Source organism: Neopsephotus bourkii, unplaced genomic scaffold, assembly GCF_033783945.1.
Source record: "Neopsephotus bourkii isolate Nb327-2 ecotype Australia unplaced genomic scaffold, CSIRO-AGI_Nbou_v1 NB_756, whole genome shotgun sequence".
Taxonomy (NCBI): Eukaryota; Metazoa; Chordata; class Aves; order Psittaciformes; family Psittacidae; genus Neopsephotus; species Neopsephotus bourkii.
In genome coordinates this window covers 1,168,907-1,236,778 of record NW_026901254.1, presented here as the reverse complement: position 1 = coordinate 1,236,778, position 67,872 = coordinate 1,168,907, and the positions used below count along the sequence as shown (strand labels likewise).

Genomic DNA, 67,872 nt, shown 5'->3' with positions numbered 1-67,872 from the left:
TAAAATTACAATTAACTTGCACAGTGTAATTTTACACCAACCTGAAAAAATATGAATTGTCCTTCATGCCTCCAGAAGTTGGTAACTGGGTAACCCCCATGGCCTCGGCAGGAAAGGAGCCTCAGGGGCCCATTGCAGTTTGGACAGCATTTCCCTGGAACAAAAATGATGGGAAATATTTTCTATACCACACCAGTCAGATGAATCCCGTGTGGTACAATGGCTCATTGGGGGTGGACTGCACCTTCTGTTCAGGGGTTCAGAAACTACACTGAGAAAAAAAATGCAAAAAAATTTTCAAATGTAACCAAAAATCAATATAAGCAAATTAATGACTGCCTTTATTCTGTTCCAGTAGTAAACATAATTAGCAAAAATTATTTCTATTATAGCTTTAGTATGATTTGTTCATGTATTATCATGGTCTGTTTTAGTGTTTTTTTAACCTGGCAGCATCCAGAATTTCATGTGTTCTTGTCTGATTTTGATAGAGAACAGCATTCTGACCTCAGTAAGTGCTTGAGCAATACCTCTCTTTAGCCAAGATGTTCATCAGATCCAGAAATCAGTATGTGCTAGATCTACTGAGCAGTCAACAATTGTTTGGAATGGTCTCATTAAAAATGTGCGTGCAGGTTATGTTCTCTATTTTCTTTGTGTTGCTCCAGTGACATGACTATGAAGCCTATTTTCCAGTCATCAGAATTTATGAGCAACTTCTTTCCTGCAAGACTTGTCTCCTGAGTTACTCTTGGGCCCACGCAATACTGAAGCTACGTTCAGGTCAGTAGGAACAGCGCAGCAGGAAGCTGGCTGCACTGCACAGTAGCCTCACTCATGGGCCAGAAAAGGCTGGGAATGAATCCCCAGCCATCAGAAAAAGAGACTAACAAAGAAAAAAGCAAGAAAACAAGCAAGCAAACAACTCCAGCCCCAAAAGTAAGAAATGTAAATGTATTGTTCCAAAATCAAGAGTTGCATTTGAATATGAAGAATGACAGCTGAAAGGTTGGATAATCCCAAGGGTATCCTGTAGCTTGATTTTTCTGTTGAGATCACTTATGACTGCCATACAATGAACAGCCATGTCCATACTCACGCTGTTGTTTTTGCCTTGCTTTATCACATATGGCTGGTCTTAAGTAGATCTTCCTCCCATCCAAGGTCGAGCAGTTGTTGCCACAGACCACCACTCCGAGGCAGGACTTTTTTAAGATGCGAGAATTGTGGTTGTTGGTGTTTCTCATTGCCCAGCTGCTGTGGTGCCTCTGGGCATTTTTATCTTCTGAGCTATAGATATGCTTTACGTAGGAATCTGGCCATTCTTGAAATCCATCTATCTGTCTTACATCCTGTGGAGAGACCAAAGCAAGCCACGTTTTAGGCTGACGAAAAGAAGAGCATGTGCAAGAGCCCAGCAGACCTGGTTTTCCAGGACCTTGTCAGGTGATGCTGGTTGGCAGGAGGGAATGGTGGAGAAAAGGAGGAAAATCCGCAGCTCCCCATGGCTCCCTGTGAGTCCAAAAGGTTCAGGAAAGCCTGTCTGGGAGGCTGTTTTAACTCACCCATGGGTCCAGCTCAGTACAGGACCTAGCTGGGAGAGGAAGGTGAGGTGCCTGACGTAAAATAGCAGATAATTTCCTTGCAGGCAGCAGTCACCACCTGACTAACTACTGTTGGCCTTTTACAGCAGACATCCTGCTTCACCTTTCAGGCTGTTCGCAGCACTGTTACACTGAGTCATCTGTGCTGATTTGGCTCAGTTCACTGGAAAAAGGGAAAATACTGAATCAGGTGGAGACTACGCCCACATTTAGGTAGATGTTTAATTCTGGACTTTGGGTCGTTTTGGCCTTTTGCTGTGACAGACTTCCACAGTGACTTTTCTCAAGTCCAAAACAAAGACAACTGGGCATTCTGGTCAGGTTTTATTTTCACGGCTGTGGACTAAGTTACAAAACAAAAGGCAACACTGCAAGGAACAATTAAAATAAAACTCAATGGAAGAAACCCAAACAGCAAACAAACAAGGGACCAAACACATCACCTCATCTGGTACAGTCAACACAGTAAAATGCAGTAAGTTGTAAAGCACCTAACATATCTGTTATGGTTTTGATGGAAAAAATCTTGTAGGATTATAAAATTTGTTAGGAATTTTGTTAGTGCTTGAAATTGCTGATCCCAGCCACTGAGAGCCATTGCAGCAGCAGGAGCATCCACTGAAAGGAGAAAAACTCCTGTGCTCCCTCTAGAGCCATCAGATAGTGTAGAGAAGGGTGTGGAGGAAGCCTCCAGGCTGAAATACAGGTGAAGGTGACCTTGGAGTGGTGGGCAGGGAAGAAGGCGGTCTGGAACATGGAGCTTTTGAGTGAACAGCAGTGGCATAGTAGGGAAGAGACTGGGATCAGGTAAGAAGGCAGAGTTAGGAGGTGAAAGGCAGAACTGCATGCTGAAGAATCTGGCACAAGTGTGCTGGGTTGAGGGACATGGAGACAATGTTTGCATGCAGGGTGCTGTAGGCTTTCAGTGGAGAACATGGTTGAAATTTTTAGATAAGAGGGCTAGAAAAGGACTGAGGGATGGACAGATCACTATTCTGTCTCTCAGCAAATCTCTGCAAAAACCAAAGCAAGCTTTTCCTAGGTTTTCACAGAAGGAGTGTTGCCTCCATGCTAGATCTGCAGCAAGGCTGAGCACCTGGAGTTGCAAAGCAGCCATGTGTGCTGTGCTAACTTCTCATAAAACACTACCCAGGGCAAAAAGCAAGTCCTGGACGTCTCTAATTCAGTACTTACAGCAGGAGATGGTTTTTTTCACCCTTGCTTTCTCTGTGCCTCATCCACCAATGGACAAGAAAGGCAACACGTCTGCAGCATTGCTATTTTTCAAGTATCAGCAGGTCTTTCAGTAATACATTTAAGGAACAATGCATGGAAACTTCAGTATTTGCTCAAGATTTTGTAGCTTTCCAGTAAAACACTGTTACATACCTCAGTGTGGCAAAGAGAATAAAGGCAACGAACCATAGGTGACTGAGAAAGCACTGAAGATCAACGGTGGAGATGACTTGTCAAAACTTTATAAATTTCTAAGACACAAACACATACCTGGGGAAGTTTGATGTCATTGATATCCCAGCTTGTCATTTCTCCATGTTGGGAAGCAGAGTCCTCATGTTCCATAACAACATCATCTGCACCTTTCAGCATTTTTGAATTCCTTCCCAAAGTTAGCAAGAAAGGTTTTCCTGGCTGCTTTTGAAGTTGACTGGCTGTCAGCACTCTCAGGCAGTTTACAACGAGGAAGCTGTTTCCTGGAGCTAAATGATAGAGAGGCTGCTCATTAAAGATAAAAATCAGTGTTCTTCTGCCAGAAAAACTCGTTCCATTAGAAGTTTTGCAAGCTGGCAAAGCAGTGGAAAATATAGCTTAGAGATAGCCTGTGATGTTACAGAGGCACTGTTAACAGCAAGCAGATTGTGCCTTTGTCATCTGCTCTGTTTTCCTCAGTGTCTTCTCATACCATGTTTATAATCATGTAACTCTGCTCGCAGGCTCCTTGTACATCTGATCCGACTCTGGCTGAATATTTCCAGAGCCAAACTGATTGAACAGCGTGGCTGCTAAGGGCTCTTTGAGTTGCTGCTTACCCTTTAGTTATTTCACACACCACACATAGCAAAGGTGAGCAACAAGACGGGGCTGCATGAATGAAATGAAGACTTCAGATGAAACAGCACTCAACTATTTCAAATATTGTTGTAATCCCTGAGAGTTTACCAGTTACATGAGGGGCTGGGCTATCTGCACTTTCCTATTTCAACAGCAGCCTGAAGTAAAAAAAAAAAATCAAGGTGTGTTTGTTAAAAACAACATTTTTTTTGCCTGAAATCCTGTAAAGCAGGCAGGTGCCCTCCTCTGAATTTAAGTACCTGCAGAACTTAATACTGTATCCTCGGGGATCCCATGAATGAAAAGGTTTCGGGGTTTTTCTTTTGACAAGGGGAGAAAAGGCAAATCAGAAAATTAACAGGCCAGTTTTCTCTTTATGGAAACTGGGATAGCTTCAATGGTTTCAGGAAGATCACTACAATTTATAACAAGGATTTGTTAAAGACTACTGAGTAGTGGAAGAAGTAAAATGCTGTTCTATCTCATGGACCCTATTAGGCATAATTTGTTTTATTGTTCTTTCTAGCTCTGCGTATGCATGGCCCTTGGAAAGTGACTTAGCTTCATGTCCTCAGTTTACCTATTTACAAAATAATTGTGATCTCAATTTCACATGTTGTATTACCGCCTTTAAGGCAAGAGTTTACAGATATTTGTGGAACGCTCGAGACATTCAGCTATGTGGTGCTCTGGCAGCATAGTCAAAGCTCTGCTGCCCCACTCTGTGGCTCAGGTTGTGGCAGTGAGGGAGAAAGAAGAATATGGAAGAGCATGCCCCATTGAAGAAGACCCTATAGAGGCGTGCCTGGTGCACTCAGGAATTTGAACTGAAGCTGGCTTGTTCTTGGAGGGCAACTAACCCATCAGAGGTTCAAATGAGATGTTAAACCAGAGGAGAAAGGAATAACACTGCTCAGAAATACAAACAGTTGTAAGAAACATTTGCATATTGCGCTACAATGAAGATGGAGATAGTAAAGACAGGACAAACAGAATAATGAGCTGCATTGCAAAACTGAGATGAATTTACTAAAAAAATGACCCTTGACTTTTGTGTGCTGAAAGACATGAAATTATTTGTTATGTAATTCAAAATGATAGTCTTACTGCTTTTAAAATTATTTGTCAAAATTACATCTTAGAAATTGAATTTTAATTTCATTCTTAATAGAGAAAATGGAATATTTATTCTTCTATGCTATACTGATAGAGATAAAACAATAATTAAATATTACCTAAAGATTAATGAAAGACACAGGTATTTTCATAATACACACACAAAAAATGGAAGTTGCAGAGAATCATACATTTTTAGCTATTTGCAGGCAAAGGGTGAAATAATAGCAAAAACTTTGATAATTACAGAATGATGTGGCCCATTAAATTTCTGGTTGTAATTTGTGTAGCTTTAATTATTACTAAGGTCTAGCAGCTTTATAAATTATAAGGTCTGAATTATTTTTCTTTCTTTTTCCTCTCCTCTCTTTTCCTCTCCTTTTTTTGTTTCCTCTCCTCTTTTCTCCTCTTCTTTTCTCTCTTCATTGCCTTGCCTTCCCCAGAACAAACTGTTCTGCTCCTCTTAGATACGAGGTGAAATTATTTCTATTTGGAAAAATACATGTAAGGAAAGTGGGAATTACTGTATTAAGAAGGAATGATATAAGTAGCACCTCTGTTTGGCACTGGAATGTGGCAGAATCCATTGTGCTTGAAACCCAGTGAAAGTAATCTAGTTATTTTCTGCCTTTTGGTTTATTTTTGTTTTCTTGTTCCTTCTCTCATCAATACAGAAGGTAAACAGCAGGGTTTTGGTCCAATGTTTAATATATTTGTTCATGATATGGAAGAGAAGAAATAGAAAGGGAGAAAAAATTCAGATTACAAAAATGTATCTGAATTAATCTTTCAGAAGAATTTACTTATATTTCACCCTGACAAAATAATCCATGTTTAGAAAGGCAATATTTAAAGTATTTCTTTGTCTTACGGAACTGCTCTCGATTAACTCATGGAAGTGACCAAGGGATCCATGCAGGCAGTTCCACAAACACACTGTCAGACAAAAAGTCACCAGGCTGTTGGAATACGGAAATACAATAACCTATGGTATTACCGATTCACAAACCATCACTGACTTGTCACAATACTGTGCAAAACAAAGTGCTCAGGGCATAGAAAACCCATAAGGGTAGGGATTGTTCACTTTAGAAAAGAGGCATATAAATAAGGGCACTACAAAAATGACCTAAAACACAGTAAGGGTGTAGAAGAAGCAGGAAGTGCTTTTCATTTTACTCTCTAAGAGCCCAAGGGCACAGAATGAAAACAACTGGCAAATTCAAAAATGAGGCAAAGAAATGCATTTTTCATTTACTATATTAGTATCAGTTTGTCTAATAAAAAATATTTCCTTTCCCTGCCAGCCTTGCCCCGCTTATTTCTTTAGACTCTTCTACTACAGCTTTACGACTAGTATTGCTGTAGTATGTCATGGAAGTTGAACACTAAGCAAGACTAAAAAAGAGAGCAAAAACATAGCAAAGAATAATATTTGAAGATCTATCTAACACTTTTATCTGTGTAACAACTGAAATACATTTGGAAAGAGAAATTAAGCCTCATTTTGAGTCTTACAAAATTTTTAACTAGCAAAGTGTAGGAAAGCTTATTCTATTTTTCTTAGAAGTACTTGGTGTTGACCACTTAGGAAAGTGATTATGAATTTTTAAAAGAGATTATGTGTATTACCAATTACATGATCCTACAGGTTAAATTAATTCAATATAATCTGTAAGATCTGATTTGGAGGGCAGTCTTGCAGACCATAACCACAGGTAGATAGATGTAAGGCGTTCTACAGTCATCTACGAGAGCCCTGGAAAAAGCCCTGCAGCCCTAAAAAGCTCCCTGCATTCAGGCTCATGCTCTGGAGAGGACTGTGCAACCCTGCAGAGCCATACCTGGGGAAAGCAGCTGCCCCTGCTAAGGTTGTCTACTGCTGTCTTTGGCTGCCAGGCTCTGCTGAAGCTTGGTATCTGATGGCAGAAACACGTGGTTGTAGGCTATTACAGAGCAGTGACCAGATCATGCTCCTTACTTGTATTGTTTTACCACCACACAAAGAAGGTGCTTCTGTCAGTGCTCCCATCAGTCTTTCTTTTTCTCTCTTTGGTCTCATCTTTCAGTGAGGTCAACCTTTAACTGATCTCAGGTGCAGTCAATGGCCCTTTACATGGGCTGAGTTGTCCGTGCTGCAGTGTGTGCTTCACTATCTTCCACAGCTGCTTTGCCTCCACAGCTGTTTGCCTCCCAGTGCATGATCTCCCCTGGCACTGAAGATTCTCCCTGCTGGTAGGAGCTCTCCTGCCTCTCCTCTACTGCAGGTGTTGGCCTTGCATGCCTCTTACCCTTCTTCTTCCGTTCTCCTTTCATTACTGCAGAGTTTCATGGTGCTGCACTGCGCCAGGAACTGAGGAACATACAGGTTTGGATGACAACTCTGTATACCAAGGTCCTGCTGGTGCTCCATTTGAGCAATATTTCTCTGGATTGCCCTGACAATTTTTTTATTTTTTTTATTTCTTAAAACGCATTCTCTAGACTTAAAAATAACAATTTAATCCCCCAGTTCAGCCTTGCTGTTTGATCAACTGTGACAGCAGGATGAAGTAATATGATTAAACTCACAGACATGGAGCACAAACTCACTACAAACAGAGATGTCACTTGTAATGAAAAGATGGTTTTGGCCTGTGCAAAAGTGCACTGGGGATGCTGCTCATTTTCTGGAGACAAGCTTTTGTTCCCAGAGGGCACTGACATACCCTCAAGTTGGTTGCCTCTATACTCAACACTATTTGAAATGCTTTATGCTGTCTTTGCCCTTCAGTATCCAAAAGTGAAAGCTTCTCCTCTGTGGTCTGCCACTTTGAAAGGGAGATTGATGTATTTTGACATGGAAGTATTTTTAAATTCTTGGGGTTTTTTGGTGTTTTTTTTTTTTCCTTGGGTTTGTTGGTTTGGTTTGGGGTTTTTTCTTTTTTTTTTTCTTTTTCCTTTGTTTGTTTTTAATTCTTTTCTTGAAACTGGCCTTGCTAGCACCCTGGATATCAGAACTGGCTGTTGATCTCATGTTTTTGTTCAGTTGTCATGTTTCTGGACTGCTCTGTGTAAGAAGTCAGTTGTACGTAGGTAGTGTAGTTCTAGATTTGCTGCTTCAGTCACATTCATTGAACAGATTTTAAGTTTTTATTTGATTTAAAAGTTTAATCTCCTACCCCCATTCCTCTTTCTAGAAGTGCCGTATGGAATGACATATTCTGCAGGGTTCTGTGATGGTCCCATCGTGTAGAACAGGCATGTCTATAATTTAGGTTATAAAGCAGACAGATTAGCCTGGAATTCACCTCGGAGCTCGTTCAAGCACTGATGAATGTCTTAGGCTCTTTTTTTATCGACTACAAATATGTAGTTTCATCATTTTTGCCCTCATGGAGCTAGGTCACTGCTCAGCACAGGCTCTCAGGGTGGCTTTGTCAGACCACCTGGGAGTACTGTGTGTTGCCTACACAGAATAGAGATGCACACGCATCACCATTGTTGCAACTTATTAAGGGGATATTAAAGTCCTGCTGGTAGGATGGTAATTTCTTGAACTGATCCAACTCAACAGCTTGCAATCATATCAGTTTTTCTCTGTGTCAATTGAATAATACTTCAGTCAGATGCAGTATTCTCATTTTTCATTGTCTATTTACTTCCCTAGCTGTTTCCAGCAGACAGATGCAGTTGTGAGCATGATTTGCCAGAGGCTCTGCCATATCAGCTTCATGTCCACACACTTATATCACATATAGTAAATATCTCTGCCAGGCTTCTCAGTTCCTGTTCTTGAGGAAACTAATATTTGTCCACTTGTGGATTAGCTCCCAAGCAATATTCTCAGCTGATAGCCTGTTAGTTGTATAATTTAGTATTGAACATAATAATATGAATAATCGATTAAGACTTCTAAAAAATTATTATGACTATTTGTCCCAGGGGAGTGTTTAAGCATTAAATACTAGGCATATATCTTCTTTTGCCATGTGAAGAACATAGTTCCAACTGAAAGGTCTGGGGCCTCAGCTCTTTTTAATCATTTATGTGGATTCTTGAGCATATGCAAATAGATGTTTCACTTCATTTCTTAGTAGCTCTTTATTAAAGCTTTGAGCCCTGATGCTTTAGCACTGAAGTCTAGCTACCTATTCACTTTATTGATCTCTTTGTTTTTGTTTTTTTAAACTCTTATCATACCAAACATTTCGCAAGGCATTTAATGTTGTGGCCATTCTATTTACTTCCTTTACATCATAACAGCATTAACGTTGGGATGCTGTGGTGGACTCAGATGTGGGTAAAATTTTGGTTTAACTTGTGCATCTTGCTGACTGTATAAACTCTCTCTCCTAATATTTATTTATTTATTTATTTTCACTAAGGTAATAAATTCTCATGCTTTAGCTGAAGTCGCCAGCTTCTGTGGAGAAGAAAACCTAAAGTTTTAGTTGGAATGCTTTTTGTATGTCTTATGCTTAAAAATCACAACATCTTAGTGGCAGTATTATAATGTAATGTAAAAACTAGTTCATGGCTTTTCTTATTTTGCTAGTTTTCAAAGCCTAGTGCATTCACTCATGTCATCTCTTGTTTGGGTATTCAGTTCCTCATCTTGCCTTTGCATCTGAACATTTAATTTTGTTCTGCCTGCTGTGAACATCACATGCATGCAAAATCTCATCTCATGGATTGACACTTGCTTTTGTGATTTGACTCATGGATTGACACTTGCTTTTGTGATTTAAAGAATGTCTAATTGCTAAACGAGTTGTCTTTCATGTCCATCTGCTTCAGAACAGGAATTTGGTATGTCACTATGATTATTATTTTCCTTGTTCCCTCTGTTCTTGCAATCTGCATTCTAATTTTCATGTTGTGGGATCTGACTTGTTTCTGTTATCTGTGAGAACACACTCTGCTTTTTTCCAGGGTCAGGTGGAGTATCATATCAGCTGAATCCATTCTCAGGTGCAGGTAATTCCAAAGTAAATTCCTATCAGTAATCATGCCCTAACTTCAGAACAGTCACTGTTTCTGGTATAATCAGCTGCTGTGGTAATCATTTATGCACTTTATGTTTCCCTTTCTACAGACTACATTGTCTCAAAGACTCAAATGTTAAGGTAGGATTATAAAGATTTAACTGATCTGATCTGCTATACATTCAAGAATGAGAGGAGCTTTTAATAGCCTAGGCAACCGAAAGGAACACTTCATGGGAGAAAATTAGTTTCATTCTGGTTGCTTGCTTTGCAACAGGGCATTGGTGACTTTACTCCTGAGAAAGCATAGCTGTTTGTCCAACTGGGCTGGGGTCAGTATCCAAGGGATCAATGGAAATTATAACCATGACACAAGATCAGATCTTTTTCAGTTTTGGGAGTGACAGGTTACACTTGATTCACAGTATCACAGTATGCTAGAGATTGGAAGGGACCTCAAAAGATCATCTAGTCCAATCCCCCTGCCGGAGCAGGAACACCTAGATAAGGTTACACAGGAATGTGTCCAGGCGGGTTTTGAATGTCTCCAGAGAAGGAGACTCCACAACCTCCCTGGGCAGCCTGTTCCAGTGTTCTGTCACCCTCACTGAGAAGAAGTTTCTTCTCAAGTTTAAGTGGAACCTCTTGTGTTCCAGTTTGTACCCATTGCCCCTTGTCCTATCATTGTTTGCCACTGAGAAGAGCCTGGCTCCATCCTCGTGACACTCCCCCTTTATATATTTATATACACTAATAAGGTCACCCCTCAATCTCCTCCAAACTATAGAGACCCAGCTCCCTCAGTCTTTCCTCATAAGGGAGATGCTCCACTCCCTTAATCATCTTAGTTGCCCTGCGCTGGACTCTCTCCAGCAGGTCCCTGTCCTTCTTGAACTGAGGGGCCCAGAACTGGACACAATATTCCAGATGCGGTCTCACCAGGGCAGAGTAGAGGGGAAGGAGGACCTCTCTCGACCTACTAACCACCCCCCTTCTAATACACCCCAGGATGCCATTGGCCTTCTTGGCCACAAGGGCACAGTGTCGGCTCATGGTCACCCTGTCGTCCACTAGGACCCCCAGGTCCCTCTCCCCTACACTGCTCTCTAACAGGTCGTTCCCCAACCTATACTGGAACCTGGGGTTGTTCCTGCCCAGATGCAGGACTCTACACTTTCCCTTGTTATATTTCATCAAGTTATTCCCCGCCCAGCTCTCCAGCCTGTCCAGGTCTCGCTGGATGGCAGCACAGCCTTCTGGCGTGTCGGCCACTCCTCCCAGCTTAGTGTCATCAGCAAACTTGCTGATAGTACACTCAATTCCTTCATCTAAATCGTTGATGAATATATTAAATAATACTGGGCCCAGTACCGACCCTTGAGGCACTCCACTAGATACAGGCCTCCAACTAGACTCCGCCCCATAGACTACAACTCTCTGGCTTCTCTCCTTCAGCCAGTTCACAGTCCACCTCACTACCTGATCATCCAGACCACACTTCCTCAATTTAGCCGTGAGGATGCCTTGGGAGACTGTGTCAAACGCTTTGCTGAAGTCAAGGTAGACCACATCCACCGCTCTGCCATCATCCATCCACTGTGTTATTTCCTCATAAAAGGCTATGAGATTGGTCAAGCATGACTTCCCCTTGGTGAAGCCATGTTGACTGCTCCTCATAACCCTCTTATCCTTGATATGCCTTAAGATGGCACCAAGGATAAGGTGTTCCATCACTTTCCCAGGAATGGAGGTGAGGCTGACCGGTCTACAGTTACCCGGGTCCTCCTTCTTGCCCTTTTTGAAGACTGGAGTGACATTTGCTTTCCTCCAGTCCTCAGGCACCTCTCCCGTTTCCCAAGACTTGGTAAAGATGATGGAGAGTGGTCTAGCAATGACCTCAGCCAGTTCCCTCAGCACCCGCGGGTGCATCCCATCTGGACCCATGGATTTATGGATGTCCAGATTGCTCAACTGGTCTCTAACCCATTCCTCATCGACTAAGGCAGACCGCTCCGTTGACCTGACTTCATCTGAGGTCTCAGCGGTACAGGGCTCTTCAGGACTGCCTCCGGCAGAGTCGACAGAGACAAAGAAGGCATTCAGTAACTCTGCCATCTCTGTATCTTCTGTCACCAGGGCACCCGTCCCGTTCATCAGCGGGCCTACATTGCCTCTGGTGTTAGTTTTATCTGCCATGTATTTGAAAAAGCTCTTTCTGCTTCCTTGACCCCTCTCGCCAGCTTTAATTCCAAGGAGGCCTTAGTCATCCTAGCTGCCTTCTTACATCCTCTAGCAGCAGCCTTATATTCCTCTCAAGTGGTCAGCCCCTCCTTCCATGACCTGTAAACTCTCCTCTTCCACTTGAGCATACCCAGCAATTCCCTATTTAGCCACGCAGGTCTCCTGGCCCTCTTCCTTGACTTCCTACGTGTCGGGATGCTCTGATCTTGAGCTCGGAAAAAGCAATCCTTGAATGCCAACCAACTATCTTGGGCCCCTTTACCTTCAAGCAGCCTTGCCCACGGGAATCTCTCAGTTCCCTCCGTGTCACTGGCCTCATCTGATCCAACCCAACAAAAGCTGCTCCAATATCCTCTATTCAAAAATTTTCTCCTTGGCCTTCACAGCAGTGCCCAGGACTCTACGTCCCCAGCAAAACTCGATGAAGACCAGCTGCACTTCTGCCTTATGGGGGCTGAAAACAAGTCAAACACAGACAAGTATGTCCATCCACATGGGCAGTCCCTGCCTGTGCTGATGAGGTGGTAATGATTGACTCTGTCAAAATGATGAACAACATGCTCTTTTCTCATTTGATATCCATCTACCACATTAGTGAATTTCTAAGCTTATCTCTTTCTTAAGATTGGCTTGAAAAACTCTACCTTCTTATGAGCTTTGCCTGTCCTTGCATACTCCTCATACAGGAGCAGGGTGCACAAATGAGTTTCTCAGGCTTCTAAGCTGGTGTCTGACTCCTGCATTATCCCCATGGGCAGGAGGGCACCCACAGGTTTGCTTTCTTCTACAAAAGACCTGTGCATCCTCCCTGTATTTTCTCCTGGCCCTTCTTGGTCCTAGCTGTGGCAGCCACCTTGAAGACCTTGTTCCACTGGCAAAATGGACTCATATCAGGACACCCATCCAATAAAATAAGCCAATGGTGCAAGACAACACCTTGTTTTCTAAAAATCCAGTGGACTCTGTTATACTAAAGTCCTCATGTACTAACAGATGAATTTCCTAAAAGCGATGACAGCATCATTGTTCTCCATGCCACATCCCTTGCCCTGCTTGCTTTCTCCACTCACATTCACCTATCCCCCAGCTAACTGGAGAGTTCATAATACAGTGTCCACAATATCTGCAATACCTAAAGCTTTTCTTTTTTTTTTTTTTCCTGAAAGAATAATAGGCAGCAAAACTAGTAGCCCAGGATGCCTGGTTTGTACATTAGCTCTGAGGCTCACCTCCCTGTTTTTGTCTTGATCAAGTCATATTTGCAGAAGGACTGACTACCCTGTCAGGCATTCATGCACCCTGCACCCCAAGCTCACTAAAAGCTGGGTATGTCTCTGTAAGGCAGTGTAATTGCCTAGGTACTGAAAGCTGTACAGCTCTATTACCAGGTTGCTCTGCCAAGGTTATTTAGTTCTGCTGGCTGTACTTTTCTGTATTGCGCTACACTGTGACACGGAGAATTTCTTTCTGCCTTGCCTCTCAGTTTGATGGATGTCAGACAAGCCTTGCTATAAAAGCCCATCCACACGAGCAGCATGGTATTGTAGGTTGTTCCAAGTCTGCTCTGAACAAACCACTGCCCTCTCAGAAGATGGACCCTGCCTTTGAAACTGAATACAGTGCAGTTTTCAGCATATCTAATAACATGGTGCAGCAATTTTCTGGTAATCTGATGACATGCTCCAGTGATTGCCTGCGTATCTGCTATCACGCTGTAGCACAAACTGCAGTGTGAGTTTAGTAAGTACCACTGGGTTTCCTTACACCTTGTGCTCCCCTCAGTACAGAAGGACAAGCCTGTCTTCTGTTTTCTCTGCATTTCACTTGTCCGTTTGTCCTTTGTGAAGACGAATCCCAACAACTTTTTCTGCACTAAGTTACTGAGCTAAAGCCCCTGGACTTGCAGCTGTGCCAGCAGGAAGGAAGGGCACTGTGCAGCAAGGTCCTGGACCCACAAATCTTGTTGTTGACATTGACATGGAAAAGCAGAGACCAAGGACGGAAGGTATGGCACGCGTTGAACAAACCCAAGCTGTCACTGACTGTCCTGAAACTCCAGATCTTGACACTGGTTCCCCTCTGTGGGGCCACCAGGAGCAGGAAGACAGCAAATGCATGTTTGGGCAGAAGCCTGCAGGGACACCCACAGCCTGGGATTGGCAGGAGCTCCTACTGACTATATAGTGTTATTTATGCATCTTAACCTTATGGAAACAATGCACCTGTGGTGCTGCAAAGCTCACTCCAAAACACTGAGACCAAAATAATTTCACTGCTGCTTTCTGAATTACCTTTCTTCTAGCTGCACTTTAGCTAGTTGCTTCTTCAGGGATAGTTTAATTTTGTGGCAAAAATGCCTTTCTTATTGTTGCTGATGCACAAGTGAAAATTGCTCTTAATGCTCCTTCCCCCCTCCTGAATAACTTCAAGGCTGCTAAGCAGAAGTTCTTGAAAAATGAGGAAGACAAAGTCAGGATGTTCTTGTCTGTTCCTTCCAGAGTATGTGCATGACTCCAATTCACCTTGACAGGGGCAGCCAATTGATCCGGAAAGCTCCATATGAGGAATTATATCTCCAGAACTTCTACTAATATAGAGGTGTTCTTGTGCCCCTAACTAGCAGCAGGTTTCATACCTTCTTTGAAAGAATGCTGCCTGCACCCTGGTCAGACATGAATTCCCACTACCCTCCCCTCACCACATGAGCTCTCTTACTTTTCCACCTGAATTTGCTGAGGTTTAATCCTCTGGCTTTGCAAGTGATGATTTCCATTCTTAGCTGCTGTTCACTCACTTCATTTTCCTGATCCTCCTCCTTATTTAAAATGTAAAATACTTTAAATATCTAAGTTTTAAATAGGTACAAGCAAGAGATGCTCTTATAAATTGCCTTGTGCATAAAGATGAGGTCTTCTAATCTTGCTGCTATGGCACACGTTTGGGGCACACAAGATTTCTAATATCTGTAGCCCTTTAAAGCAGGCAAATCATTGAAATGAATCTTTACAAGTTTTAGTACAGAAAAAGAGAAAAGCAACATCAAGAAAACGGGCAATTCTGTCTACTTGTGTTAGGACCTTGTGTTGGGGCCTATGGGATGCTGGGGATGGACTCTTCATTAGGGGCCGTAGTGATAGGAGAAGGGGTAATGGGTTAAGACTTAAACAGGGGAAGTTTAGATTGGATATAAGGAGGAAATTCTTTCCTGTTAGGGTGGTGAGGCACTGGAACAGGTTGCCCAAGGAGGTTGTGAATGCTCCATCCCTGGCAGTGTTCAAGGCCAGGTTGGACAGAGCCTTGGGTGACATGGTTTAGAGCGAGGTGTCCCAGCCCATGGCAGGGGGGTTGGAAGTTGATGATCTTAAGGTCCTTTGCAACCCTAACTATTCTATGATTCTATGATTCTATAATTCTATGATTCGGTCCTACGGCTTTTCTGAGAGACATGTGGGAAGTGGTGACTGGGATCAGCCTTCAGTACATAACCATCCCAGAGGTGAAGACTGCTGCTGTTGTCAGGCAACAGCCGAACTCACCAAAGCCTTTTTTTTCAAGCCACAAACCTCATCTGTTTGTATGTAAAGGACTTGTGCAAAGGGACTTTTCAGCCATGACTACAGCAATCCCTACAACATCTATTAGTCATGTAACAGTGAAAAGAAACCCAGAACAAACTCAGAAACATTAAACTACTTGGAATGCAAAGTTTAAGTAGTTACTCATTCAGGGAAAGCTGCTCTTTCACTCCCTTTCAGCAAATCCATCAAAAGGAACAAAACCGAAGTCGAGTCAGTCATCTCGTTCACAGCAAGCATCTTCTTAGGGAGAAGAATCAAATAAGTGACTGGATTTGGGATAAACATCTACTGTTAGGATCATACCCACTGTGTTATGCAACAGGGAGGTACAACAGGACAGTATGAGAAAGGGCTTCGTGCAGGTTGTACAGTATGTCCTTACACATTGCTGTGGTACATTTTCTGTCACTGTCTTTGACAACCTATAAAAGTTCACAGGGTAAAATGACTTCCACCCACCTTTGAACTTTTCCTTGGCTAAAACACCTGGTAAGTACCTCTGGTTAAAATGCCATGGGGCAGTCAGCTGCCGGTTTCAGTATTCTTGCTTTCCTTTCTTCCTTGCTACTGTCTCTTTGTTAGTATGCAAACCAGAGCTTTGCTGTAGACTACAGACAGCAGAAGACTTGGCCTGACTTTCAGCACCTGGAGAAATCAGCAGTTTCCACAAAGATGGCACAGAAGGCCCCACAGTGCTGTAGATGTTCCAGCATAACTTCAGGATTTGCTGTGTCACCTGAGCTGTGCAAAGGGCAAATTTCCTTCTGAAACATGTGGGAACTGGAAACAGCTATTTCCAAGCACAAGTTTGAAAGGGACATTTATAAGGTGCTCAAGTTTTTCTGGGTCAGGCATTATCTGCTTGTTCTAGGTATTACTAGCTTCTATTCCATGTGATGGGCCTTCATACTTAACACAGATACATAAAATGTAAGAAATGTACCAGAACTCTAAAAGTTGTGAGTAACAAACTTTGAAAGTCACCATAACCCACTGGTTGGCTGAATTGCTTCTTTCTGCCCCAAGCTGTGTGCAGTTTGTGCCCAAATGCTCAATGCTTTTCCAGTTTTGCCTTAGGGGGAATTTTCCTTATGGGAAAGTGCTCTGTAGTGACCTTGATAATTAAGAAATGGACACTGATGTTGTAAAAGAGCTCAAAAACACATTGGAAAGTAAACACTACACAACTAAATTATGCTTTATACTTTCCAGTGGTTACTGAGTTCTAACTCTAAAATGACTTGGAAAATCTCAGAAACAACTTGCCAACTATTTTCAGAGAGCTGAAATGAGCTGTGTGTGCTGAGATCATTAACGAGACCAAGAAAAGATGTATTCAGTGCACTTTCCCATCTATTAGATTACTCTGCTTCTCCAGCAGTCTCCAGAGAGAGCCTCTGGCTGCTTCTTAAGGTCACTGAATCATTTCAGTACAATAAATAATCTCTTTAGCTAGAAATGTTGGAGAGGCTCCCTGTGCCTGGGGGTTGATGTATCAGTGAGTCACTTCAATCCCTGTGCTCATGGGTGAGAATGCACCGCGCCCAACCTGCCTGCTGCCCCGTCCATTTTGTTTTCTTTGTCCTCCTTCATGTTCTTTTGCTTCTCTAACAGCATTAAACTGATAGAGATCTGTGTATTTTACAGTCTGTGAACAGAAAAACTCTCTGCACTTGCGAGTCTTTGGCTTTGCAACCTGTAGGCAATTATAGGAAGGAATCAGCAGTGTTCCTTAAGGGCCCTGACAGAACCAGGAGAACAAAGTGTCCTGGGGCAGGAACAAAGCACCAGTCTCCCGCACCATTTGAAGCTTGGAGACAGCAGACATTGACAGGACATTAAAGGTTTGCCTGTTTAAGAGCAGATGACACACATGGTTTGGCATACCATGTAATCAGTAACAGAAAGAATAGCAGGTCCCATAAGCCATGACTGTCACAGAGGGTAGTAGCATCTCCAAGCTGTGATCCAGCAGAATATTGACAAAGAAGACCAATGTATCCTTGATAAATGCCCTTATTTCTCACAACAGGAGGAGCAGACTGTTCCCTTGGTGAAAGAAACTCCAGGCACATGACCTGTAAGCCTTCAGTAACATTTTCTCTCCTTACCCCCAAGTGTGCAAAACATTCCTCTTCCAGCTTGGTTTTCTGCTTCATCTTTATAACTTGCCTTTCTTGAAAGCTCAGTTCCCTGTTTGATGGAATCCTCGTAGAAGGTAGGTACAAGTAAGCAGCACTCCAGTACTAACACGGTAGGTAGTTCAGTAGTGCCGGCAACAAGCCAGGCTATTGTCATTTTTTTCTTCTATGTGTTACGGCACAGGTCCTTGGGAGGCAAAGTGGCTTTGACTGGGGAAGCGCTTCCTTACTGATAGGAAGCAGAGTGCTGAATAAAAAATCAAAGGAGCAAACAGACTAAGTACGACCTGAATCTCTGGTAAAACATGGAGGTAGTTGAAAAGCAACAGGACGAAAGTGAAGGATTTAAGAAGTGAGGGTGAATTTTTCGAACAGCAGGCATTAATAAATACGGATCATATACCACCTCAAAATGAATATGGGTCTGCTTGTCCAAGAAATTGACTTCTAGTTATTCATTTACTTACTATTAAGACAGAAGAAAACCGAGTTAATTTAGCAATGACTGTGCAAGAAATGTGGAAGTCTGGGTGGTGGAGCCTGACATAAACAAAGCACTTTAAACAAATGGGCATAAAGCATGAGCTATGACCATCACATTTTCTTGATAGAATCTTTCCAGAGCTCCAGAGAAAAGGTAGAAGCTATGCTGTGTCTGGTGGAAGATCCAGGATAGAACCCCCAAAACTATGGAACACCTACCTATTTAGACTAGTAAAAAACAAGCTCAGTTTAAGGTAATTTGATAATTTAGCCCTCCTGGACTGTTCCCAGATGAAACACTTAGGAAGTTAGGAAGAGGAGGCCTAGCTCTGGAGAAGAGTTGGTGGTCATGGAGCAGGAAAGCCCACGAAGCATGAACTCCAGAGGAAAGAGAAGGAGGGATTCTTCTGTGCCAGCCTTTGCTTTTCAGCCCTGCTCGGTTGGGATGGTGGTGGGAGAATGAGGACAAGGTTGTTCTAGTTGTCCTGTTACTGCAAAGCTCTTTTTTAAAAGTTCAGGTTTCAAACTGTTTGCTATAAGGTGACATTTTCTTCATTCTTCTAGTCACTCTCAGAGTTCACCTATGCAAAGAAGTTCATGTGCTATAAACTGGCTTTCCACTGCAGCAACTCCTGCGCAGGCATGCTTGGCTCAGGCCAAGTCCAAGCTACTGCACTTTTTTGGAGTAAGCAAGCTATCACAGTTGCATCCCCTATAAACAAGATCTCAAATGTCTGTCTCCTCTTGCTCTCTGCATTTCTACAGTCACAAGATAATTTGGGTTGGAGGGACCCTCTGGAGATCAAAGCTCAAGACAAGGCTAACTTCTAAGTTACAGCGAGCTGCTCAGGGCCCAGCCAGTTGAAATTTGGAGAACTCCAAGGATGGAGATCCCACAGCCTCTCTGGGCAGCCTGTGCCAGTCTTTGGCCACAATCACAATTTTTTCCTTATTTTTAATTTGAATCTGCATTGCCTTTATCCTTTAATTGTATTTTTCAAACTTTTGTTGTGCCCCTCCGAGAAGAACCCACGCTTCCCCCTCTCTATCAACTCTGACAACACTATGAACTTTACTCTGCAGCTCCCTGAATCCTGATGCTCTGTGGAAGGCTGAAACATAAGTGCTTTCCCATCCAGCATCCTCAAAAAGTGAAGACAACTGAAAGACTTCAGCCATCTTAAGTACAAACAAACCACTTCAAAGTATCTCAAGTTGCCTGAAAACCCAGTGGAAAATTCAGGGAAAAAGGTCACATACACACACCCCCCAACCATTAGTGGGCAGTGTATCCAAACTCACTCAAGTTAAACATGGGATGCTGCCTTTACTCATTCAGTTCTTACGCTGCTAAAAGGCCCAGGTAGGATTTGATCTGGGATCTTCAGTTTCAAAGGATAAAAGAGTCAAACCAGAGTGTCCTCTAAGTCTGCATCTTGAAGACATCTTCATTTCCACAACAGATTGCATTATTTTTAGAATGTGTTCAGTCTCCTTCTGACCTGGTTTCTTCACATTATACCATGAATGATTAACATATAACCTTTCCTTCAGAAGGATCCTGCATCTCAACAGCCAGCAAAGTTATTATAGTCCTGCAAGAAAAGCACATTTCTGGTCCAATCATCAAATATATTTGTTATCATTATTCTCAGAGAAAGTTGCTGCACTGATTTTTCAGCAGCTGACAGGACAAGGCTTACTTTACAAGTGGCTGCTTTAGTATAGCAAACATCAGGCAGAGTCCTGAACACTTTAGACTCTGTGTCCTCTTTCAATTTATGTTTTAGCACTGCTTGTAAGAGAGTATTTTTGTGTTGTGTTGCTCCATAGATCAGTTTGACAGAAATGGAGATGTACTTTTTCCATAGGGAAAAAAAAATTATTATATATTATATTTAACAAAATAACTGAAAAATATCAGTTAAAATAATTAGCAAGGAAATGTTGTCTTAGGACTCAGTGGTACCTGGTGTTCAGAGACAATGGACATCGTGCTCCCTAGGAAGCATTTCCTGGCACTTGCCAGGCCTCTGCCGTGAGTGCATCTGCAGGGACAGTATTTTGGTGCAGGAGCATCACAGAGGGCAGAGAATGGAAGCTCTCTCAAGTCACTGGCCATCCTCACTCCCACAGAGTGGCCCTGCAGACCACAGTGCTGAGGAGAGGACCAGGAAGGCTGGTGGCACTGAGGAGCGGAGGAGGACCAGCAATCATTTTCGTCCCTCTCCCACTGCCCCCAGACTCCACTGTATTTCAGTTTTGCCCCAGGATGGGTGCAAAAGAGAGAGGTGTTCCCCACAGCCCACAGCTAGCCAACTGCTCTGTTTGAAAGGTGTCAACGGTTAACACGACCACCAAGAGGTGTGGCACTTGTTTCAACATCAGTATTGGGATGCTATTCTCCCTCTATGGATATTTTAAATGATTCTACACAGCATGAGCCATCAAGACTGGAGACAAGAATTGTAAGATGAGTTTTCAGTAAGCAAAACATTACCAGGTAATCTACTCCAGAAGGTGCTACCAGCAAACAGCACCATCAGTATATGAGGTTGAAGTCTTCCATGAGGTTAGACTTCTACAGACAAAAGGAAGAGGCAGCACGATTGCCAGCTGATTGCCAGCATAATTTCCAGCATGATGCAGCATGATTGCCAGCTGAACTGGTAATCATTTGAGCCAGACAAGCATCCCGGGAAGCAAAATTGTGCCTAGATGGTGAATGCAGCCATTTGATGTAAGGCCAAAGGAAGAAAGGAGTTAAGACAGAGAACACGTGTCTTAGTGCTACTTGAAGGAAACTTACCCTTGCATCAACCCTGAGCTGAGCTGCAGAGAGCAGGGACCGTTTTGGGTGTTCATTAAGCACCTAAAGCTGAGACAGTCAGTAAAAGCAGTGGATCAGAATACTGATCTGGTGTTATATTCATATCTATGCAGAATCTCCTTTGCCTTGCTGAAAATGAGAGCAATTCAGTTCATATTCTCCAGTTTCTCTTCCTGTCCCTCTTCTGAAAACTGACACTAGGGCATCCTTCTTTCTTGCCCGCAGTGTATTTGTCTTCTGCATCATCCAAATGTTTTCCACTAACCATGTTCCCTCATTTTTCTCCTAAATAGCCTCCTGCTTTGATCAACAGAAGGGGCCAGCGGTGGTCTTTCCAGTGCTCCAGCTGTAATCTTGAGACATCTGCAGGACCTTGATTATCATTAACATCGATTGTCTAATTAGCATAACCAAATCCGTCTGTCCCTGACTCACCACTTGGGTTTAGAAGCTCACTCTTTCTGTACTCCCGTAATTCTGTACATTGTCACTTTTGCTCACAGGTGAGTCTGTCTGATCCACACAACTCCGAGATATCAGAGCAGGGAGGATGCTTTATTCTGTAACACAGAGGACCGGCTGTCCTAGCACCACGCTTCCTGATTCTCTTCCAAGGCCAGACATTTGGGGGTTTGCTCACCCACCTTAATCTAGTACAAAGCATGATAAATACTGAATGCTGTTAAATAACCAGCCGTTAGTATGTGCTAGGCAGCTGGTGATGTTAATAGCCATTACAGGTTAAGCGTTAATGAAAAGATACATTTGATTAGAGATTTGGGAAGAGTTTAATGGGTTTGTTCATTTTCTCTTCTTTGCTTACATTGCATTCATTCACATCTCTCTATAAAATGCTCTGATATAGGCCTGGGCATCAGGATACCGAGATCTGCCTTCTGATCATTTTAATCAAAACAGCTCCTACTTTTCCCTGAAAGGCAGATCTCCCAAGGTTATTTGTGTAGTCAAGGTCAGAGGCATCGTAAAAGCCATTATGCAGGATACACTTGCTTTTAATCTCCTTTTATGACTCCTGTTTCCACACTAGGAAAAGCTCTTGATTACAAAGCCTTTGCAGTGGTGAAATAAAGGGCAACATGCTATTTTACTCTCCTCTCTGTTATGCAAAATTACTCTCTGATCATCTGTACTACTAGGAACTACTGTGCAGATGTTTTCAATATAGGACAGGAGCTCTGTTTGCCTAATACTCACCTTTTTGTCCGGTCCTCTTCTAAAAAGGATCTAAGCACGGTCTTTGAAGAACAGACTACAGTGCAGTTGCAAGGGAAAAGCCTCTGGCTGTGAAACCTGTGTCACAGTGTAAATATTTATATGCCATCCTCGCTGGTACTAAATGCTGCTGTATCTGTCACTGGTGTCAGCTCCACTGGTGTCAGCCCTAACCCTACCCGCCTGTCCCCGGCTGTCACCTCGCAGGTGCCACCAGGAGAGGGCACCGGTTTAAAGCGGGTGCACGGCCCAGAGCTATATATCTCTCCCCCCCCCCCCCCCTTCCATCCGCTTTTGAACACCCGCGGTGCTCCCGCTATTACCGGGTCTCACAGCCGCCGCCTCTGCTTCTCCTCAGCCAGCTCAGCCAAGCTGACACCAGCTCTGGACTTAACCAGGCCCGACCCTTGGAGGACCTGGTTTAAAACCCCAGTGCTTGATTACGTCGTTCGTAAACCTCCTTAAAACCATCTGCATAAGACACAAAACACCCCTACAGCTGCTACTCAGGGCTGCTCTCTCCACTTCTGAGGCCAGAAGGCAAAATTTAACACAGTTGTGGTTTGGGGGTTTGTTTGTTTTGGCATTGTTTTGACAGGGTAGGATGAATGCGTTTTGGTTGAGAGATGTCTGTGTGTTATTTAAATGATTGCTTTGGGGGGTTTTTAAAATATACTTCATACAGTAATCACCCTGACTATCAGTTTTTCAAGTGCTCTGGGCAGCTGGCCCCACACTTTTGGAGATTACTGAGAACATTCTATCTAGCTCCTTTCTGACCAAAGGTTAGTTATTTAACTATTAATTATCCTGATTTTCCTCTGTTGCAAAGGAACTTTTGTTATATCCCGCATACTGAAAACACGTTGACAAACCATGCAGAGCATCCATCACCAAATCAGCTAGTCTGGTTTCAGGAGCTCCCTCTCATTTCAAAATCCACTTCTACAGCTTTGTAATAGTGGGAATATGCAGCAATTCTTCCCAGAAACCAGGGTCAGATGTAAAGACAACTTCTTAGCGCTTTATTTAAACTTCTGAGGACAGAAGGGTCTTTTTCATGATGATTTGCAAAAATCTGTACAAACAGCTTTAAAAGGAAACAAAGCTGGTGATAGTTAGCAGATAAGTTACGCCATCTGTATGCATGGGAGGTATTTCCTGGTCTTTTGGGCAAACTCATCACTATTCTACTGAGCAGAAGTCCATTTGCATCAAAGATGTCTCATGCCCCTAATAGCTCAGCACACCAAGAGCCCCCCTTGCTCTCCCTCCCAACCACGAGTGCTGTGGGAAGCAAAGCAAATCAATAGATTAACAGAAGATCTATGAGAGAGGTAATCTTTACTGAAGGTACAGAAATGTGTTAAGAATTTAGCCCTAGAAAGGCCCTGAAGCACCGAGCTATGATTGATTTTAAAGGAAGCAGGGTACTTAGGTATCTGCATAGGGGACAGTTCTTTTTCTTTCTTCCTTTTCAAAAGCTCCTATTTCTGCTATGTGAGATGAGAGTGATTTCCTGCAACAGGTGGTAACATTGAATTAGTAGCAGTTAGTAAACATTTGGCTTCTAGTGGCAGACAGAACAGTTCATGAAGACGTGCTTCCCGCTTGCTAAATGGGATGAGACACCGTATGTCTGATCAACTACACAAATAGCAGGGTACCTTGCTTTCATATGCATGGAAGAAATTTCACTTGGTTTCACTTTAAATACTTTTACCAGGTAATTTACCACCACACAGCATCACCTCTGGTGCTAATCCCAGAGGAAATGCTGTGAATATCCACTTAGAGAATTCTAAGGCAGTAATAGAGCAATTGTGCCATAGGTGTTGTGCATTCCCCATTATATAGCTGAGGAGCAGCAAATGCACAGATGGAGACAACTCTTAGAGGATTGTTGGCATTTTTATGCCAACAGATTCGGTTCCTTTGACATTTTACCTGTTCCCAAGTGAAATGCAACCAGAATGGTTTTGCATTGCTTGCTGTCACACACCTGGGCACCGTCCCTGTTCAGCTGCCCCTGAAGGATGTGAGCCAGCTCCCCTGACCAGGAAATTCAGGACCTTTCTGCTGACCACAGGCGCTTTCCACACCCGATGCCGCTGTGTTACCTTCCCTCAGCGAACAGAGGGCTCCTCCTCTGTCTCTAAAAGCTTCTCAAGAATAACGGCCAGATTCCTGGGAAAGGTGTTGCTTTGACACGAATTAGACTTGCAAGACACAAGGTGAAAAAATCCCCAACCAGAACAATTGCTTCAGCCCAGGGGGCATGTTTGCCCAGACTACGAAGGCTCCGGCTGCACCATGATGGCCGATTTCGTCTAGGCTATGCTTTCTGGTGCCATGGCACCTCACGGCCTCTGACAGATCTTCCTTACAATCGAGGAAGCTGCCTTCTGCCAAAACTGCTGAATTTGCCATAAGAAAGACCTCTCAAGTGGGTTGGAGTGACCTCAGATATCTGCTGGCTGCCCAACAAGCTGCTTTCACACTCTCCTCAACAGGAGTGGCAGTGAAGTAAGATAAAAGAGCTTGTGGGTTGAGATAAAGACAGGGAGGGCACTCACCAGTACTCTTCATGGGTGAAACAGACTTGAGGAAAAATAAGTTAATTTATTAACAATTGAGTTGAATGGTGAGAAACAAAGACAAAAACTAAAACACCTTCCCCTCCCACCCCTTTATTCCAAAGCTCAGCTTCACTCCCTCATTCCCGACCCCTTTACTTCCTCCCTTCTCCAAATGGTGGTGGAGGGTTGCAGTCAGTACATAGCATCTCTTCTGCTGCTCCTTCTTCCTCATGGTCCAGTGTGTGTCCTTCCCATGGGCTGCAGTCCCTCAGGATAAACTTGCTCCAGCATGGGCATTCCACAAGCTGCAGTTCCTTCAGGGCATGTCCACTTGCTCCACCATGGCTGCAGTGGGGATATCTGCTCTGCTGTGGTCACAGCCAAGGTTGAGCCCATCAGGGATGCAGCTGGAGAGAGGAGCAAGAGTATGTGAGAGAAAACACTGCAGACACCAAGGGCAGTGCAGGAGGGCAGGAGGTGCTCCAGGTGACAGAGCAGATATTCCCCTGCAGCCCATGGTGAGGCACCTGTGCCCTGCAGCCCATGGAGGCCCATGGTGGAGCAGATACCCACCTGCAGCCTGTGGAGGACCCCACACCAGAGTAGGGGGATGCCTGAAGGAGGCTGTGACCCTGTGGGAAACCCATGCTGGAGCAGGCTCCTGGTGGGAGCTGATTACCTGATTGGTAATAAATTAAATTAATTATACCCAAGTCGAGTCTGTTTTGCCCATGATGGCAACTGATGGTAACTGATGAGGGATCTCTCCCTGCCCTAGTCTTGACCCACAAACCTTTTGATGTATTTTTTCTCCACTGCCTGGCTGAGGAGGGCAGTGATAGAGCAGCTTTGGTGGGGACCTGGCATCCAGGCAGAGTTAACCCACCCCAGTCCTATAGTATCTACATAATATATCTTTGAAACACAAGCCATACAATTCTTTTTCCTCCTTCTCCACATCCCAGCCTGATTTAAACAAAACACAGGGTTTTTTGTTGTTTTTTTTTATACTGGACCTTTGTTACTCATTTCCCCGTCTTCTGTTTGAGATTGTTTTTGCATCTCTGACTTAAAATATGCTTCTGCTACTGTCACGTCACGGAAGCCCCAAAGGACTATAGCTTCCCCTGCTCATCCAAATATGTGAAATTGAGAAACATATAGATCTTGTCTTGTATTTCCATCTATTTAAGTGTACTGAGAGCTGAAAATGGAATTCAAGTTTGTTTTTTAAACCAGTTCTTGCAACATCTTGATGGTTATAACTAACCACCTTTGTTGGCTCAGTAATTCTTGGCAGGAAGGTGACAGTGACAATATAAATTAATCTTCTGTACCAACATGCAAGATCTCTAGCCCTATTTTAACCACCCGTGTACTGCTTCAAGTGCTTTTCTGAATGCATGCATATAACAACAGATATTCCAGTCTCACACAAAACACACACACACATTTCTACTGACTTACACCTCAAGACAGCCACCACATATCAAAGGTAGAGGCAATCTCCAGAACAGGTTTGGAGCTTTGTGGGGTTCATTGCCCCAGTTTTGGTGGCAGAGTCCTATCAGAAGCTCCAGCACTTACTTAACACCGGCCTTGCAATAAATAAAACAGACAATCACAGAGATCTCCTGGATTTCTAGAACTGCTCTCTGCTTTTCCACTACCTTCTGCCAACTCAGGAATCTCAGTGCCCAAGTGACCCCACCCCAGGGGTGGTTGGTACGCCCATGACACAGCACTTGGGATCTTCACAGTTTTATACAGTGCAACACACTGATTTAACACTCAAATTGCAGAGGGCTCAGAAACAATCACTTAAGGGCAACAGGAGATAGCAGGAAATCGCAAGAATGCTCCCATTCTGGAAGGAAGTATTATTCCCATTCTACAGACAGGACATCTGAGGCAGAAAGCTCCTGTGTGCCACATTAAGCTTTGCTCCTGGCACTCATTGTCTCGGAGCTATTTGTGCTGCTCTGCATTCAGCAAGTCAGTAATCACAGTGAGAGGTTTAATCCATCACACGGAGAAGTACTTCTGCAGCCAGGCAAGGGAACAGCATTTAGCAACAGCCAAAGCTTCCTGTAAGGAATTTATTACCAAGTCTCTGGTACACTGAATTTCTCTGACACAGGATGGGGCAATGCATTAAATCTGTACAAACCCACCAGAATTCAGGCAGAGATCATCAAAAGTGTTTTAATGATTAAACCATGTCAAACATTAACAATGTAGGCATATTCAGATGAGCCAAGGGTTTACTTCTAGCACATTTAGACGGCCTATTTTGAACATTATAGCTGCTGTACTGAGCTATGTAAAGACTCTGCAAACCAGTACCTAGAAATGAAGACACACGCACAGGCTTTGATAATGTAAACATAACAGACACTGTGTCCTTCAAAACAAGGAATGAAACCCCACAAGGCTAGTAGGAGAACTTAGTAATTCCCTAAGAGATGTGCAAAATTTTTAAAAAAGATTAAAAAAAAAATTTAAACATGTTAGAACTGGCATTTATATAAATATCAAAAAACAAGTAGTTAAACTTGAGCAATGACCAGCAGTACGTCTTGCACAATTCAATGTTTCAGAGCTTAATGAATAAAATATTCATAAGCAGAACTCCACCACGGCAGATACCAGAATACCAGCAACAGATACTGGCTTTGCAACTGACTCCTCATATGTGCAAGGCAAGATTTTACAAGGAGTAACTTTAATAAGCACTCAAACCAAAGCCTCAGCTAACAAGCCAAAACATTACCAGTGATGTACACAACTCACATTACAGAAACAGACATTCCAGCACATTTCAGTAACATTTAAAAAACATCAGACTGTTTAATTTTGCTTGTTTAGGAAAAAAAAAAACCCACCATATTTGTGTTAGGCACATTTTATAAATGAACATATGCTACATGAAGAACAGTACAAACACCAACTTAAATACAAACAGTTCCATCAGAAAAGCATCTTTCTGTCTTCGCTTTTAAATACACTTCCGGATATGTCACAGTCTCAAACAGTAGCTCCTAAAACGTGGCTATGGCTATGGTAGTAACACTTGAAACTCTGCCAGCTTCCATATTAAAAACCACTCTTCATTTAGCATTTAAGAATTAAGAAATAAGGAAAGAAAGGAAGAAAAAAAGCGAAAAGAGAAGATGGGTCCACCCTGCGTACACTCTAAACCTTAGAGACAATATTGAAGTCTTACTGGACTGTGTGAGCGCCAATTAATTTTACATTAGTGACATTACTTGAAATAAAAAAATAAGATCTATTAAAAAGTAAAATAACCTTTCCATCTGGTTGGTGACTGTTTAGTCAGTTAAAGCCAAATATACAAAACTAAATGAGCCATTTCCAATTTCACTGTATTGCGCAGGAGATACTTAACATCGTGTATCACACAGAGAACAGTAAAATGATCAATGGATTCTTCTAAATGACTTTTTACTAAAAAGTCAGTCAACTGAAAAGTTGAAACATACCCTAATTTTTAAATCAGTAATAAGCTTTGGGCCCTGCTTTTTAATTTAAGGCATGTGTGTTTATCTACTGAAACCAGCATCATACAAATTACCTCTACAATCACATGCATGATCTACAGTAAAAAAAATGGAGGTTTAGATTACAGTGTTTTCAAATTGTGAGTTATAATTCAGCACCTATCATATTGACTAGTAAGGCAACAGCAGTGTTGGATACTATGATAATACTCCCTTCCACAGTCTATAGCGGGGTCAGTGACAGCCCAGAATTACTTTTAAACTTTAACCTACTTTTATGTTCTGTATACAGTTTCTAGGGTGTTTGCACTGGTTAAGTCCTACATAAATCAACACTATTCTAGGCAGGAATAGTTACAGTAGCTGTTAGAGTATTAGTGCACAACTCTTATTGTGCTTACAATCAGATGATTTTGTTGTTGGGGTTATCAAAATGGTTTTTCAGTTTGGTCTTCAATCCTTCCTTTGTTTCCTTTGTTTCACATTGTTCTCAAGGGAAGAAAAGCTGTTTGTGTACCCGTTCACAGTGACTGTAGAGCCGTTCTGATACTCTTTCCTCCGCGAGGATGCCTTCTTGTTGTAAGTCTAGAATATACGGAAAGACACATGGTTTTGCTTAAATAAATAACTTTTTCCTCACAGTCACTCTAAAAACACAAAAGTAAACTTGCATCCATCATTATTAAAGACCTTGTGCTGGAGGTTTCATCTAACAAGCTCTACCATTTTTTGTGTATGAGGCTATACTATGCCTTTCATTCATCACAGCAAGAGAATTAGCTCACTTGAAAAGAAAAAGGCTTGGCAGGAAGATGGCAGCATTGGTAGTGTTATGTTAAGAGTAAATCAGAAACAATGGAAATGATTTTACGAGCAGACTATGGCATAAGAATACTCAAAATGACAAGTGAGGAAGGAGATTTGGTGTGCTGCAGGTGCCTACCTTAAACAAAGCCAGAACAAGAAGTGGATAAACAAGATCAGTGAGGGGAATTCAGAGACAGAAATGTGAAAGGAACTTGCACTGACAACATGGGAAGCAAAAGCTAACAGGATCAGGGGGGCTCAGGACACCAACAAAAAAATACAGTGAAAAAACATACATTAATTAATCTCAGTCAAAGGGGCTCAGCTGCCTGAAAAGAGCATGTTTCCTAAACTGTGTGTGTGAAAGAAAGTTAAATGGTCAAATGTTAAAGTATGAGTAAAACAGATGAAGAAAGTTGAATAATACCTGGAACATACCATTACATTTAATTAGCAAGTTCACATGCAGCAAGTGATACGAACCACAGGACTGACTGAAGAAGTACAAGAAGATCAGATAGGGAAGCCTGCTATCTTTCCCCTCCATGAGTCATTTTTACCAGACCCAAAATGCTCAAATCTTTTAAGAGCCATTTAAAATATGTAACAGGGTTTGCCTGTTTGGGGGCAGGAGGTTGTGTTGGCTTGGTTTTCTGAAGATGGGTACATCTTTGCACAGAGCATGAATATGAACTGCTCAGAACCACAAGTCCAAGTCTGGATCTATTCGGACACGAAATCAATTTTGTACAAACAACTCAACCCCCTGATTTCCCATAAAGAAATACAAACAAATGTCTGTAAAGGCAATCCAAGACCAGCATTACGCATGTTGGGAGTTTGGGAAGTTTCTCTGGATATAAAACAAGCATTTTCCCTTGTAAGAGCAGTAATGAACAATTCCTTTGGGTCTCTGACAAGTTCACAGGCTGCTGTTTTATTTCAGACTGGAAAGCTGCTTCTTACATAAAGCTCTTCCCTCTCCCTTATCTGTAGTTAAAACTGCATTAGTAAAATACTTTTTGTGCCACTCTGCTTACTGAAATTACTGATTGTTCTGAATTACACACACAAAACATCAGAAGATTCGAGACCAAGCAGAGTACCTTAAGAATGTATGCCTGTTACTGGAAGATAGCAAAAGGCTATTTCAAGCACATCTTCCTGTAAGGAGCTTTCCAATGGGACAGTGCCAGCAGAATACTACAGTCCATGAATATTACTTTTACCTGGATATAGAAATTTGTGAAGAGGATAATCAAAGAAATCATGTAAGAAATCTGGAAATACAGCCACCCCTGAGGAAATGCACATGGCCAAACAACACCACAGCTGGTCTGGAAGATTGTCAGGACAAACTGAGTCTGGGGAGAAAAAAAAAAAAAAGAGAAATGGAGCACATTAATACAAGGAGGAAAAATGGAGTGACCCAAATCTTGTTAGTTATTTCTAAAACAACTCTAAAATATGTATTACTGTGTGTTTGACATGTTTAGTTTCTCTGGCTTACTAACAGTATAAACCTCAGTTAGCAGACATGCTGGTTGTGGTATTTTGCTCTTTAAGTGCTTTTATTTGATTATTATTGTTCCATTTTACAGCAGTAGAGTAACTCATGTAGGACTGATGTTTAAATATATTAGGTAACAAACACCACCTTCTTCCTAGTGAGACCTCACTGGGGTTTGACTCTCCCATCCTAACAGACTAGATCTGCATCTCACTACTTCAGTTGCAAAAGACCTGGGGTCACTGGGTCTACACACAGATCCTCTTCCATGGACCAGAACTGCCTGGTATATGGCTCCAGTGGAAGGATCTTTGGAGTGAAGGCTGCATGGAAGCTGGGAAGGCAGGAGGAGAGGGGTGGTTTATCTTCAATTATCTCTTCTTGAAAAAGAGAGTTTGGTCTTAAATGCTGTGGAGAGCATTAGGCAAAAATCATCCCTACATGAAAGCTACCAGATTAGGGAATGTTTATTTAAAAAGGGAAAGTCTGTTGTGTTCTGCTCTGCTATTTTGCTGCCTTAACAGCTATGTATGCAGAGCAGGCAGGGAAGTGACAGCAACTGTGACAATAGCCAGGGACAGCAACTGAAGCACCCAGACACTTGCACTCTATAGCACCCAAACAACCAGGATGAAGAACAGCACATAAATCTGGAAGGAAAAAGACATAAGAAAAACCCCAAACGAAAAACCAAACCACAAAGCAAGCTATCCCCCCAGGCAATGATCCCCACTCCTGCAATACTCTGCCATCCTTCGGGAAGGAAGAGTGCTAAAAAAGTATAAATAAATAAAACTTGAGAATCAACACTCTGAACTGCTGGAAGCAAATGCTGTTAAACCCATTCACAGCTCTGATAGGGTGCTAAGGGGTGGGTGGAGGTGTTGTGTTTAACAAAAATGTCTATCTTTAGGCTTCAGTCTCCCCACCCTACAAAATGGGGAAGACAGAACACCATGCACGTTTTCTTGTGGTGTGCTGACATGATACACACATTGAAACCTGGGTCTCATGCAGGATCACTACCACGTGTGCCATATTGCTTAATTTCCCTGCTCTTTTCACCTCTAGTACACAGCACTTGAGCTTCATCACTGTACACACAGGAAACAACACAAATGGATACAAGGAGCCCAACACAGAATTACAAGAGAAAAAAATTTGCCCATTTAAAGTGCACAGACCAGAAATATTGAACAGTTTTTAATAAACCATTTGCAACTGCATGCAAATATGAGACAGAAAAGCCACTGTCCTGCAGGACTAGAATGAAGGGTCTTGTTAGCTGTGGACTGCGCTGCACTCAGCTTCTGGTCTGTCATCTCAGCATCAGCATGAGCAACCAAGCAAAGAGCACCCCAAGCTCAAGCAGGCTTAGAAGAAAAGCTTCTCCCGCCTCCTTGGCTAGCGAGTCCCATAGACCTAGCACTGTGACTCCCAAATACATCTAGCCATACAACACGGTGAGCTGGAGAAAGGTCCCACTGATCTCAGCACTGATTTGTGTGTACACCCTCAGTCCCAGTTCCCCACTGTCCTGAAAACAGAGCTAACGGAAGTGCAGAAAGCTGGATTTGGAAGGCACTTAAAGATGTAGAAGCCTTCTTTCTTCCTTCTTCTAAACCCACCAAAATTTTCTAACTCAGTAAAGACAGGATTTCATCACAAATACAAGAGCCCGCTGAAGAGCGAATCACTCACCAGCTGCCCCTGAGTGATGTACTTCTTCCACCACAGATAAGGACGCATTGCTGGAACAGCAGACAATCCATAGTAGGAGTACATGAGGACATGGATAAAGCTATTCAGCGTGGCACCAAAGTAAGCTAAAGAAGGGAAAAGGAAAAAGAAAGTGCATGGCTTTATGAGGAACAGGCTGTTTTACAGAAGCTACAAAAATAACCAGTTCAAAATGTTACTATTTAAAAACATTATTTATTTTAAAGGAACACCAGAGATTTATTCCCCCTGATTTCATTTCTGCTCACCCAAGACAGCGGCTGAGCTGCTCTGCAGCTGTGTGCTTTATGCCAGCCTTCTGGTTTTGTTTCCTCAAATTATTCTTTTTCACATCTACATGATGGCTTCTCAAGGGAACTGAACAGGCCCAACAATCAATACCTTCACTCATTGACTTTCAGGTTTATTTCACTTCATTCCAGGCAGGAGCCCATTTTGTCATTTATAATCAAAGCAACAGATATGTTCAGAAACTGTAAGTTAGCCATTTTATTTGTCCTTTTTTATTGTACCTTTAGCCATTAAAGGAACTTTTAGCTTAACACCATACTGCATAGAACTGTGATGATGAAGCAAAACATAAGGCTTGGAAAGGAAGGATTAAAACCCATCACTAGAAATAGCACAGAAGTATTTTCAAGACCACACAAGCACAAGATGGACTTTAAATATCTGCACTTCGGACTGTTGTATAAACAGGGTTTGACTTCCCTGGAGGAGAACGTGGTTCCAGAAGCACACTTTCTGTAAGCTCAGAATTACTCACTGCTGACAACATGAAACAAATACAAGTTTCTATGCTGTCTAGCTCGGAAAGCAGACTCCTGAGCAACCCAGCCTCTTGGTCTGCACTGCTCGTAGTTCACATCCACTGCACTTGAAAAGGTTTCCCTTGGATTAGAGCTCAACAAAGCCAGTATCTGTAAGCTGCACATCTGAACCACAACTGAGCTACACTAATGCAGTTAGGAAACTAAATGATAGCTATAAGCAATGAAATCAAAGCAAGACTGCCAGAGGGTAGCAGGATTTAGACAAGAGAGACATCGAAATCTTCCACTTAAGATGCATTTGGTCATATTCATTAGTGCTCAGGAGACAAGATTTTATTGAAATCATTTGTTACGGCTAGTGGTGTAATGAGATTAAGTCAAGAAAGCAGTATCTCAAGTGAACTTGACAGATGCAAGGGCAAGAGTCACCATTAGCCATCTTGCAGCTGAAACAGGTTTCTGGTCCTGACTTGGAAAAGAGTACTGTTCCATTAGAGTCTGTGACTACCACAAAAAAGAGAAACAAGGTTGACAGGTTTCAGACCTGGTCTGCTGCAGCTGATCTATGTCACACTGCCATACAAATTCTGCAGACTACACAGGCATGCCTTTTCTAGAGGCTCTGCGGGCAACTTAATTCTTGCAACTGCCTGCAATAGTTGCAATTCAGCAAAGCACCTTAATATGGGACAGAGCAAATCTTGCAGCTGAAGGTACCAGAGGTGTTTGGTTTGATCAAAAGAAATCCAACAAGGCCCTTGTTGCAGATGTTCCCCACTACAACCCAGTACTTACAGTGACCACAAGGCACCCAGTTCATAACAAACCACCAAATGTTCAGCATCGTTGCATGGTGGTAGACATGTAGAACAGTGATCTGATGATTATTTTTCCGCAAAATGAAAAAGAAGGTATCCATGAACTCAATGAGTTTGGAGAAATAGTACCACCAGAGGACACGTATGATCTAGAAAGGAGGAAAGAAGTTTTAGAAGCACTGCACATTGTGGGGGCTTTCAACCCTTTTGTTATCCAAGTCATTAAAATCCAGATTCTGTCTGGCACTACTTGGACTGAAGACACTGCTGAGATCTTCTCTAATGCTTCTGCCTCAGCTCTCTCTGTAGGAGATCTGGGTACAAGGGCATAGCCACAGCTGAAGACAGGATAACAGCTTTATGAGGCTGTTGCTGTGCACCTGGGGTGTCCTGGAAGAAACAAGTCAATATTTAACCAGAGTGGGTCTCACACTGTTCTCTGAAGAGCAGGTCTGACCAGTGACCGGAAGAAATCACCGCATCTCAGAACGAGAAGGGGAGTCACAACGCACAGTGGTTGAATACAGTCCTTGTTTTTTGACCTGGGAACACTTGAAAATTACTCACCAAAATACCAACCATGAACATACTGCAGATTAACTATTATGTTTGACAATGCATTGTCCTTTGTATTGTAAAAGCAGGAAAAAACCATACAGTTTGAACAAAATCCACATAATCAGTACTGTTCTGCTCTCTACTTATGCACAAGCGGACAATTTGAAACGTTACTAACTGTAAGTATCAATTACATTACCTTCATATCAGCTTCTCCTCCGCTGTGAGTATCCTGACAGAAGAAATTGTATCCTCCTTCCCATACTCCTGTCACCAGCTGAGAAGATCAAAGAACAAAGTGTTATTTGGGGAGAAGGTTGCACCCCGCAGCACATGTAAACCTCCACAGCATCTGTGCCAAGACATCTGGTGCCAAGGGATTCGTGGGCACTTGAGTGTGGCATTATGTGGAATTCAAGCTCCAAGCAGTGATAGCAGTGACGGAATCATAGTGGAGGGTGAATTAACAAATTCTTCCAGTTGGGGTATACCAGAATAAAAACAGAAGGTAGCATCTTATTTCTACTTATCTCACATAGTGTGTGTTTTGCACAGTCATATTCCAGACAGAGTCTCAAGAAATATCTTTTCTTCCTGGCTGATGATCTCATTGTTGGAGAAAGTGAATGGCCAGGGTAAAGTAAACATGTTTTTATTCTGATTATTCAATTTTTTGAAATAAAAAGTTACATTTTTAAGGAAGTTTTATACACAGAGATCTGACTACAATTTTTTCAGCCATGTAACAGGGCAAATCTTCAGCTTTGCTACCTTTAACAGCTAACAAGAGATGTTTCACCATACTGCAATTCTTCCAGATCTTAAATAATTCACTCATCCCGAGTGCATTACATCCTTCCCAGTACAAGTGACTTCCTTTGCAGGATATGCCACTGCCTGCCTGACTTCCTGGCATAACAAATAACACCTCAGACATGATGGAGTTACTTTCAAGCTATTAGTCATGAGAGGATGATGGGGAGCCAAGGAGCTGGCTGAAACCTCCACAGAAGCAGGAGGGAAGCTGGACGTCTGCATCCCACCCTTTCACAGGTGGGAGACATATGAACAGGTTCAGGTGGGTTGGGAGGAAATGCAAGGACTCCCAACCTCAATATCACAACAGAAGGATCACTGGATGTTGCGTATAAAGACGTTTTTCTTTGTGGGAATAGCATGATGAGAGCAGTAACAAATTTAGATGATTCCCAAGTGAAAAGAAAAGTATTCTAAAGGCAGAGACAGATATCCTGCACAAGCAGATTGTCCATTTTTGGCCTTATCTAAGCTTGTGCAGAATAAAAATAAAAGCTTTGCAAGGCTACAGTGGAAAACTCTTTGTACCATAAGTCATTTAAATGATCGCTTGATTAAAGGACTACAATAACTGGCACAATTAAACGCTGCTCAAAACTGTGAATGAGACGCTCATTCTAAAAGGTACAATAAAGATTATCACTTCAATGATCTACCTTTTCCTGATGTTATTTCTTTCACGTCTCATTTTCTCCCTAAATTAGCTTTTAAAATACCCAGTCAGTTTAGGTCACTATTTTTTGACCTTCTAAGATAGAATTATTGGCACCATTTAGGAAGGGGGGGGGGGGGGAAGACATCTAGTTATATCATAACATAGACCTGGAATTACCTCATGCATTAGAGATAAGTGAATACCACCCTGCCACAGTGAGGGCAGGGCAGCCACATACATCAATAGATGACCCAAGCAATTTCTCTATCCAAGCAGAAAGGGCATGCAGCCACAAGAGGACTTCTCTCCTGGCTGTAGAGCAGGCAGGGCTGTGCAAAGCACACTGGTTTAAAAGCAGTACCCTACTAGTGGACCAGCTACATCCTGGAGCATGCCCTGCACCACTCTGCTCTCAGGGCACTGAGGAAAGCCTGCACAGCTCTGAGGATGCCTGCCAGTCCCACAGACAGAAGACCACATTGTGTTGCGATCGTGCTGTTAAGAGCTTACAGATGTTTTCATATAGTTCTCTTAGCTCAAGGAAGCGTTAGAAGGATAATCACAAAGTTTATACTGCAATTAATCCAAAGAGCATCCATCACTAATACTGCAGTCCATAAACCTCTCCCAAGTAAGGGCTAGTGTAGTGAAACACAAAGAGTTTTCCCTGAAAGCAATGTAGGTTCACTACATAAAGTATAATACAACCAAAGGTTGACAGCAAAGGTCTGGATGGATCCTAACTCTCTGAAAGGCAAAGATATCAGTGCAGCAATAAGTAGCTCCAGCTAAACCCAAATGTTCCTTTTGTTTCCAGAAGCACATATAATAATACGCTACAAACTGTAATATTCTCACAGCCACAGGGGTTTAAATGATAGAAGCAGAGCAACATTTGTAGGAAGTGGTAACATCTTTTAACATCATATCAATAGTATAGTTACAAAAATAATTTAATCCCTCCCTTTCTAGAAGGAACTAAATGGTGAAAAGCTGCTACTGCTATCCATGAACTGCTGCTGCTGCCCACAACCTCACTTGGTGCAACATGCAACACACCGATAATCATTTTCCAGAGTTACCCAGCTGCTCCTTTGCCTGACACCACTATTTCTTGTACCCACAACACTTTCAGCACATGCTGGAAGGTTCCAGGAAACAAAGCAGCTGGCCACGAACAGTTCCCAAATGGCTCTGTTATGCACAAGGCTGGTCATACAGCACCAGGGAGCTGCTTATGTACACCCAGAAAGCAACAGATGAAGGTGTCATAAATTGCCAGTTAGTGCATTTAAGTCATTGCTCATGCTTAATGTGGTCTGCCCCAGGACAACCAGTTTCTTACTTCTCCTTACAGCTTCTGTATAGGAGGTCTCGACTTGCCCAGCAACAGAGGCTCGGCAACTCCTTGGCCACCCCAAGCTTGAGACAACCTTTCCCTGCCCACTATCCTTAGGAATCCTTCATCTCCAGGTTGGCAGGAGCCCAGGCCTGCTTAACTGCATTGCTGATGCACAATCGCAGGCATATCTTCTCTTGAGAAGTTAACCTGTCCAGAAAAGGCTGACTAATCACTTTCACCAGGGTATGCATTTTTCAAACTACAAAAAAAGAGATGGCTCCTTAGTAAGTCAATTAAAATGGTGCTGAAAGTCATTGTTAAATTCCTGGGCTCAGGGGAATGCCCTGCAGCTTGAAGTCGCTTTTGTGGTCAAACACCTTGTACTTCCTTCCCCTGCATTTAGTTTTTTGTGTTCAATATAGAAGAAGCTCTCATTTTGTAATTCTGTTGCCAAATGCTTTAAAATGCTGTGGCATGTGCGGTTCTTATCAACTCTGGTACCAAACTAAACCAGCACACTAATAGCAGTCTCACTGGGCTGTGGGAGAGGTGTTACTGGGGAGGATTTTGTTTCCTTGTGATAAAACCAAAGCCTGAGACACACTGGAGAGGGGCAGATAAGGGACACAGCACTGCATCATGCTGTGATGAGCTTACAGGCTTCAAAACAGGGCTAGATTAGAGTGAAAAGAAACAGAACTTCACATCTCTGATCAAAGAAGGCAAATGCCTGCAGAGATAAGAAACTATCTTTACATGAACACAGTCACCTCAGGAGAGAGATAAAGGCTTTGGGACCTGTAGAAAGGGGAAAGAACAGCCTTGGCAGTGACCTGTCACAGGAGGCTCACATGCCACGGCAGCTCCTCACTGAGTCCCTTCCTTCCTAAGCAGGGTGCGCCCCTTAGGATGCTTTTCCTACAGCATGAACACCACTTCCCTCATCAGGAAAACCTCAGACTTTCCTCAGGCAGATTCCGGAGGGAATTAATTTTTCAGATGAATGAAAAGGACAGTAAAGAGATGACACGAAGTGAGCCTTCATCACTGAGCAGTTCTCTTGAATGTAAGCGCACATGGACTACATCCACTGGCTACAGTATGAATAAAAAATATTCTCAAAATAAAATAGTTCTGCATCCATAAAACTGGGTACCTGGCATCTCCCTGCTCTGCCAAATTACCCAGCTGAGACTCAGGTAGAGAGGCATGCGCCCTACTCACTACAAGACAACCTCTCCTGCTCTCCTAGGCCTGCCTTGCCTTTTATATTGTCTCGAATGAGCACAGTCCACTCTGTTCTGCTAGTACCAGAACACAGCCCAGTTAGTGAATGCACAAACAAATCATTTATAGCAAGTACCAACCGAAACTATCTTAGGAATTCCACATAAGACATACGATTTCTAGTGATTTTAAAATGGTATGTTATATCAGTAGCTCAAATGGTGCAAATATACAATAACTAGAATTATACAAATCCTACAATGCAAATTTTCTCCCTCCCTTCCCCCCTCCCCCAATTGCTTACAAACATTCACATGTAAAGGCCAGAAAACCAAGCAGGCCATTTTTCTCATCCTAGCTTGGAGGACGCCTCACTTTAACATCTTGTTTTGGTCATAAAATACTTAAACTGAGCTGTGATGCTATGAATCATGACCAGAACCACTACAGCTGTAACTCAGGAAAAACTCCAAAGCAGGTTTTCAGGTCTAACATATACAAGCTATTAAAGCAGCTTATTTTCAGACAGGCTACTGACCAAGTTCGTAACTTGTGATGCTTAATGACTTTTCCTCAGTATAGGACTATAAGGAGTTTAATCCAGCTGAAACTCAAAGTGACAATGAGGAAGAGAACAGTGAGTTAAAACTATTTTTTTAATGCTGCTTTTCACCATTTTATCTTAAGAGTGAGTACATGTACTATAAAGTGCTGCTGCTGCATGGCTACCCTTTCAAAGCCAAATTCCACGACTTACATGATCTGAGTGCGATATCACCTCTTTGCACAGACACAGGTAACTGTGGAGACACTACAGCTAGAGAACATACCTGGAGGTGCAGGAACACAAATTTTTTCCCTATCACCTGGCCCCCCAGCTCTCTCACTGCAAACATCAAGCAGCACAGTGTTATGTCAGCATGGTTCTCTGCTTGGGACCATTTTTATGGGTCAGTTCCTTGTTGCAGAGCATTGCTCGCCCTCATATCTAGCTTGTATGTGCTGTCAAACACATTTTGATGCAAATATCATAATGCTGTGGCTTTGTGTATTCCCATTGTAAGAGAGGTTTATTTACAATGCCGATGAACACTTCCACATAGATAACATTACATTAAGAGGGATATTCCCTTTGATGTAATGTGTTTTACCCTATAGGAAGGAGAAGCCTTAATGTTCATTGTATTTTAGTCTCACTCTTTCACAAAATAAAAGCTATTCAGCAGGTTACAAGTATGAGGACTTCTTCAGCATACAATAAATAGTCCCTTCTTGGTAACCAGTTCATTGTTAGCAATAAAAAGGCATTTATAAGATCAACAGTTCAGATCTTTTCTATTGTTTAAATTTATCAGCAGGTTTTGTTACATGGCAGAATGTTACAGTAATTTTCATTTAAATGATGAGTATTATACCAGGTATTCAAGGGAAAAAGACTGGCGACCTGAGAGTTTTAGCCACACTTAGTACAACTGAAGACTGCACTTGTAAACCCTCAATAACATAATTGGAGGTTAAACCAACAGATTATATAATTACAAATAATATCTCCATAAAATAGTGCACATGTTGTACATGAAGTCCTCAGCAACACTACTTTTAGACAAATTAAATAGATCTACACACAATTTTTTCTAGATTATAACATCCTGACAGGGTGGTTAGAAATGTAAGCACATCAAGAACACAATTCTTCCAAGTACCTACTGAATCCAAAACTCCTGTCCCCCCAAGAACTGAATATCAAAGTTTTTAACAACCCAACTCAGTAATTTTTGACTAAACAATTCACAAGAGAATTAAACTTAAATCACTTGTAATCTAAACAGTCACCTTGTAAAACACTATAGCATTAACTACAAACTTGAAGGAGAGTTACAGCTTGCTCATACTTCTAAGCAAATGCCAAAAAATAATGAAACATTCATAGCTTTACCTCTAGCCTGTAATTACATGTTGAAAGTGAAATCTCCCCTTACAGAAAGGAGAAATACTTTTGGTTAAAAGCAAGCCAGAGTATTCTGTACATTAAAGCCACACACTCAGTCACTTTCTGACCACATTCTTATTTTCATTGCTGTAGTTCTTCATTTTCGTTTTAACAAAAACCATGCAAAAGCAACTAAAGTGCTCTATGAAAAGTGGAAAACTTCATACTGTCTAAATCTTTGTTTTGTTAAGAAAGAAAATAAGCCCACAGAAAGTCCAATTCAGTTTGAAATATATTTGCATGTTCAGATTTTAACTTCCAAGAAAAAGAGATGAATCACAATGGCGTTGATGCAATTGTTTCAGCAAAACTAAGAGGACACAAAAGAAGCTATTGCAAGCCTACAGAAACAGATGTGAGGAGTGCGTGCATAATTAAACACATTTAAATAAAACATGTTCTGCACTTCAAATCAAGCTGTACTTTTGCTATGAAGTACTTTGCATAATCCATCAGTACAATCACATTGAGCACGACTTCTAGGCAAGGAGGAGTTATTGAAGGAGTAGCCAGGTTCAAGCTGAGAGATCAGTGATGCTTTTACTTGCACACTGAGTGAGAGAAGTGCATTTAAAACACTGCTAACTAAGGTCAGCATAGATGTTTAAGTCAAGGTTTCATACCATCCTTAGAGGTAGCATTAAAACTATGGCTTTCTTCCCGAAGAAGTGACATTGAAGAACAGTTGCAACATTTCTACAGATGTTGACTCAGGTTTAGGAAGACTGTTCTCAGATGTAATTTTCAACATAAACCAATATAAATGAAACAGATACTTCAAAAAACCCCTGACCCAGCCCATTTTTTCCTACCTCATAAAACATATACAGAGAAAGCAGCGTAAGTCCAAGGTTGTAGACCACTAGAATACCCCTGCATGAGAAGGGTTGCTTATTCCGCATGTACTTTGGTCCTAGCCACACGATTAGTAAGTACAAGACTGAGAAGATGAAGGTAGGTGTATAGTTCTCCAGAAGAAGCCATCCTTTTACTCTGGGGTCTGAAACAAACAAAACCATATCAACACTTAGATTTTGTAAGGGGAACTGTTCAATGCACCGAGAAGAAGCTGTACCCAAAATGCTTCTCGAGGGAAAGCAGCAAGCCCTTTTAAGGGCCACATTGCTAACTACAGCAAACTGTCACAAACAGGATTTTAGTTATACAGTTGTTCTTAAAGCAGAAAGAATTCTGTTCTTAAAGCAAAAATATTCTTAAATTATTACTGCTATTCCTTTTAAATACTCCTTACCATTCAGAGTTGTCATCCATCTTGAATACCACACATAGGCTTAAATTATAAAGAAAAGCTTTAAGGACCCTCTCTCCCTTATTCTCTCAAACCGACTTCTCTCAACAGTACACACCTCACTTTCCTCACAGAGCCAGCAAAGCTGACAGTGCAGCAGATACCTTTGTGTTTATCAGTCGGTGATCCTGATAATTATTTCCTAATCAATACTAATACAATTAGACTTACGTATGTGCTACTCAACAGGATTAAGTTTTGGAGTCCTTGTATGAGCAATGAAACAGAGCAGTCAGTCCAGCCTGACAACCAGTCTGTTTGGCAGTGTGTCAACTGCTCAGGAAAAGCACATAACGCACCCCAAATGAGAGGGTTTCAGGGGAACACTAAGGACAAGTGCATGATCCTCTTGAACCATGACTGTCTTGTCCACACCAAGCAACAGCACAGTATTTCACTCCTCTCACTGAAGTCGGCCCAAAGGACTGAAACCAAGTTTACCAAATTATAACTGAACAATTCAAGTATTGCTGGCATTCACAGCCCTGACTTAATTTTAAAGGAGTCATATGTGGATCCTGAATATAAGAAATGAGGCCTTAAATGTAGGTTGGGAAGTAGTTAAGAAAGCTGGTGAATTGCTTGGATTTGCCACCTTTACAGTTCATTATTTTTAAGACATGGCAAATATAGACTATATGCCAGCACATGCAGTAATATCAGAACATCCAGACTAATTTAAACTGTCTTAGCATGAAGAAGCAGGAAGGAACAAGGGCACTGAGCTACTAAAAGCAAACACAAAACACATTTTGAAGGATCAGAGGCTTGTTCCACCTCCTGTGGACTATGTCGTGCGAGGAAGTGGCGCTACCATCAGAGTTCCACTGGGACAAAAAAAAAAGAGGTAGAAAAGATGCTACTGCAGCCATCAGAGGAAGAAAACACATGCCACTGAGCAGCACTGCTATGCACACTCTGTGTGGGATGCTGACATTTAATCCCCACTGTTCAGGACAGGGTGGAACAGGGCCACCCCTTCCCTAGCTGGAAGCCCACTGCCTGTCTGGTCCCACTGCCTGTTTCTCACACTGATCAGGATTGTTGTCCTCCATCTGCAGACTTCTTCCCAGTGAAAAACCAACCAAAACCATTGTTTCTTAAAAAAAAAATGGTTCCAAAGAAGCAATGCTTTAAAAAAAAAAAGTATTTTTTCAGTGAAAAAATTCCTTAGCAACTCTGTTTCCGAGGGCAAGAGTATTTTTATTCCATCAAATTCAAATTAAAAAGATTTTTTAAATAAAGCTATTATTAAAATCTAAATTAAAAAAAAAAGGTGGTAAAGATCTCAGTGAGCTAAGTCATTCACTAAGACTAGCAACGTGAACTTAACTGACAGTAAGAATAGCAGCACTTATGATTGTCATACCTGAAGAGTTAACAATTCTTCAGGTCAAAAGATCAGAGGGACTGAGCAGAATCATACAATCTTTATAAAGAATCATACAGTTTGCTGCTTTGCAGATATTACGATATCACCTGTCAACATCAGGATGTTAGAAGGAAGCTGTTTCTTGCATTCTAGTATCTGTACTTTAATATTAGGTTTATTTATGCATTTAATTTCTGTCAAATCTTACCTCTGGGTCCAAGCCAAACATCAAGGTAGCTATTGATTGTTTTATCTACAAGTTCCATTTTTCAACCTATTGAAATAAAAAGAAGAAAGTTAGCTCCTCAGCTTACAAAAATAATCATCTGAACACCATCTGCTAGGGTTAGCAAAGAAAATACTGATCTGCAAAAACTGCAGCAGACATACTGGACATTACCAGCACATATAAAGTACATAAAAGTTATTCTAATCCCAGAGAACCCCTAGTGAAAGAGCAGCATTTCACACTGAAGTAGTCATGGATCTGGATACGTAGAAGCTTAAAATAACAAGTTCAGATTAACCTGAAGTTCTTTTTAACTCTGTATCTTTTAAGTGCAAATACAGGATGGCATCTTGCAAGAGATCTTTCTGCAGTGAGAAAGAGGAGGAGGAAGACAGCTGGACCTTGAGAAAGCCAGCAACACTGACATTTTCAAATAAACACTAAGAAGCTCTTTTAACAAAGATATAGCTGGTGAGGAGGAGAGAAGGGAAAAAAGTGAAAACTGGTTCTGCTTTCATTTTTGCAGAGAGGTGACTGATCACAGCTCTTGGTTAACAGCCATAAAACCAAGAGATCAACAGTTACTGAATGACACAGAGGGCTGCAGAGGCAAGGGAGAAAACATGGCAGTCTGTGGCATAAGCATCATCTCCGTCTAGTTCCAGAAACTGCTTGCGGGTAAGACATCACCAGGTAAGACTTATCTAACATCAGTACAGCAGAGTGATTAAAACGTCATCTGTCAGCGCCCCACGTGGCCAGTAATTACTGGTAGCACCTGGTATATATCCTGTGGTACATAAGTTGCTGTACCTCCCTAAGGTTAAAGCAGAAAAGAAGTAGTCACACTTTCCATGAACAGGGACAGATGTCCATGAGGCTGTTCAAGAGAAGAGGAAGCAATTTTCTTCTTGATCAAGAAAAACAACAACAACAAACACCCCCAAAACAAACCAAAACCCAACCCTCCCAAATGTGCTAATATTAACACCAACTTTTAGTTACCGGGAAAAAAACCTAAGTAACATATAAGCTATCGACATATCCACAGCACAAACCGAAACAATGACATGAGTTTACACGTAGCTGCTAACAACAGAAAATTTCATGTCTTTTTTTTTTTTTTCCAATTCTAGCCAGCAACATCTCTCTTCACGTGCGAAAACCCTGCCTCTAGGAGATTTCTGGTTTACACAAGTAAGATTTAGATTTAATTTTAAAGATCCAATTTAGATTGGATATAAGGAGGAAGTTCTTTACTGTGAGGGTGGTGAGGCACTGGAATGGGTTGCCCAGGGAGGTTGTGAATGCTCCATCCCTGGCAATGTTCAAGACCAGGCTGGACAGAGCCTTGGGTGACACGGTTTAATGTGAAGTGTCCCTGCCCATGGCAGGGGGCTTGGAACTAGATGATCTTAAGGTCGTTTCCAACCCTAACTATCCTGTGATTCTATGATTAAGATGAAGAGTAGGTCCTCTGGTTTTAGTCAGATGGAACTGATGCTTCCACTTCCATTGAGGCCAGTAAGAATAGCCAAGCAGGATGCAAACAATGTCCTGGTCCAAAGCAGGACTGAAGCTGCTTGGCACCCATAGAGTCTTTGACTTCCCATGGGACCAAGAAAACGCAATAGGCTTGGCTGTGTCTTCTATGTAATACACATCCCTTCTACTGCAGGGCTCTAGACTTGCTCACCAAGGATTTCTGGCTGCACCCCCAACCCACTGTTTCCCATGGGGGCTCTTAGGGACACACACTGAAGAGGACTTTCCCCTCTCTGTGCATAAAGTCTTTGTACTGCTTTGGACTACAAACTGGCACAGAAACCTCCCTGGAATCTGGTTACCAGGCACAAACAAAATAGCTTGATTAAAATAACCAGGAGTGCTAAAAGACTTCTTCAGTCCTGATTCATACCACTTTTATTTTCTGACTGAAGCAGCCCAGCCCAAATAAGCACACACTTGACAAGAAGGTGCATTTTTGGGATTACGTCACCTCACCAGTTATGACACACAGAGACTGCAAGCACTTGCATGAATGGCCATAGCCCTGGCACACCACTGTTGCAAGAATAAGGAAATTTAAATGAGAAGCTTACGCTGTTGTAGCAGAAGCATGAACATCAGGAAGACTGAGAAATGAGTATATAATTTCAAAGGAGAAGAAAGGAAGATATCCAAAGCAAGCTTGTTTCCCCTCCTCCTTTTTTTAAATCTGACAGCTATTAAACACTGCCAGGAAAAGCACTCCCCAGCAGATAATTCATTTTGTTGCCTGAAATCCCCACACTCAGTTTGTCGCTCCTTTGATCCCGTACTGATTGACTTACTTTCACAGCACTGCACCATACAATCACCCAGCATCTGTGCCAGACTTCAACTCCCCTTTTTGCGGAGGAATACTTCAGAGGGGAGAGTCTGTTTCAAAAAAACAAAGGTTTCTTATACAAAAATACTGTAAGCAAAAGCTGAATTCAGAACTGTCTTGCTTTATACTGCTGTTCGCTGGACACTGAAAATGCAGATACGTAAGTGAAACAACTAAAAAAGCAGAAACAAACCCAGCATAGCTATAGCAAAGACAAGAAGAAATGAAGCTGTGTGTTCAACCCTCCCATAAAATTGGAAGAAAATCTTACTCCCCAAGAGGAGGAGGCTTCCTGCAGAGGTCTCATCTTTTTCGTGCTGTGACCCCAAGACAGCTTTTTGTGCCAGCATTATCAGACAGCAGACTGTAAAAGACACAGCAAAGGAGGAACTACTCCTGATGTCGATTTCCAGAATCTGCAGAAAAAGAAATTGTTTCAAAAGGAACTCATTTGTGTAACAGAAAAACAGAGGGAAACAATATGCTTTTGTTCCAGAGGGGGTCATGTGAAAATGCATCAAGTCTCCTGCCAACAGCCACACAACATTAAACACTGCTTCAATGGCAGGAACTACAAGGGTTCTTTTTTAATTAGAATAGTTTCCCAATTCAGAGGAACATCGACTCCCAGAAAAATTAAACGAGTGGCCATTTGAAACACTGTAATCTGCATATTTCCTAATACTGGAAGTAAGCAAATTCTGCAACTGACCACATACACAAGCAGATCACTAGCAATGCTCCTTTACCTAGAAGCTGTCTCACAGAGAGGCACATTATTCATACAGTAGTTTGGACTGGAAGGGACCTTTAACTGGTCAACTAATCCAATCCCCCCTGCAATGAATAGACAAAACAGACGAGGCTGTTCAGAGCCCTGTCCAACCTGACCTTGAGTGTTTCCAAGGAAGGGACATCTACCACCTCTCTGGGCAACCTGGTTCCATTGCCTCACCACCCTCATTGTAAAAGATGTTTTCCTTCTATCTAGCCTAAATCTACCCTCTTTTAGTTTAGCCATCACCCCTCATCCCGTCACAATATGGCCTACTAAAAAGTCTGTTTCCATATTCCTTATCAGGCACCTTTAGGTACTGGAAAGCTGCAATAAGGTCCCCCTTATTAAGAGAGCCTTCTCTTCTCCAGGCTGAACAACCCCAACTCTCTCAGCCTGCCTTCACAGGAGAGGTGCTCCAGCCCTCTGATCATTTTTATAGCCCTCCTCTGGACCTGCTGCAACAGGTCCATGTCTCTCCCGCACTGAGGAATCTAGAGCTGAATGCAGATTCTAGTGGGATCTCACCAGAGTGGAGGAGAGGGGCAAAATCACCTCCCTTGGCCTGCTGGCCATACTCCTTTTGATGCAACCCAGGATACGGTTGGCTTTCTGGGCTGTGAATGCCCATTGCTAAGGTCATGTCCAGCTTCTTACCCACCAGCACCCCCAAGTCTTTCTCTGCAGGGCTGTATTGATACTGGGGATTGCTCTAACCCAGTTGCAAGACCTGGTACTTGGCCTTGTTAAACATGAGGTTTGCACGGTCTACTTCTTGAGCTTGTCCAGGTCCCTGCAGATGGCATTCCATCCCTCAGGTGTGTCAATCCTTCACTCAGCCTGGTGTCATCAGCAAACCTGCTGAGGGTGCACTCGATTCTGCCTTTCTACAGTGGACAGAAAAGAAATCATTCTTTCTGCTACCACATTTTACCAGTGCAGTAAGGCTCCTGAACACCAGGGCAAGTTGGATCTGAGTCTGAAAGCACCCAGGCTTAGAACCTGACAGATGATTTACTCCTTTAAGTCCAAGTATTTAATCCAGGAAAGGGCTTATCTGATGTCTTAAATAAAACAAAGTAAGTGGACTTCCAATTCTGCAACACAAACATAATGAAGGCCAAATTTACAACTTGCCCCAACAAGATTGAGCCACATCATTAAAATATTACTTTTCCAAAAATCCTCTGGATTTAGACAGACAGGGACATTTTGGGCATCCACAGAACATTCTGCATCCTTGGCCCACTTCCGGCACTGTGAGCTGGGACATGCACTATGCTCCAGCAGCCACCCTGTGTCTGGGCTGAAGAGGTAAGCTGTGCCCTGCCACTCAGTCCATGCATGGATGACCCTGGTGCTCCTTCATGTGGCAATCAAAAATACAGGCCAAAGGCTACACAGGAATGTGCTTTTCTTGTAATATTTTTCTTTTTGTTGTTGTTGAAATTATTTATAAAGTTTTTTCCTACAGGTTACTAGCAGTGACAACCTGCTCTTCCAACATGAAGCACTACTCTGAGGAAAGGGCTGCTAAATACTGAAGCATTTTAGCAGCTCCCACCCTTCAAAGGAAATTCTCTCCTAAGCTTTCCACAGAAAACACATTCTGGAAGTTTATGCCAAAAACTGATTTAAAAATTCTTGGTCACATTTTAATGTTGTTTCTTGAGTTTCTTCTTGGAGTAACTTCAGTTGCAGATACTTTCAGGTACAAAGATAAAGCACAAAACCACAAAGGTTTGCTCCCTGTCCCATGCCACCCTTTTTAAGCAAACCAGACAGCAGTAACAAAACATTTAGGGCTGAAAGCTCAAAGCACTGGGAGCCTGCTTGCTTTCAGCAGGATCCTCCAGCTCTCACCCCACTGCTCAAGAACTCTCCGAAACAACAGACCCCAGTTTTCACATGCAAGTGCCTGAACTTGAGTTCCAAAAAAATCCCCAAAATAGACATCTAAATAATCTTGCTATCTTCTGACAGGAATGCACTGCCAGGCCTGGCTGCTGAGCCTTCTTGGAAAACAGCCACTTTCTCTGGTCTTAAATTAGGACTTTGCAGACTAATTTTAGGCATTTGATTTTGGAAATCTTGAACTGTGTTTTCTCATCGAAGCAACGTTTCCCAGTCCCTGCCACTGCAGAGGTGACTCCTCTTTTCCCTCCTCCAAAAGCACAAACTATCCCTTCTCCAAAAACACAACGATAATGCTGGCGTTGGCTTTTGTAGAAGTACTGGAATTGAAAACACTCAGCTGCTCAAGAACTGGAAGACAGCACCGATAATCAAAGCTGTCAACCATTTTCTGTGCACTTTCCAAAGCTGCCCAGTTTCTCTTTTCTATTCTTAAAGCCTTAACTGCCCTTTTTGAACACCCTCTTAGGTCCCAAGCATGCTCAGCATTAGCAATAAAAGAAGTTTAGAATAAACCACAGTCCATATTGATCTGAAAGCGCAGGTACATTTATTTTATGGGAAGCAGGTGAAGCATGATTTTGCACTTCAGTTTTGTTAAAATGCAGGAGACTATTTTTAATCTTTATTTTGCAGGTGTATCTCTAGCAAAGCGATGCAGCTTTTGGGCCCACCGTGCATCAGTGGCAAGTCCTCCAGCCTGCTGCTGATTCATGGAGACCCACATTCTCACCAGCAGTGCCAGCACAGGGAAGTTTTAGAAATATATGATTTGTATAAAACACAGGGAAGTGTAAAAAATGCAGGACAAAGGAGAGAAGCCAGTCTCAAACAGTTTAACCTCACTGCTATTTCAAAGCATGCGGAAGGGCAGGGGGTAGAGGAAGACTTTGGACAGTTAACCAGGGGTATGATTTCATGCCATTACTTTTCCTGTCATTCCCCTCCCTCCAAATCCTGCAGTAACGATTACCTTCACGCATAAACCGAGTTGTGGTAATTAAAGCATTTTACAGAACAGAAACAAATACAAGAAAGGATACTGCAAAATGGAATGACTAAATGTGTTCAATACCTAATACCTCATTAAACCAGAATCTAATCATCTACAGACAGATGAGTTAAGGCAAGTCACAGATCCCTGCAGTTTCAGTCACATTTTCAGCAAATCTGAACTAGCTTAAATTAGGATCTGAGAGTTCTAGGATTTGGACACTTGCATGCATTTCATCCCCCTCACTGTCAACAGCTCTTGCTGCACCACAAGGTAACTTCAGCCAGAGGGAAAAGACTGAAGGATATGGCCAAGCACTAAGAACAAGTTGAAAGCAACCACACAAATGTACTAAGAATCAGGAGGAAAATGGTACATCACGACCCCTCCATCCCAGAGGGATGCATACAGCTACAAATAAAGATCTCTCATGCCGCAGAGCTTCCCTTAGCAGCAGCAGATCTGGCATCCCTCAGCACTACAGTAAAATGCTTTTTGCAATAGCATGCATTTTCCCAGAATAAAATGTTGGAGGGGGTACCCTGTGCCCATGCCTCAGCACTGTGATGCTGGAAACTTCCTTGCCACCAGCAGCTTAGAGCACGCTGCTGTTAGAGTAATAAAGTGCAGACTGCAAAAGTATTTACAGAAATAAAATGGGGAGGAAGAAAAGGCAAAGCATGCAGGTTTATTCAACTGCTGTGTGGTAACAGCACACAACTATAAGTGTGCAAGGACACTGCACAGACAGCTCCAGGCTAGGGGGGTAAAGAACTGGTTTGTTAGTTTTTGTTTATTTCAAATGAGACAGAAACAGAAGAGAGGATCTGTAGCAAACTAGATGGAAACGGAGAATACATGCATGGCACAAGAGCTACTAGTTGACCTTTTTGGAAGGAAAGCTAAAGCACAGTATTTGCTGTATAGCTGTGATCCAAAGTCCTCCACCCCAGGCAGTATGTGAATGCTTATTAAAAGCTATAAACAGATGCTTATTAATCTGAAGCTCCCTCTTTTTGCAAAAGCTGTGCTGGTATTGCAGTTGGGAAAGCACCGCTAGCTGTAGCTCACAATGGCAAGTTAGCCAGAGGAAGCCTGGGAAGCTAAAGAGAGAGAAGATGAAGGAGTCAAAAGCTAAGTCCAGAGAACCATAAGGACTTCAGCTTTCATTCTGGGTCTCCCTTCTCTCATTAAAGTGACACCTTCAAGGAAGTCTGAAAAACTGCTCTCCTCCCCTTTAATAAAGGGACTCTTATGATCCCTGCGCACTTCACTCAAACCAGGTTTTTACTTGCACAAGAGAAAAATGAAGATTCAGACCCCAAAGCCTATTCTAATGAGTGTTCTTGGACAGGCGGCTGCATTTTCTAACAACACAGCTCATGACACCACAGCCAACAGGTCCAAAGGACGGAGAAGCCCAGTCTTGCATGACTGTTACTAGCAGCCGAGTTCAAGAGAACTGTGCAGCTTCAAGACAGTAAGCCTCAATTTACCTTTTTTTTTTTACATGCCACCATCTCATAATTAAAATTTAAAAACCAAGAAGTATGAAGAAACAGAAGAGTTACAAATGGGGCTGTCCCCTCACCTGAAACCTCATTTCCTTCAACACCCGCAGCTGCAGCACTGAGTCTGAGCACCGAGAGAGGCTCTGGCACCAGCCTGCCCCTTCCTCCCGCTGAGGTCTGAAGCCAGGGGACATCTCAAGAATAAAACTTAAAGTATAGGGCAGATCTATAATTCTTGGTTATCTTCTTTGCATTTACTAGCTTGCCATCTGACCCATAAAAGCATCTGCAATTCTCTTGCGCATGCGAAAGCAAGAAATGGCTGAGTGCAGCTATCCAGTAAACCAGGTTTAGCTATAAAAAGGTTGTCTGGGGCTCACATGCTGACTAGATACAGAGATCCAATGAAAATCTGAGAAATTAGGGGAAGATCATAAAAGCTGAGGGTGACAGTCACGACGGCAATGCTACACCATGCAATCTGACTAGTACAGTACACATAAAACCTGAATTAAGATGTCCTGCTAAGATGTGTAACTACAGCCTCTGTGTTCAGATGGGTAAACTACACCTTTTGGGGGACCGCTTGTGTTTGGGAAACTAGATCACACTGAAAAAGCACACAAACAAGTCACCCTTAGGCAAGTATGTTAAGTATTTATTTGAGTGCCTACTTTCATTTCCAGTGAGCATGGGGTAGTAGTACCTGGAGTGCTACTGGAGAAGCCAAATTCCCTGGTGGGCCCTAATGCACAAAAAGAAACCCCACATGTAATACATGGAATTAGTTACATTCCTCAATAAAAGTTAATTTCTACACTTTTACCCTAAAGGAAGAAAAGATGCATCCTGACACTGCAAATGCACAGCACATCTTTCCTTGCTGTTTCATCATTCGACCAGCTCACTATGAGATGTCAGTCTCAAAACCTTTCTATATTCCTGCTGTACTCCCATGAGACATGAGTTAATCCTGTATGGCTGCAGCTGCACCAGCACTTGGTGCCTTCATTTTAAGATGCTAAACATCATGCCAGATTGTAGAACCACACAAAGTGAACAGTACTAACAAAACAAAAGTCAGTCTAGCTTTAAATAGAAGATAGAACCAAAAATGTTCCTTTTCCCACCATTCTGAGAATTAAGAGAAAAGAGGGGAAAAAAAAAAAAGTGATTCCGGGTACAACTGTTAAGTCACGGTGTCGTTCTGCTCAGGACAAAACCCTGTCAAACCCCTTCCCTTTAAAACAGCACAAAAATCATAGCCTCATCATTCAGAAAAGCAACTGCCTTTGAACATCTAAACTCCTCTCCAAATAACAAAGGAGTTGACGCTATGCAAGACAAGATGTTGACATTGTTTTCTTCCTGCCCAGAACTGACAAGGAATGCTGAAAGTGAAAACTACATGTCTTGTATAGAGGCAGAAGTTGACGAGACTGGAGATTCCTAACAGATTCATCAGTCAGATCATTCCTCCCCTTTCCCTTCTTGCACAACACTTAGCACAGCTGCATATTAAGTGTTCCCAGAACTGTGCAGGCACCTGATGGTGGTTCTGTTACAGAAGCTCAGGGGTGAAAAGCCTGGTGGGTCCCAAGGAGCTGAACATCCTTGCCTGCACTAGACCTATGCCAAACCAACCCCTGGCAAGAACCAGCAAGTTCAGGGTACAGAATCACTGCTCTAAAAAGGGCCCCTGTAAAAGATGACCAACCTGTACATTTCTACCTGTACATTTTCTTAGTTTAATGTTGGTAGCACTTTCCTATCTATTACTTCATCAGAAGCCCCTGCTCCATGCAGCAAGTACTGCAGTTTCTTACATTTGATTGTTTTAAGGGGAGAAAGACTAACCAGCCAATTAAAAGGAAATACTGTAATGGTAAAGCTTAGTGTGATCTTACCACTACTCTGTGAATGAGTCTATAGACTACTGAAGGAAAAAAAAACAAACCACACTGTCCACATGTCTGGCAACTGCCAAACTCTTTTCTGCAAGATCGTATTATAAAAAACTCAGGTGCCTGCAGAAGTCAGGCAGGGAACTCCAGCAAAGTAAGTCAGTTTCCTCCAGAATTTAACCACTTGCTTCTATTAGGAAGATGCAACAAACTCCTGGTGCAGTGGAAACACCACCACCATTAAAATCTGTTCCAATGAAGAACATACTAGGCTGAGCTTCCAGCTCTAGTGCTAAGGTGCAAAAGGTTTACTGCATTCACTTCATGCTTTCAAAAGCACTACAGCAAAGTCAGGGTCAGTGTTGTAATTTCCTATATCTGCTTTAAATATAGGGACAAACTAACACCCATATAAGCAGCAGGGAGTAAGTATCCTCCCCGACCTTGCAGCTATCCCATTCTCTGCAGGGCACCAGTCCCCTAGAGAAGTGGGTACCAAATTCACCTCCTCTGCCTCATCACTTGTGCAAAGTCTCTCTCAAGCAATGCCTGCAGAAACTTACGCATTCCTAAAGATAAGCTCCCTCCACACAGGCATTTTTTCTGCTTATGCCTGCTATGGTGCTGGCTCATGCCCACCGGTAACCATCACACCACCTCATCCTTGCTGGACTGCTCCATTCAGCCAGGTCCATATGTATAAAAGCTTTACCTGAGGTATGTGGGGTTACCAGGAGCAACCAAGAACAGATTTGACACTGCTGCAAGGGGTGCTTTCATTCCTTTCTTACTCTCAAGTGGAGTGAAGCAGGGAAAAAACTGAGGTAGCCCCATAAAAAAATCAACCTAGTAAGATCAGCTTTCAGACGTGTCTGTTCCACCACCTGATTTACTGCAGAAGCACCAGCACGAGGCAGGCATGTGTGTGACAGTGAGCTCTTACCTGACTGCAGATGAGGAAAGCCATCGCACTGCACCCAGCAAGAAAACGGAATCACAGCAAAAACAAAGGCAAATAAAACAGGTATACAAAAAGACGCAGAATTTTTAAAGCTGAATTCTAAAAGGTGATTAAGAGAAGGCCAAAATAAAAGGCACTGCACACACATCATTTTACATATAGAATGGTTCTAGTGAAAGTTACAGAAAAAAGAAAATGTGAAATAACAAAAGGCCATACAGGATATGTTACGCAGAGCTAACTTACAGACACACTACTGCACTATAAAAAGCAAACAACAGCCTTCCTTCCCTCCCCTATTGTTCAAAATATGGAGACCCATTTTAAGACACTTTACTATGTTTCTGTCTTGAAAACTGCAGGACTAATGATGGTCTCAAGGTAGGCCAGATGTGAGAGGACTCAAGGAGAAGGCGCAGAATGCTAACCACTGAGAGACCAATGACAGATTTCTGCAAAAAAAGGCAACTTAAATGTTTTGTTCAACCTAAATACAGCAAAATATTCCAATAGAAACAGTGATAATGAAAATAAATACACAGAAAAGATTAAAATAAAAAGCTAGACAGTGAATATGACAAAACATTTACTATGTGCTGGTCAGCTGAGAACCTTGAAGATAGAAAGAAGTATCCCTTCTAATTCTCAGCCTTAGAGCACGTTGTACTGTAAGAAATGATTACCAACAACCTGTGATTTGAGTCACACCTCTGAGTGTAGTAGCCTAAGACTAAATTTCAATGGGAAGTTTGATTTTCCTGATAACTACAAACATTTTTACTTGATGCCCAAAGCTTTTAATTGAATTCATCCTATGAGAGAAACACACTGCTGGATAATTAGAAAGTGGTTTCCACATGGGAAACAAAACCTTCTCCTTTACTATGCTGCTTGCAGCAAAGTGAAAACCTAAGCTCTCATATTCTGCCAGGACTGAAAGGCAGGAAAGAATTAAGTTGTGTTTCATATGCCATACATGTAAAGCAACTCTCTGAACTCTGCGCAAAAGACAAGCTCTTTAGCTTCTGTTGTAAAACTCTGTGCGTGTCTATTACACAGATGGCAATATATTAAAAGTTGCTTGGCAGGTAAACCCAAACTTTTACATTCTTAGTGCTCCTATTCCATATGTATTTTGCACAGAATGTGTAGGATACAGAATGACACTTCAGGCAATGAAACTGCTTATTCATGTTTAGCACCTCTCTGAAAGTTTCCCCCTCTGGAATCTCGCCACCACCACAGCTCTATTTTTACTGCATGATAAGAGCAAAACATGCTTTTGTGCAAGACACTTCTTTCATGAAACAATTTTTCAATATATCAAAAGACAATTACTGTGGTTGGAGGTTATTCTTCACAGTTTTCATTTCCCTGGAATACAAGTTCCCCACACAGATGTGTCATCTCTAAAAGTGAAGCAGCTTTCTATGTAAATAGACCTGTTATTCTGGACTAGGGAAGCTAAATACTCAAGTTCACAGCCTCACACAGGAACTGGTACTTGGTGGAGGAAGAAAGGAAGGAAAAACAAAACAAAACCCCACAAACCACATACAAAAATAAAGATTTGGTTAACATTCTGCTCTAACGTTAATGACTGACGGCTTAGGTGGGGATTTGCTAGAGGTCTCAGTAGACTGATGCTGTTATAAGGAGGGAGGTGTCAGAGCCAGTGGCTTACTAGGGCTCCTTCATCGATTCAGCCCAAACCCCAGCCCTGCTCCTCTGTTCTGCAAAACAACTTCCCAAGGCATTGGGTGGATAAGCTTTTGAAAGACAAAGCCTTTAAAACAGATAGAGAGAGAATGATGGAAATCGCAAAAGGAGCATCAAGGAAAAACAGAGTGGGGAGAACAGTGGAAAACCCTTAACTTCATTGGTAAGCTCCTTCATGCCTGTAACTGGCAACTAAGAGCCTCTGTCACTGTAGGTTCAAAGGCAGTCATCTCCTCCCAAGGCTATCCATCTCTCCTTCAAAGGCAACATAGCACTAAAGGATGCAAAGCATTCACTCCAAGATGATCATCTTCATACACTGTAAAAGACTGCTAAAACCTGACAACATCTCCATGTTCTCAACAAGTGTGTCCCTCAAATCTGTGTTTTAATAGCTTTGTAAATGTATATTCTAAGACACAAAGTCAATCCCCACAAACGCTTAGAAAATGGAACTGTACCACATGCAGCTGACACTTGTGTTGGTGCATTGTTTGAACCTCCTGTTTTGTGAAACCAAGAAGTATTCAAGGCTGCATAACTGGAAATTCATGCTCAGCTAGACTTTAGATTTGAGTATCTTATCTAAACGAGCCCTAACGAATTCAGAAGAACGAGCCGATTAGACAGCTTAAAAAAAAAAAAGAGAGAAAAATGTCTGAAAACAGCATTAGTGGTCCCTTCCTGTACCTTAATGCAACCACTTAGCAGTGGTGATAGAACAAGAAATCAATATAAAGAAGTACCAAAGGATGTTATTTTTGTTCTGGAAGGCATTGGCAGACTTGAAGCCTGCTTTTGCTTGCTTCAAAGGGAGATGATGATGGTTTTGAAAGGGCAGAAGAAAGGGTAAGAAAGTCAAGAGGTTTCAGGAATCTGTCACGTAAAAGCGGAGGACGGAGTAAATCCTCTGGAGAATTAGTTGGGAATCTGATGAAGGCTGCAAGACCAGAGGACGGTGTTGTGGTTTAAATCCAGCTGGCAACTAAGTACCACGCAACCACTCGCTCACTGCTCCAACCCCCAGTGGGATGGGGAGGAGAATCACAGAAAGATAAAGTCCACTGATTGAGGTATGAACAGTTTAATAATGGAAACAAAGTAAAATATAACAATAACAAAGAAAATGAACAAAAAGAAAGAGAGAGGAATAAAACCTAAGAGAGATAAGTGATGCACAACACAATTGCTCATCACCTGCTGACTGATGCCCAGCCTGACCCCAGCAATGATGAGCCTCTCACAGCCAACTGCCCCCCAGTTTATATACTGGGCATGACATTCTAGGGTATGGAATATCATACAATCACAGAATGGTTTGGGTTGGAAGGGAACTTAAAGATCATTTAATTTCAAGCCCCCTACCACAGGATGGATGTGCTCTATGATCTTGGCAGGCAACGAGGTGACACTGACTGGTCTGTTGCTCCCCAGGTCTTCCTTCCCCCCCCCCCCTTTTAAAAATGGGGGTTATATTTCCCCTTGTCCAGTCAGCAGGAACTTCACCAGACTGCCACAACTTCTCAAATATGATAGATAATGGCTTGGCAGCTACATTCATCAGTTCTCTTGGGACCTGTGGATGCATCTTATCAGGTCTCACACACTCGTACACTTGATGGTCTCAAACCTGATCTTCTCCTGCAGTAGGGAGTTCCTCATTCTCTCAGTTGCTGCCTTTGCCTTCTGCAACTGGGGCAGTGATGCTGGAGCTCTTGACAGTGAAGACAGAGGCAAAAAAGTAATTGAGTACCTCAGCCTTCTCCATGTGCCTGGTAGCCGGGTCTCCCATTTCCTTCCAGAGGAGGCCCACATTTTCCCTTGTCTTCCTTTTATCCCCACTATACCCTCTGGATAGTTTGGATCAACTGTCCTGGCTGTGCTCCCATTTGGCTTCTTGTGCCCCTCCTCACCAGCAGAGCATGAGAGACTGAAAAGTCCTTATCAGGGTAAACACTGCTCAGCAACAGCTAAAACATCAGTGTGTTATCAGCATTATTCTCACACTAAATCAAAAACATAGCACTGTACCAGCTAATGGGAAGCAAACTAACTCTATCCCAGCTGAAACTGGGACACAGAGCTACAATCATTTAAATTCTCATGACAAGAGGTCCAACACCATCGTCAGCTTTAAAAATAGCTCGTGCCTGTGCACAATTTTTACCTATAAGCAGGTAGAGGCAGCAGCAGCAGCTCATGCATTAGTAGGGCAACTATCTACATTAAAACACAATGGCCTTTCTATGACTACCTGTACTATTATTATTTTTAATCCCCATTTTTAATTGAGCAGACAAGGCTTGCTAAATGCAGGACTCCTTACTGACGTGCTTAGTCCTGTCTCTCTCCAGCTCTGTGTAATATAGGTCTGCCACCCTATATTGCTCCCTCACACTTTTGTTTTCCTCTAGCTCTTACACTGTGTTTTAACCTCTTGCAGAGGTTATTTCCCAGTCTACAGCTTAGTCTGGTGGCTGGGGCCAGGCAAGCACAGCCACCTCTGCTGTAGCTGTAGCAAATGAGAGGCTGCAGAGGTAACCTCTGTGTAAGCTGTGCTTTCTGAGCGGCACATAAGTCAGAATTGAGTAAAATATTAAAAAAACTGCCGAAATCTTTCTCAAAGGCTTTTCTGCTTAGACCTGCTAAGGAGCCACAGAAAAACCCGCACAAAACCAGGCCTGATGGACTAGCAGCTTATTTTCCGTCACTGTATCACATGCCAATGAAAAGAGAAAGTTACGAACTGTACTGCAAGCGAAGCTATTTTCCCCATTAATGAGCCTTTATGCATGGAGTAAGTTCACAAGACTAGTGCAAAGCTTAACAATACGCAAAAAGGGAACTGAGTGACAAAGTGAACTGAGGGACAAATACGTGATGCAAGCATGACCCTAACTTAGGACAAAGAGCTGAGAGCTTGCACCAGTTCAAAGGGCCTGTGATCAGCTAAGAGCACCTTCTCCATGCCAGTACTGCAGAAGAGAAATGAGCCACCAAACTAGCCACCAAACCCTAACATCTGCTGTCCTGCAACCCACATAAGCATACACATAAAAATGCAAGCACAATTATCACAGTGTTCTTCAAAGCTAAATCCCGATTCCTGTGCCTCTACTAACATTTTCCTGCAGCTACATGAGGTCTTGCTCAAAAGCATGCGAGCAGCCATGTGAATGAACTGAACATGTAGATGCTTTTGGTAAGCATACATGCCATGCACCCAAACCAGCATGCTAACTGAACTTCAGCACGCAAAAAGATTTCTCAAGTTTCTTTTTCCAAAGGGCAGGGCAATGGTAAGCACTGGAAAACATCAACCTCCTAACAGGTTAAAGGTTTAATTATTGTTATTTAAGTCAAAGGTTCGCCCTACTGTTTGGCTAGGAGATAATTCTGAAAATAACAATGCAAACCATCAGCATTTTTAAAAGCCACCCAGAAGCAGGAGATAATCCTTCAGGAAAAGGTTAACAGAAGCTTTCTGATTAAATTATGTGCATAGAAATATCACATCTAAGGAGAAGCCTATAAAGATCGGTCTGCAGTTTTCCAAGTCTACATCATTACAAATGAAACCAAACCTGAGGACACAGGATCAGCTCAAGAACTAGACCTTTACGTTCAGCCCCCTGTGTTGACAATTGATAAAGTAGAGGCAAATGTACAAGTAAATTTCTTTTGCTTAATTCTAAGAGCTTCAAGACCTGAGTAGATCTTTGAGACCTCTATCTGAATACAGATATTGTGTTTTTACCTCAGCAGGGGCAGAGGAGCTCCTCCACCAAGCTGCGGTTTGCTCCAAGGTCACAACCATATGGCATCTAAGGGAAGAAGGTGTTTTCCTGCAATTAGCACTTGCTAGGGACTCCTGAGCCAACAAGGGCACAGCAGAAATGCTGCCTTAATCTGAAATGTTTCCCAGCAAGTTTGTAACAGCATAAAGGGAAGGGGCAAAAAAATAAAAAAGGAAAATAAAAAAAGTGCTTATGCACTTGATTAGCTAAACATATGGCCTAAAACCGTAAGATGCTTTGAGGTGTATTCGGGTTAGTAGGCTAAACCACATTATTTGGCAAATTATTATGTGTTTGTTTTCATCTAACGTCCTTAAGAACCATAACACCAACAGAAACATCCATCAGCATGCATATGCCTTAAAAGCTGGAGCGTTACCTGAAATCAAAACCACAGCCTTTTTGAAACCGAGCCTAATTTTTACAGCAGACAGCCTAAACTTAAGTGTAGGAAGAAAGCACCAACCCTTGAGTCACAGCAGACACAAACAGCAAGAAGAAAAAAGTTTTCTAAGGGTCACAGAGGGAGAGGAGTGCTTCCAAGGGACAACAGAAGAGGAACAGTCGGTATTCAAAATGCTGACCCAGTATCTCAAGGGTATAGGCTCAAAGAGCAGGGCAGAACATGAAAATGCAGGAAAAAAAGGTTTATTCCATGTTTGTTACACATCTGCACAAGCAAGCTGTGTTCGTGCAACTCAGTGTATTCAGTCATCGCCCAAAGCACCTCATTTGTCAGGCAAATGTTCAGTATGAAGCTTTGACATGGAGATCAATTAAAACACACACGAGTTTAGCATAAATACAAGTTCATGGAAAGTGTTTATATTTCTACCTGCTCAGTATACTGTTGGTCATCCATGAAGCTATCATTAACGAAGCACAACCTCTACCGCTGGTAATGCTTTAATAAGGACATGCAAAATACCCAGATGAAAAGGGATGCTGAGACCAACTCTTAATTCACAGCACCGTGTTCAGCATAAGCAGCATGATTCATTTGTTCTTGGAGAAGTAACAATTACACTTAGCAGCATGCATCTGTAAAATCTCTACACCTGGTAAGGGAATTTATTAGACTGCCATTGTGCTTTCTAAATGCTTGATGCTTTGTGTTTCACATGAGTCAACCGTTTCATCGAGGAAATGAAACAATTCTCCAACGCGTTGAACACACAGGAAAGCATTTACCGACCACATACTTTGGGCAAGTTTGCTCTTGTGCTCTTATTTACCCTGTTAGATAATGTGTCCTAAATGCCAAAACACAAATAGAGAATCCAAGGCAATAAATTCTAGGAGATTAATTTCATTAAACGGGTCTAGGGAAAGCCACTTCATAGAGTCCACAGTGACTCAGTTGTCTCCATAGCAGGATTAGAAGCAACATTTATTTGATTTGTCAATCAAAAAAAATCAATCCAGATGGTTGTTTGCAGTACCTTTATCAAACAGAAATGTTAACTGCTGTCCTGCCGGACGCAGGGAACAGGCTATGGTGCCCTCAGGAGCCCAGATAAAAAACACTTCTATCAATCAGCACTTAGGAAATCCACGGATGTCAGCCTAACCAATGCCCTCTTAACCGTATTGGTGCAATACCAAATTTAAACAGTGTTAGGAAAGGCTACAGCAAAGCAATTAGAACTGCAGGTAAGTTTTTAAACACACTAACTGCTATGTAATTCACTGATTATCCTTTTCATTTGTCCTTGTGTGTCATCTTCCATACAAGGGAAAAAGTGTTTCCAAAGCTAGCATGCATAAACCCTTCATATTTGAGGAATCTTCTGCATTTTTAATATCTTTTAAGAATCACGAAACAAATTAGCAACTATACTGCATATGACAAGACAGCCACAGATTACAAGGATTACTGTCACTTTTATAGATGTCTGGATGCACACAGAGAAGTGTGCTCTGGCTAACATGCATCAATTTCTGTTATAGTTAAACAGCTTTCAAAAGCACATGTTGCATCCTGGAAGAATATCATTTTGTATGTTGCAAATACAGGAAAACAAAAGCATTACTGAGAAGAGCTGAGGCTAATAGCCCCCGAAGTATTTCCACGTTTAAACAGTTTTACAGATCTCACCCTACACAACTAAATTCAGACATGGCAGTGAAAGGAAGTTGTGAAAGATTAAGAGGACAAAATGAGCAAGTTGTTCAGTTTTATGCAGGAGAGGTTACAGCAAACAGCATCATCACCTATACATCCCTTCACAACCTATATGAGCTGCTGCCAAATCTAAGTGGAGCTTTAATAGCTTTGAACAGGCAACAGAGTTTGCTTGTGACCCATCTCAATGCAGTGTGCCACTCATGGGAGCAAAAGCAAGCCAAGAAAGAATAGGTAGAGGTATTTGTGGCTCTGCTCCTCAGCAGCTAGAAAGCATCCCATCCCTGACTCTGAAGTCAGAGAACAAACCTCTCCCTTCAGGTCTGGAACAAAATAAACAACAAACATGCCTCCAAGAGCACGTTTACTCCCAGATTCCTTCCACGTCTGAAGGAATCTCTACGGCATGATCCATCCCAGGAAATGACTGTGCATGGGAGCTCTGGCTTCTTGCTGCCACAGCAGGAACCCCTGGTCAGGCAGTGAGCAAAGCACTGCCTAAGCTACTTCTCGTGCTGGTGGCAAGGTGACACCCAAAATATCACTGAGCCCACCCTCGCACCAAACTGCTGCCTTGCTCCACCGCACCACTCCTGCCCTGCCTGTTGGGCAGCAGCAGGCAGGAGCAAGGATGAATGCTGAAGGTGACATTCTTTTAGGGCGAGCTCCAAGAGGGACAGAGAGGCAACAAGACACAGAGACATGTGCTGAGATATGATGTGGTTTTAACGTGAGACCACATAGAATTTCTGTTTCTCTCCCCAGTATTTGTCTCAGATGGTGTTAACTGGGAGAGTTGCTTTGTCTGCGCCGTGGAGCGAGGACTGCTGAGATCACTAAAAGGCAGGCAGAGATGAGCACTGTAACCTTGTAAGCACCACCACCTTGCTCTGTATGGGTGTATTTTTTCCTGACCTCAGCAGGAACAGAAGCTTTTGATGTTGCAATGCTTGCTGCCCAAAAATAAGGGAGGTAAAGGAACGAGGTCAGCTCAGTACTTGAGAGTATTTAACCAATTACCAACTGAATGTCACTTACATTCCCTTTGGGAATATGCTTCCCAAGGGGCAGCTCTGGATTGCTCTCACTGCCAGCCTTTCCACTTGTGACTGTCAGACTTGAGTGCTCCATCAGCCTGAAATCCTGTAACATTGCTAGCTCCACCATCATTCCAAAAACCTGAATCCTCAAGCATATTTCAAAAATCTGCTCCCAGCAAGTCACAAAAGAATGTGCAATTACAGGTGCTGCCCAGAGAGGCCTAATGGATTTGGGGTATTATTTCCAATCTAGGTTTTTGTTTTGGTCATTAATCTTATCGTCTCTAGGTTAATTCCTCTTGTAAACAGCACAAAATGAAGGTCAGCAGGGAAAGAGATGATTAGACTTTAGAATTCAAAATATTTTAACTCCAAGCGCACTAAAAGCAAGGAATGCAACAAGAGGGAATTCTTGCTGAGGAAGTAAAGACAACATCAACTTACTAAAAATACTGCAGTAAGTATACCCACAGACTGGTTAGACAGTACACAGAATCATGGAATGGTTTAGGTTGGAAGGGACCTTAAAGATCATCTAGTTCTAACCTCCCTGCCATGGGCAGGGTCACCTTCCACTAGACCCAGTTGCTCCAAGCCCCATCCAACTTGGCCTTGAACACTGCCAGGGATGAGGCACCCACAGCTTCTCTGGGCAACCTGTTCCAGCACCTCTCCATCCTCTAGTAAACAGGACAGTAAATAATGTCTTCCTAATATCTAATCTAAATCTCCCCTCTGTCAGTTTTAAGCTATTCCTCCTTGTCCTATCCCTACATGCCCTCGTAAAGTCTAAACAGACTAAGTATCCTTAATGATGCTATATTTATATACCAAATACGCATGAGTTTTAGTCAAAGCCACTCCATTTAATCAGCTGCTGGTACAAAAAGGTTACTAAATCACACAAAGTGCAGTTGCTTTTTAGAAAGCATAGAGAGGCAAACAGACTGAAGCCAGACCCTTTCCCAGCTTGCAAGACAAAGCTACCTTTCCTGCTAATTTCATTGCTGCTCTATCTGGATGCATTTGAATTTGGATGCATTTAGCATTTGAATGCTAAAATACAGAAGAGTAATGATAAATTCACATAGCTACTTATGGATAAAAACCACAAAGAAGTCCCTACAGGCTTCCACCAGGCATTACATATGAAATGTGTACCTTGTAAGAAATTCAGTAAAATCCAGCAAAATTCTGGCATGTCTTTTAGCATCCTTGACCCATGTCAGCTGGCAGGAGGGTAAACCCACTCTTAACTTCAGCAAACTCAGCACAGTAGTCCTTTTCATCTGCTCCTTAGTTCATGTAAAGCTGGAAAGTGATCTCCACTCAGCTGATCCCAGCCATCTCCAGGTACCATAAGTTTCCAAGGGAAAGCCTCACTCTGTGCATCTAAGTGGAGCTCCCCCAAGCCAGAGTAAATGCCTTGGCTACTCACTGCTCTGAAAACAGACTAAGTCTACTGCACTGGAAATAGTTGAATGTTTCAAAAAGAAACTCCAGGTTTTGTTGCTAAACAGCATCAGATGACCATGAGCGCACGGGCTTACTCTCCCTGACGCGCTTCAACTTCCGTTAGCAGCAGTGAAGATAGTGTCTTTACCTCTGGCTACTGAGGTTTCTAACAGCAAAGAAAAAGTCACACCGTTAGCCCACATCTGTAAAACTTCACAGCTGCAAAACCCTCCACCCAGCCGCGGCCAGCAGCGATAACTTTCAGCCAACCGCTTATGGTGGGTTCGTGGCTGTGCCAGGTCCTGGCAGCGCAACCTGGCCCAAAACTCCAGCTAAAGGCTGTGCCACCACGGGAGACGCCTGCACGCTTGCCCTCCTCTGGTTTCAGCTGCAGGGCGTGTTTCCATTTACACAGAGCGGTTTCAGAGACTTCCTGACAGGAAGGAAGCATCCTAACTGCAGCTATGCCCCTGCCTTGTTTTCCCTGGCCATCGCTAGCAGGCGGCTGAGCGCTTTACTCCCATTTTTCCCCGTGGTACTGAATCCCAGATCACCCGAGATCACCCAGAGCCCTGTGAGAATACAAATCAGCAGTTCGGGGCACTGCCGTTCAACCATGGCTGGGACACTAAGCAGGCAGCACAGCCAGATGCTAGAGGGAGAAACGCCTTTTGCTGTCTGCCAGGAGCCCTTCTTTCCGAGCAAGCCACGGTGTTAACTATTCCTCTCCAGGTCTGGCAAGCTGCCCTTTTGTCTGCAGGTTCAGAGCACGGATCGGTGCCGGAAAGCTCTGAAAGGAAAGAGTCGGATCCTTAGCTGCTGCATCCCTCGGAAGCTGGAGGGGAGAGATGAGGGCAGAAAAGCAGCCAGCATAGGCAGGGAAGGAAGGAGAAAACACTTAAACGGCCCAAGATGATATTCTGCATAGCATTGCCAGCTTCTAATGCTGCGGATGCCCAAGGGTTTCCAGGAGATGGAAGAGATAAAAGCAAAGTCATAAAGTTTTTAAGAAAGTCCATGCACACACATCTGACATAGTGACACATTTCTGCCACATGCCCTTCCTTTTCTACTTCTTTTCAAACGCTTGTACCCTTTAGACATTTAGATTTTAAGAAGCAGGGCACCTTTCAGATGCGCTGCCTATGAAGGTACTAGTTTAACGTGGCGTCCGCCCTGTCCCAGACCAACCCGAGAATTAACCCTTCCAGCGCCTCCATTTCCAACCCGGTAACGCTGTCAGGGGCTGTGAGCAAAGAGCAGGGGCAGACGAGCCGGGGGAGACGGAGCAGCAGCAGCCACCGCCGCCTTCGCACCGGGCTCTCCCGCTGCCGCCCAGCCCCATTCCCGGGTTGGGGTAAACCGAGTCAGGATGGGGGATAAACCGAGTCAGGGCTGTGTAGTCTGGAGCCGTAGTAGCACTCAGCCCTCTCCGGGGAGGCAGCGTACGGCCGTTTCCTCGCCGTCAAAGGCAGCCGGGGGGTGGGGAGACAGGACGGGTTATCCCCCTTCCAGCGCGTATTATTCCTCCCGACTCCGTTCCCCGCCACGGCGGAAGGAACCGCGGCCGCGCAGGGATGCAGTAGCCATGGCAATGCGGGATTGCATCATGCTCTTAACTAACTGCACCGGGGAAAGACGCTACCGGAGAAACCCCCGGCCCTCCCGCCGCCCCGGCTCTCCATCCCTCCCCCAGACCAGCCGAACGGGGGACGGAGCACCGCTACTGCGCTTACTGCGCTCCCCGCGGCCCCCCTCCGGTACCTTCCCGCCTCCATCTCCTCCAGCTTTACCCTCCGTCCCACCCGGGGACCGCGGCCCTACCTGCTGCTGCAGTGGCGGCGCTGAGGGCAGCGGGAGGCGGGAGGGCGCCGGCCGGCTCTGTCACGCTGCGGCGCCGCGGGGCCGGGGCGGGGCGGTGGACGGGAGGAGGCTCCGCCCCCGAGCTGGCCGTGGGCTGACCGTGACGTCAGAGTGGTGCGGGGGGCTAACGGGCGGTGGCAGAGGGGGACGCTGTGACGTCACGGCCGCTCAGGGCCAATCGGGGAGAGGGGACGGGGCCGCGAGGGGTTTCGGGCGCGGGGTCCCAGGCGCATCCCGAAGGAAGAGCGCGGCGTTGACGCGTGGAGGGACAGCTGAGCGGCTCTTGGTTGTGTAGGGGTTGCCCATCCCTGCCCAGGCGATGGAAGCTGGAGGCTCCGGTGAAAACCAATATGGGATCGTGTAATTAAAGACTGTCTTAATGAGATGAGCCGCAGGACTAAATTAAGGGTCACAGGGGTACGTGGTTTGTCTGTTTCCCCCTGTGTTTTGAGTAATGGGCTTCACGACATAATACCGTTTTGAATATAAGCTCCGGTTGCAGGAAATACACAGGATTTTGACTCGGTGGTAGCATAAACCCCCTGGTTTTGTTGCGTGATTTAGATGCATATGCTGAGCCTGTCCCCACAGTGTCAGATGTCCGAGGAAGGAATCTCAAGGCATTCTCTTTGGCTCCTCTTCAGTGGCCAGGATCCTCAACAAAGGAGGAAAAGTCCCCTCTAAATGCTCCAGGCCCTTCATTACCTCTGTGAGGTCCTACCAAAGCAATAGTGAGGGTGCTTTGATGTTGGTATGGCCAATGGGGAGAAAGCAGTTTGTTTCTTTCCCTCTCTCACATACTCTCTCATGATGGAAGATGACCTTTTGATCCCCCTCCCCCCCCCAAGAGTTTGTTCCATCTCTTCACTAATTAAATTAAAATGTTACATAAATAAAGAGCAGCTTTGCTTTGCAAAGGAGAGAAGTCAAGGAGCAATTTGCATGGGGTTTGTTCAAGATCAAGTGTCTTCACTCCATAGGAAGCAATTTTAGAAAGTTCAAGTTAAGAGAATCTCCCAGAACCTCCTCTGTGCCTGTAGAAGGTGAAGCCATCAAGGCTAACCATGCCAACTCAGCATCCAGTGGCTTCTCCTGCTAGGAACATGCTGGTCCCATGTCCATGGCTGTTTAGCTGAACCAGTGTGTTGCAACCTCACCTCACCTCACCTGATGAGGCTCAGTGTGCAAACAGTCCCCAGAGGTGATGCTGGGCCATACATGGGCTACATGATAACCGCAGCGTGTTTGCACAGTGGGGTCAGAAGCAATCTCACATAAACTCTTACTGGGACAAGAAAAAAGAAATCTCTCTCCAAAGCAGACATCAAGACTATTCCATAGTTTTTTGTTTTTTTTTTTTTAATCTTACTTCTTTATTGGAGTAAGATGTTAATAAGAATGCTTTTTGGTTTGGGTTGTGGGTGTTCTCATTTTAAAGCCTGAGCCTCCATTTCCCTTTCTCCAAAACCTGTACAACTTTTGAGCATGTGATATGTGGCTTTGTATCAATTTTCAGTAAGGCATGAGCACTCACAGCTGTCCTTGCCTATGGGCTTTAACACTTTGCATAAAAAAAACCCGAAAGCCAGCACAACTCTCCTTTCTGACGGCCCTTTGCCCAAGTTTGTGTTTTGGATGTTTCTGAGGCATCCCCTCTTGTTTGAGGGGAGTCAGGCAACCTTGCTCTTACCAAAATTAATGGAGCAAGGCACAAGTCCTGTTTTTTCTCTCTTGAGCTAAAATGTCATGAGCTCACTGAAACGTGACCAGTGTTAGGTTTTTCACATCTGTAAATCTGAATGCGACATTTCAGTGTGCTTTAAATAAGTTGCTGTCCAATGGGTGTACACATTTGTTTCCATGGTTTATTGATGAGAGATGATTGCACTGAATGTTACTTTCACAGCCAAAACAGCTTTCTAAATCTGGAAGAT

The 67,872-nt window shown here is 43.0% G+C and overlaps 2 protein-coding genes across 2 annotated transcripts in view; both read right to left on the bottom strand.

The window, feature by feature from the left end:
* GCM1 (glial cells missing transcription factor 1) overlaps nt 1-3,216 on the bottom strand; it is a 7,301-nt gene extending 4,085 nt beyond the window's left edge. The window contains exons 1-3 of the mRNA XM_061354947.1: nt 3,111-3,216; nt 1,100-1,352; nt 42-154 (exon numbers count right to left, since the gene is read on the bottom strand). Coding sequence (XP_061210931.1) covers nt 42-154; nt 1,100-1,352; nt 3,111-3,212 — 468 coding nt within the window. The 5' untranslated portion in view covers nt 3,213-3,216. The remainder of the gene's footprint in view (nt 1-41; nt 155-1,099; nt 1,353-3,110) is intronic.
* Nucleotides 3,217-27,033: 23,817 nt separating this feature from the next.
* Nucleotides 27,034-66,011, bottom strand: ELOVL5 (ELOVL fatty acid elongase 5). The gene is made up of 8 exons (XM_061354946.1): nt 65,900-66,011; nt 43,489-43,554; nt 41,412-41,599; nt 34,769-34,846; nt 33,989-34,160; nt 32,382-32,506; nt 30,400-30,534; nt 27,034-28,948 (listed from the first exon to the last, which is right to left on the bottom strand). The coding sequence occupies exons 2-8, from the start codon at nt 43,544-43,546 to the stop codon at nt 28,817-28,819; spliced, it is 888 nt and encodes a 295-aa protein (XP_061210930.1). The 5' UTR covers nt 43,547-43,554; nt 65,900-66,011; the 3' UTR covers nt 27,034-28,816.
* Nucleotides 66,012-67,872: the final 1,861 nt, after the last annotated feature.

Bases quoted from the DNA above. Each gene is read 5' to 3' on its own strand.
- ELOVL5 (XM_061354946.1), bottom strand. From the start codon at position 43,546: ATGGAACTTGTAGATAAAACAATCAATAGCTACCTTGATGTTTGGCTT. The intron at 34,161-34,768 runs GTAATGTAATTG...CCTCCTTTCTAG, and splicing joins GAGGAGAAGCTGATATGAAG to ATCATACGTGTCCTCTGGTG. The intron at 28,949-30,399 runs GTAAAAGTAATA...CGTATATTCTAG, and splicing joins TCACAAATTTCTATATCCAG to ACTTACAACAAGAAGGCATC.